The 72,089-nt window shown below is 43.2% G+C and overlaps 1 protein-coding gene across 1 annotated transcript; it reads left to right on the top strand.

The window, feature by feature from the left end:
• Positions 1–24,228: 24,228 nt before the first annotated feature.
• On the top strand, positions 24,229–53,427 carry LOC144374663 (obscurin-like). Its single transcript, XM_078037412.1, has 8 exons — positions 24,229–24,238; positions 24,334–24,379; positions 24,746–24,823; positions 26,504–26,884; positions 28,039–28,210; positions 29,663–29,721; positions 51,066–52,304; positions 52,558–53,427. The coding sequence occupies exons 4-7, from the start codon at positions 26,578–26,580 to the stop codon at positions 51,494–51,496; spliced, it is 969 nt and encodes a 322-aa protein (XP_077893538.1). The 5' UTR covers positions 24,229–24,238; positions 24,334–24,379; positions 24,746–24,823; positions 26,504–26,577; the 3' UTR covers positions 51,497–52,304; positions 52,558–53,427.
• The last annotated feature ends 18,662 nt before the right edge of the window (positions 53,428–72,089 follow it).

Here is a 72,089-nt window from a genome sequence, read left to right on the forward strand (position 1 = left end):
CAGTCATGCCAAGGGCGCTGGTGACAAGTGAAATTGCTGTGCGCCTCATTTAGCTGTTTATTGCACCTGAGTATGTGTTGCAGCTGTCATCACATGATGGGATGATAGTGCTCCTTAATAGACAAGACAGGCAAATAATGATGGAGGCCACAGCAAGAGATGCTCATCTGCCAATGGGCTCTGAGCAATATCACAAACATCCACAAAGTTTTCCATCAAAAGAAGCCCTGTAAGAAAATAGAGAGGGCAGGGCTGTTCTTCATGGGACTAACAATGGAAATTAAACTTTTGAAAAATGTGTAGCCCAGTAGATAATGTAACTTAAAGCTCACATTGGGGCTTCCACACTGTGCTTCCCTTTTAAAAGAATCACCAACAGTCAGGTTTGCTTCCCATGCCCACACTGACTGTATTCCTGCCACACACCACAGAATTAACCTTAACCCAGCTGAACAGTAGGCCTTGTCCTGCTGTCTGCCACAATGCCATGAATTTGCCAATGTTATTTTTCAACTGTTTAAAGACTTGTTTAATATGTTCAGGATTTTGGATTGCTATCTTTCAATTTTTTTCAGCAATTCAGTGCAAAGTTACTTGAAATAGAAATATTCTATCTTTACATTTGAATGAAATTTTCTTTGTATAAAATTGAATTTTACTGAAGCATTCATATCTTGGCACATAGCAAAGAACCTCTTAATGAAATCTCTTGCATATGAAAGTCTGTTAAACAACTGATTTTCATTTCCTTCTTTCCCTGAATGTGTGGTTCTTAATCTTATGGGTATTTTACAGTTGGGGACTAGCAAGTGCCTAAGGTATAAGCTTAAGTGTGAATATGATATTACCAAAAGGTGATTCACATTGTATATAAAGTTAATTAATTAATTTCTGATAATCTTTTTACAGAATTTTATAAACAAAAATAATGTCTAAGAGAACTTTGATGTTTGCTAACTAGATATTATTTTAAGTCCAAAATATAGAAACAAATATCAAATTCCAAAAAGGGAGCTCAGGAGGAAAGCAATTATAAATGTTTTATAATTTAAAAGATGAGCTTGGAATGAAAAATCCTAAATCAAATGTAAGAATAAGCCATTGGATATATACATACTAAAAGACTTTCTTATATATAATAGTATGTAGCCCTGGTCTTTTTCATGATGTCTGTCTTATCATGAGGAAGGGCTACCAAAATTTTAATATGATTGTTAATAAGTACACCAAGAACAATATAAAACAACATCTGCTTAGAAAGAATGACCTTAATGGGATCATAAGGGATCACAAGGAAAGAAACCTCAAAATTCTCATAGTGTAGGTTCTTCATTTTTAGAATAAGAAAGTTTCGAAAAGAGGTCAAGTGACCCAGTCAGTTCTGCAATGAAGTCACCTGCAGCATTTGCACTGAAACCAGGCCTCTTGGGCCCTAATGTCCTCCAGAGTGGCCTTGCCTATGATGTTTCTCACATCCTTGCTACATTAACCTTTGTTTTTTGTTTTGTTTTGTTTTTTTACTATTTATTAGCAATTGTTGTATTTTTATTTATATATTGCTTCTTTAAATTATTTTGATTTGTTTAGCACATATGCATATCTATATAGCTTATTTAATTTTAAATAAAGGAAGGGAAGGGAATACCAGGCATCTAACAATGCCTTGGGTGAAATATCAAGGGTTATGTAATGAAGAGAGAAGAGAGAATTATAAGTGGAAAAAATCCTCAGGATAATTGCTAGATTTGAATATAAAATTTACCACTGATTTAAAAGGGTTGATTCTTAAATGTGATTATTGTCTTTGGGCCAAAAATTACTTCAGTGTGAATAGATCTTCAGTTTTATGATGGGAATAAAGGAGAAAATACGTTAACTTGCAAAAATAATTTTATGATACATATTTCAAATATATACATTTTCTATAAAGTGAGGCACATCTGTATTAATTATTTAAAGGTCCCTTTCTTCTTTAAAACATTCACATCTGTGAATCTTCTGTTACTCAATGTGTATAACAAAAATCATTAAAAATAACTTTCCACTGGGTATCTTGATCCAGAAATATCTATTTGCCATGGAAGTCTGATAAACAATGTTTGGGGCAATGTGTATTCTATAACAATTAATTTGAATGCATAGTAGACATCATTATACAGAGGTACTGAATCGCATTTGGATTATACATTACAGTAGTGATTTAGCTCACAGTCTTAATGTAAAATCCCAAGAACTTACATGTAATAACTTTATGTACTTTATTTCTGTTCCCTGTTTTGTGCTTACTATGGAATAATACTGTGGGAGCTATGTTATTCTATCCCTTTACTTTTTTTCAAAAATAATAACAAAAAAATTTTTGGCATTTACAGAACTAATGGTCAGCATATTTGAATATGTTGACTCTTATTTCTTAATAAAATGTAAAAGAGATGTGTGTTACACACACTCACAAAGTTTTATTAATGTTTCATAAAATGGTTGCTACAATCAAAGGAACTGCTCTGAAAATTAAATTATTGGCTGACTCTGAAAATCAGCATAATATGCTCTGTTTAATTCAGTCATGTTAAGATGTTATATTCTCGTTCATTCTCTCAGCTTTCTCTCTCCTTCACCTGGGGGGCATCATCTGCTGATGAGTTTCTTCTAGAGGTTGTTTAATGACTATTTTACAGGAACTGTCAGCTTTCTAAAGCCCAGTGGCATTGGGCGTCACTGTATTACCAGCCTTTTTACACAATTTGCCTGACTGTAAATCAGAGGCTTAAAAGTACAAGAAATCTCCTATTTGATTTAATGACTGGCTGATGGGGGTCGATTAATATTTCTATGCCCAGATGCTTTACTCATAAAGGTCATCTATTGTTTGTTTATTCTCACTTTCCTGATTTTAGAAACACAAGAAATAAGAAGACCATTTTGAGAAGAGCAGAGAGTAGCCTTAAGAAAATCCCTGTCATATACACTCTGGGATTTGGACTCAAATCCTAATTATACAGTAAGTGAAATAAATGCAGCCTTTATATTAACCTAATGTAAGGCCACAAACCATGATACCTGCTCAATTGGTTAGAGAAATTGAAAGTAATTTTCCTCCTTCTTTCTTTTCTTCCTTCCTTCCTTCTTTCCTTCCTACATTCTTTCCTTCCTGAGCTTTATTTATTTACATTTGAAAGAAAGAGGGCTATTGGTTAAATAAAGGAAAGCATTTTTTTCTTTTTTAAAAAAGAAAAAACAAACTGGAGCTGAGTGTGGTAGTACATGCCTGTAATCCCAGCAAAGTGGGAGGCTGAAGCTGGGGGGTTGTGACAGGAGGATTACAAGTTCTTGGCCAATCTCAGCAATTTGGTGAGACTCTGTCTCAAAATGAAAAGTAAAAAAGATAGAAATGCATCTCAGTGATAAAGTGTTTCTTAGTTCAATCCCCAGTATCTAACAAACAAATAAAATATAGGATCTTTTTAGCATTGTCTTCTTATTTTACTTTGGACATTGGCTTTATTCAATGTTAAAGGACTCTATTTTTTAAAAAAAACAACATATGTATTTTTTTCAAAATATTACATTAGTTCACTGTAATCTCAATATAAATTTTTGCTTTTTGAATTTTAACATGAGTATTAATGACACCCATCAAATTATTTAGGTCAGTTTTCATTTTTTTTGTAGTGATTAATAAATAAGAGATATCTTTTGATGAGTCAGTATACCAATCAATCAAAACTAGTCAACAAAGAGAATGACCTAAGATCACAAGAAAGCAGTACACAGATGACAATGAGGAAATATTTAACAAATTTGTAATTCTATCCTTTCAAAAAATTAAAACAGCAGGGTAAGAGTAATTCTTTCATCAATCAAAGCATTATCTAACCATGGGTTCCTCCCAGCAAATGGGGAAGGAATAATCATTTAGGCTTTTTTTAACCCCTGAATGAAGTTTTGTTTTGTTTTCTTTTCTTTTTTCTTATTACAAATGACAATAAGACCCAAGAGAAAGTGGGGCACACACAATGAGCAAAGAAGGTTGTAAATTCCCCCTCTCCTATCAAGAATGAGAATAATATGAACAGTGAAGAAAAATAGGATCCATAGCTCGGCACTGAACAATCTATTCAGATTTTCACTGGATGACCTATCCAGAGCAGAGGCATCTGGACATTGACCTTGCAAAATCCCTAGAGTAGGAATATCTGTTTTTACCTGGACATTGACCTTGCAAAATCCCTAGAGTAGGAATATCTGTTATTACCAATTTAAGATGTCAAAAAGCCACTTAAGTAAACTTAAAACCATTTGCTTACTGTTTGATTCTCAAGTCCATATTCTATTAACAAATAGCCAACAAGCAACCATACAGATAAATAAAGCACTGAATAAAATCATTGTAAATTTTTCATAAAATATTCTTTGGAAGGCATTTCTTAGGGCAGATATAGGAGGAGAAACAGGCAGCCTTTGGTAGCACTAGATAGCATAATAAAGTTTCTCCTAAGATATAGCTCAAACATTAGCTTCTGTGTGAAAATGCCAGGACTTCTTTTGCTGTATTGTCCTTTCCTTGGGCTTTTACTTCATTGGCATTGGACAGAATTGCATTAATTTTTGTTACATGGTGACCTTTCTCTGGAGATTGATCCTCACAGGGGCAGGAAATATTTTATATTTCCCAAATATCCCACTAGCTTGGATATTGTTGAACATGTATATGGTAAGTATTCCATAAGTGAGTTTGAATTAAGTAACCAAATTGTAATGCTTTCCAAGTTTGGCAGAGGCCTCACTAAGGAATTTTAAATAGAACATTCCTCCTTAGAATTCAGACTGCTGCCTATTCCTAAGCTTGAAGGAGCACTGAGTTTGGACATGGAGATGGAGACTTTCGTCTCAGCTCTGAGTCATTCTATGACTGCTAAAGAATGCACTTAAACTTGAGCAGTTCCAGTTTCCTATCACTAGAATCCTGAGATTCTTTACAGCCAATAGTCTCTGATTATTAGATCTTTGTTACTCAGGTTTGTGGTTGGCTATTTTCTGTCAATGTACTTGCAACTCTAAATAATTCCTGATATTAACATTTGTGAAGCATTTCTCGAGACATTATTATTTTTTTCTCTAATTCTCATACAAATGTGACAAGTTAAATTTTTACAAAGAACTAAATTAGAACCTGGAATGATTAAATAGTCTTCCAAGGAATCACATTACCCATAAGTTGCATAAATAAAATTCAAGCCCAGGTCTCCCAATGCTGATTTCCCTGCTCTTCTCATTGTGCTGCTCCATTTTATCTGTGGCTCATTCTTTTCTGGACTTCCAATAGGATGATATTTTAATGTTAAAAATAGAGATCCTGAAGGAAACAACAGGATCTTGTGAGGAAAGACCAACTGATTGAAATTCAAACACTTCAAGTTTTCTTTTTTGTTTGTTTTTTGTATCAGAGATGATGAGGTTCCTCTAATTCCTCATATCTTTTCTCATCATCTGGTGACCAATGTCATGCTTTTTTTTTGAGACAGCTGGCCAATGGACTCTTTGGCCATAAAATGCAGCTCAGCAAGCTGTTCACACAAGGACTGAACTTGTGACCTCAACATCATTTTCACCACACCCCAAGCAATTGAATTAAATAGCCAAAGACAAGTCTGACAAGCACCACAGGAAATGAAACACAGCCTAGAGATGTGTAAATATTTACCATGTAGTTCATTTATATTTCAATTAATTTCAATTGTTTATTTTGGACTTGCATTTGTAAAACAATGCACCAGAAACTGCAGAATGAACACATATTAATCTGGACCTCTAAAGTTTAAACTGTAAAGGGACAGGGGAAGCAACATGTGGATTACCAAAAGTCATGAGAGGTACCAGACCAAGGTCCATAAAGTTCAATGCCTGAAGAACTCCCATCCAGAAGAGAGATCTCAGAATAGCTTTATCTGTTGGCCCTGATAATCCCTCATGCATACCCAGTGCCTCTCCAAATATACAGAGTCATTTTAGGATCAGAAATAACCCTCTTCAATAGGACATTTTAGCAGCCCACTGGTTCTTATAGCTCTTCAGCTCTCCAATCTTTGCAATGACCCTGTTTAGTTCTTGCTCTTCTCTGTATTGTGATCTTGTTTCTATCTAATCCCAACAGTTACCAATATGTATGGACATCATCCAATCAGTTGAAGGTCTGAAGAAAACAAAAGGAAGAAGGATGAATGCACTTACTCTATTTAAATTATTTCATATCCATCTTCCTCTATCCTTGAGGTCTGCCCTTGACTTTCCTTGTTCTGAGGCCTTCACACTTGGATCAGTACTTACACCATCTGTTCCCCAGTTCTGAGACCTGTGGATTCATACTGAATTACACCACTGGCTTTTCTGGTTTTCCTACTTACAGACAGCAGTTCATAAGACAACTTGGCTTCCATAATTAAGTGAGATAATTTGTAAAGTAAACCAATCAATCTATCTGTCTTTCTATCATATTTCTGTCTCCTACTGGTCTGTTTATCTGGAGAATCCTAATACACCAAGTTGTTTCTCTCTTATAAGTTTCCATTTGCCCATTCATTAGTCCTCTGAGTTCTGCCTGGGAATTGCCTTTTTTAATTTTGCATTTACCCCTCAGCTCTGTTAGTTATACTTTCCCTGCATGTATCGGTGGCCTGGGTGCAGTTATTATTTGGGTTTCCTATACCCTACACACTGTTCTCCCCAGCTTTGGGAGGACCCCAAATATTTCAATAGTAATATTTTAGAATACTTTAGCAATATCTGTTTGGAACAAGGGTTCCAATAATTAGAGCATTTTGAAGCATTTTATTTTCAGTGGAGTAAGCCCAATTAAGAACTCAACCCAAGGTCAGTTAACTGGTAAATAGAGACCTAGAAAAGGACTTTGACTTTCATGTAATAGGCAATGAACCAACAGTGAATTGAGGGTCAAAAAATGTCTTCCTCTTCCTCCAGAATCCTCAACCTGTCCTTCTCTGGTGACTTTTTTCTCAAGATTGTTTCCAACCCTGAAGTTGGAATCAGTGTCAGCCAGGCTGAGTGTGTGAAAGAATGTGTTGCTTTGTTTTACTGCTTTTGTTGTCTGTAAGTCCAGTTGTTTTTTTTGAAGGATTCATTTTTAAAAATGAATTCTTTTTTAAGCCATTGAAAGAAATATGTGTAAGCGTATAGAGATTGAGAAAAAACAGATTGTCCTTTAATATTTTTCAGTAAATAGCAATTAATTCAATGTCCTCTCAGTCAATGTCACCTTTTAAATATGTATCCCCCACAAATTACAAGTAATATTTAAAATTAACTTCAATTTTTATTGCCAAATGTCTCCAAATTATTAAACTAAAGAGTAATCTTGATCTCTTATTATAGGCCAACTTCGATATTCTATCTTAATGTATATTATAGTTAAGATTCAATTTAGGCAGGTCACAACCCTGCATATGCTCAAATGTTTCTTTTCTAAGATTTTTATGAAATAAAGCTGACTAAAAAAATCTATAATGGTTAAAAAAGAATGAAATTCCTACAGTAATTGTATATCAAATAAAACATAATTGAGCCCCAATTTAATAGAAGGTTTGTTCCTATTGCTTTGACAATGAAACTTAGGTATCTACTGAAGTTCCACTTCACCATTTCCCCCATAAAGTTTCAATGAGTTTAACAGATTGTCTCTTTAGATCCATAATGATGATGGGAATAGGAAATTCGGACAACAAAAGAGGTCGTTTCTTAGGCTTACTGCCAGATTTTGAAAACTACTCTAATAAGTCGTTCCTGCCAAGTAAGTGAAATCTGAATGCTGGCTAAAACATCTGAAAAAAAAAAAACAAAAACCCATGCTGACTAATAGGCGCTAATGTGCGAATAATAATTAGTGCAATTAAGTGACTGGCACTGTGCGGGTGAAACTTTCAGAATACAAAACATTAATATAGGGGTTTACATACACATAAACAAAGCTTTAAAATGGGATAATATGACCTGTGATATATGCGACTGTTTAAGGGTCAGTACATCAAATATGGAATTGTCATTTCAGGCATCTTAGTCTTAAGCATAGAAATTCTGACTGTAAATCATTATTACATTCATGTGTTGTTTTATATATCCCTGTATAAATAGAACAAGTTCTGAAATCTGATGTATATGAAGTTAGAAAAACTAAACACTTCGTAGCCATCTATTCAGCTATTTATTCTATCTTTGCCTACCCTCACATACATTCTTCTCTAAATTTGTCTATGAATCTGTTCTCCCTCTTTTCTCCCTTCCCGCCTGATATCCCAGTCTTTCTCCTCTCTCTAATATCCCCTCTCTCATCCACCATTATTTATCTACATAGAAATAGTTTTCTTGGAAAATAATACAGAATGATAGCTAAGAAACACCATGAGCATAATTCATTTAACATGGAGAATGAATTATTTCTCTCTCTTAGAAATATTGCTGTGTCAAGGTCAGGGAGTGGTAGAAATCTTTCCACCAGAAATCTATACTCATTTAGCTTTCATAAACAAATGCTTGTAAAAGTATATTAAAAAATAGTGTGTTGTGAGCTTAATTAAGAAGCATCAAATTACTATTTCTTTTGTTCACCTTTGGAAAATATATTTAGTAGCTGATGATTAGTGACCTGTGTGTTTATTCAACAGGAATAAGGAACTCTAAATCAACATGTTCTTAAGTGCTGTTCCTTGCAAATGAAGATACACTATTGATTCACAATCAGCAGCCAGGCATTTACTTCTTTCTTTCGGGGCTTGGGAGGTGGGAGGGTTGAAGTATTGATGACAAGTGAACTATCATCCCCAGTTTCTTACCTAATTTGTGACTAACAACCAGCTTTAATCTAATAAATAGCTGCCTAGAACAACAAGTAGCTCTCAATTTTGAAGCGGAGCAGAGAATAATTTTCTTTTTGTTCCCTTTACAAAGTATCCTAGATAGTTTTAAAATAGTTTGAACACTTAAAGAGTTCAGTGCTTCAGAACATTCTTAGGTGATAATCCCATCCACTATGGCCACTTTCTGTGTACTCTCCCTGTGTGCACTGTACAGCTAGAAATATGCCTCTGAAATTAAGGGATTGAAAAATAAATAAAGGGAAAAGAAAACAGAAAAAGCGGCCATCAGAAAACAATATAGAAAATATTAAAACCAAACACATTATAGATGGAATAGACCTGGGTCTTAAGTTTATTAAGTAAAATACTTGTCTGAACTCTATGAAATCTCAATTTATGTTTTTAAAAATTTTTTAGCTATAGATGGACACAATATCTTTATTTTATTTATTTATTTTTATTTGGTGCTAAGAATCAAAGCCAGTGCCTCACATGGGCAATGCAAGCGCTCTGCCACTGAGCCACAACCTCAGCTCTGAAATCTCAATTTAATATTTAAACCTAACCTCATCATTTCATTCTAATTTCAAAACATCCCGAAAAGTCATCTTCTCCAGTTTGATCGCCCTTCCCTCTGTGGTGTACCCCATCTTTTCACCTCTTCCTTTTCGTAGACCTTCTTTCAACAAACATTGCTCTCTGCAAAATGTTTTTTTTTTTTTTTTAACATTGCTCTCTGCCAAAGGTTTTCTGATTTTTTTTTTGGTTTTCTTTTTTAACTTTTAGTTGTATAGTTAGTGCTCTACCACTAAGACACAACCCCAGCCTCTGCAAAAGGGTTTTAAAGACAAATTAAATGAGATCCCAAATACAAATAAATAGAAATTATCTATTACATATATTCAAATGCTTCTGAAAAGAGCTACAAGTACATACTGAAAAATTTCAATGCTCCCTTCTCTTTTGACATTTCCACCTATCTTTTGTAAACATGCTTAGTTTTTCCAAGATTGAAAGAAGGAAAAGTTTCTCACTAACAAATGCACTACAACCTTCTAGTCACTCAGTCAGCAAACTTTCTTCCCTGCCTTGCTAAAATCCATTGCTGCATGGCTTTCAACTTCACCACATTGTGGAAAGTTTTCTCACCCCTCTTTTCTAATCTATCCACTCCCAGGAATTACATGGCATACTTCATACTTCAATCTAGATTCACATATTTATTGTATTTCCAAATCTTTTTCTTTGCTCTCATTATTATTTTTTGAGAGAGAGAGAGAGAGAGAGAGAGAGAGAGAGAGAGAGAGAGAGAGAGAGAGAGAGAGAGAGATTTAATATTTATTGTTTAGTTTTTGGTGGATACAACATCTTTATTTGTATGTGGTGCTGAGGATCGAACCCAGCACCACACACATGCCAGGCAAGCATGCTACCGCTTGAGCTACATCTCCAGCTCTCATTTTTAAAACTGGCATTTTGATTTTCCCATGTGGTCTATTGCTTTGCTTCCTCTATATGCTGTGGAACGTATGGGTCTAACTGCCAACTATTTGCATAGATCTTTTAAATACAAATTTCTAGTTTCTTGATTCTCCTCTGAGTTTCATAATTGAATATATAAATATGAAACTGTCTATTGGCTGTTCTAGTGGCACTTCCACATTTCCAATATGGTTCAAAACTTCTCTCTTAAAACCCCATTCTCAGCCTACCCTATCCATGTCAAAATGTACTGTTCCTCATATTGCTTCCAACTCAGAGCCTAGGGGTTATTCCAAAGTCCCCTGCCTTCCTCCCTTCCCCTGTGGACCATCAGCAAGTCCTTCTAAGTGTACCCACTAATCAATTTCCAATTCCATTTGTCCTTGGACTAATTAGTATCATTTTACTTCCTGAGATTTCTCCTGTCTCACAACAGGTAATGTTCAAAGACAAAGTTAATATAAACCTAAAAAGATTAAATTTCCAGCTTCCTACTTGTGTAGCTCTCTTCGTCTAAGGCCTTGGAATGGGTCTGACAAGGTGCTTGAACAATCATGTGTGTTTGCAAATTTTCTGCATTAGATATTTTAAGAACAATCAGTCAAATTTTCTGTCTCTTTCCACTAACTTCCTCTCCATCACACTTGTCTTAAGATAGGATGGTATTTGGAAAACTGTAAGCATTTTTAGCTTTGGCTAAGAGGAGACTGAATTGAGAATACATCAGTTTGGGTTCTTATGATATATTTATATGGTTAGCAATTACTCATGTGAGAAGCTGAATTATTGTTCACTATCTACAACGAAGAATGACTTCCAGGAGTATTCTTCAGCCACACTGTTAGCTCATCCAGAATGGCAAAACATAGTTACTGTTGCAGGGTTCAGACCATGGGAAGTCCTTATCTCCAATTTCAGAAGCAGAAGTGAATGAAAAACAGAGGACAAACTAGATTGAAAATGTGTGGGCACAGTATCCAGACTGTAGAAAAATTATTTCCCTTACCAAACATGTAAACAGAAGGCTCATCTCTCACTGATTTCTAGTCAAAATGAAAGTTGCTTCATGCCAAGAATCTTGACAATACAGCAAATATAATTATAAATCTACCATGTATATTTTCCCTTGTTTTTGATTTGTTTTGTTTTGTTTTAGTGAAGGAATGAGATGAAATGGAATTTTTCAAGGGATTAAGTGTTTGTTTTGTTTTTAGGGCAAAATCTTGTAATAGTTCCATATGTGTGTGTGTGTGTGTGTGTGTGTGTATACTGGATCACACTTCTTAGTCAATCTGACCCACCTTCTCATTTCCAATGGAAATGGCATGCAAAATTTTCACCAGTGAAGAAATAGCCTGAGGAAATAGTGTTCTAGTCATAAGAGTCTACACATGTAAATTGATGTCAGCATATGTAGTATAAAAGTGGTTTGACTATACATTTAACTTACACAATGCAGTTGAGTTGCTCCTTCCCATACTTTTAAGTGGATATTCCTTTCCCTAAAACCCCTCAAACTTGTTAGAGTTAATTATTTATATTTTTCAGATATTTAAACTGAGGAACATTCAAAGGCACATAGATGATATTGATAACTGTCAGAAAATCAAATCCAACTGTTTTAACTCAAAATTATTAATTGTTTACTCTGCCATAATAAATTAAAATATAAATGTTTCTCTATCTCAAAACAAAGTTCAATATCATTTCATGACCAAATGATGCTATTGTTAATTTTTTAAAAAAATCACTTTAACTTAAAATGCTTTATGCAAAATGAAATTAGTCATACATATTATTAGTACATACCAATGTACTGATGCATACCATATGTTTTCTTAATATGTTGCTAATGCAAATTTCATGGATTATACTACTTAAGTCTTCACAGATTTTATTAAACATATTAATAGGAATCATATTTTTAAATTTGTTTGTAAATCTTCAAAATTATCAGTGTGTGAAGGCAATCTGTTCCTCCCACTTTACCCTTAAAAGTTGACATTAGCTTTTCTGAAATCAGCTAAAAGAACTGAAGTAATAATAAATGAGGAAACACATCTCTGGAATAATAATTAAAATGGCACTCAAGTGAAAGATCATGACAAAACATGGCATGACAGGTAGTGGAAATTAAAAACTAAGAGTAATCTAAATATGAAATAAGAACCAATAATTACAGCCCCTTGCAAAAATTGAAGGTAGTGACTCCTTTAATCATGAAAGAAGCCTCCAAGGAGAAATATGGTACATTATAATACAGCTTGCTACTTGGCAGCAGCCAATTCACATATATTCACAAAGAAGGTACACAAAGTTTTTCCTTACATCTTGAAAGCTAAATATTAATTAAATAATAATAAAAGAAAACTAACAAGTATATTTGATATCATTTTTTCTCTTCGGGTTTATGTGAATTAATTTTTTTTGTTGTTGTTTACTGGGTATTGAACTTAGGGGCACTTGACCACTGAGCCACATCCCCAGCCCTGTTTTGAGACAGGGTCTCACTGAGTTGCTTAGTCCTTCGCTTTTGCTGAGGCTGGCTTTGAACTCACAAATCTCCTGTCTCAGCCTCCTGAGCCACTGAATTATAGGCCTGTACCACAGCACTGGGCTTGAATTAAAATTATAAAATTTATTTATTGTAGAGACTAGCCAAAAGTATTTTAGGGGAAAATTAAAGAGATGATTTTACCTTAGCATTGAGTAGAAAATCCTCTGAATTGAGTAGTGTCTAAAGGTGGCAAATGGTTCAGTAGTTGGACTTTTATTGTGTGTATATATATAAACACACACACATACATGCATATACTTAGGAATATTTTACTTACATTTTAAACAAAAGTGGAATTTGAAAACATGAAATTTGTAATTTTGCCTTATGTAAAATGAATAACAACTGTGTATGGAACAGAAATGAGTATCTTTTGAATTGGAGGGAGATAATGATGAAAATATCTAATAGCTACAAGTACAGACAATAAGAAAATTTGAAATAAAACTGAATAAAGGATAGAAATAGGATCAAAAGATACATGGCTTTTTAAAATAAACAAAAATTCATCCTAAACATTTGTTTGATTCCAATATTAACTTTATTGGTAAGACAAGAAAATAAGTAGAAGAAAATATTTAATATTTTCCACTAAACTTTAGTAAGTACCTTATTAAATCTTCAGGTAATTCTAAAGACTACAATGAATCCATGGCCAGTAAAATATATGACATTGTACAGGAAGAACTTATTCAAAAAATGGAGAATATTCACCAGAGGAAAATAAAGCTGAAATAAAAGGCTTAAATATTTTCAACAGAATCACATTTTGTTGAGAGGGGAAAAAATTTACTGACAAAATTAGCAATAGCTGACATTATGGTAATTGTTAATAAGCATTTTTCATCAATTCCAATCTTAAGTATAAAAATTTCTACGTTGTATGATAAAGATTAAGATTCTCTGTCTTAAACAACCTACTCTCAACATATTCAGCATCTCTGTCATGTGACTGCTGGCTCAGTTACTTTTATAAATGAAGGCCAAAATGCAAAGTGTGAATGTTACAGGAAAAACAAAACATTATTTTAGGCAGAAGTTGAGTTTTCCAGGGTCTATGAGTAATAGCATCAAAAAGAAACCTGTAGGAAGAGGTTAAATAGTAAGAAATGAACAAGTGACATAATGTAGGAAGAAGTTATCTTTCTTTACTTAGAAATTATTTTAGAAAAGAAAAAAAATAAAAAGGAAGAAAATATTGTTCTTTACAGTATAATACACATCATTACTATTGGATTACTAATGACTATTCCAAAGCTGGAAACGGCACAAAAAAATCAAATGATGTATTCATTGAATAGAATGGAAATCGAAAATAGAAAATTATAGGAGGCAAAAAAACCAGGAAGGTAATTACATTGGAACTGAAAGAACTGTTGCCCACATCTACTCTCATAGCATTATATCATTTCTTTTTAGTTATTAAGGATACACGGGTCTACGGATCTCAAAAAGCTGAATTGGATTGAGAAAAATTATATTTTAGCTACAATTGTCACAAAGATAAAAGGTCTAGAAATGATTTAAAGTTCATAAAATTTCCCATTTCTTCTAAGAACCTCATCTACCCATCTTAAGTGAAGAACTTTACATACATTGTCTAAATTATGTGGTTTCTCCTGTTCTTCTTAACTTGCTTAATGGTCCCAGGATAATTTTTTTTTAATCAGGAAGTTTTCCTAAAAAGAAAAAAAATATTATTGATTATCTCAAAGCCAATACAATACATTCTAGATTTGATACTGATGACAGTCACTTCTCTATTCTCATGCATGCAGTATCACTACATGTAGTTAAAATTATCCTTGCCTTAGAAGAAAATAACTCCAGTCTTTTTGCTTTGCCTTTTACCATCCATTTTCTATCACTTCCTTTATTTTCCTTATGCTCTGTGCCCTTGTCAATTTATTAAAATATAGATTTTGAAAGTAGGAAAACAATGTTGGATATATTTTCAAGACCAATAATTATCTATACCCATTGTTGACTCATGGTTAGTTCTCACATCTTTTAATGCCATGTGTTCCTGTCAATCATATACAAATTTATATTTGTGAAGTCATCGTGAGATTTCTTTTATTTGGTAATTTTATCATCTTCTACTTACCATCATATTCAATTATAATTTTGTTCTCCATCTATGTTCACTGTGATGTTAATAAAAGATCTATGTTCTAAGTTATGATAGAACCAAATGAATTCAAGTCTTTGGAAGTCTCCTTTAGGGTTTTCTAATTTAGCAATGTATCATTGGCCACTATTTAATCTCTAGAAACTTATGGCATGTTTTACATATTTAGAAGTAATATGAGCCAACAAATACATTCTAATATGTAGAAGTTTCTATCTTGGTGCATAAATATTAAATATAGAAGTTTAACATTTATCATTTAATATCTACTATTGATTGTTTAATATTCTTCTAAAAAATATTTATTTTCTAGTTGTAGTTGGACACAATATCTTTATTTTATTTTATTTTATTTTATTTTTATATGGTGCTAAGGATCGAACCCAGGACCTCACATGTGCTAGGTGAGTGCTCTACCACTGAGCCACAATCCCACCCCCATATTGTTTTATGGTTTTTTTTTTTAAAGAGAGAGAGAGAGAGAGAGAGAGAGAGAGAGAGAGAGAGAAAATTTTTTAATATTTCTTTTTTAGTTTTCGGTGGACACAACATCTTTATTTTTTTTTAATTTTTATGTGGTGCTGAGGATCAAACCTAGCGCACCATGCATGCCAAGCGAGTGCGCTACCATTTGAGCCACATCCCCAGCCCCCCCCATATTGTTTAATATTCTTATTGTGATAATATGTTTTACCAAAAACATTATGAAATAATTCAAAACAATTCCTCAGTGCATGGTTTCCATATTACAAAATATTTGCAAACTCATTTGACTGAGCTTTAAGTTAATTTTATAGTAATATATTATTTAGAAATTTATGAAAATTGTAGTTTAATTTGAGCAATTCAAAAAGATTGATTCATGGCTACATTTATAAACACCTGAGTCCCCATAATACTCTGAGAAAAGTAGAACAAGACTCATTTTAGAAACTTAAAGATATAAAAAGAATCTTTAGGCTCTTTGGGGTTGGGAGCTGGGAAGTGGTTAATGGGAACAGAATAGCTGATGATTCACTGGTGCAATGAAGTGCCTTAAAAAGCAACACAAAATTACATATAGCTGTCTGATGCTGACATCCTACCACACACGCTCTTGAGTTTTCACAGTTTTTCTCATGAATTGTGACAAGATGACAACAAAACTACTGCCTTAATTACACGAAGATTGGAAGGTGTGTAACAGCCCCTCAAGATGACTGAAAAAATTCCACATGCAACACAAACCCCAGACTAGCATTTAAATATATCTAGATAACATTTTTAAAGCTACATGGAGATTGCAATATTGCTGTTCTCTGTTCTTTGATACATGCTACTGTTTGTGTTTTGCACCAGGAGCCTATTATCTTCTTTTCTGACAAAATATAGATGTATTTTCTAAAAGGCAGTTACAACCCATGTTGGAAACCTTTGTTTCCCCAAAAAATGATTTAACACAATTATCACAGATGATATAAGTGATGCCATTTTAATAATGCATTTTTTTCATCTAGTGGCATTATTTGATTACTTGTGAGGCCAGACCTCACACAAGAGTAAAGTTACTTCAAAGTCAATTCCCAGAACCCCACTTCCCTCTGTATTTCAAGATGCTATTTTTGATTACAATTGTTCTCCAAATGAGACAATGGGGAAAGAAACCAGTGTATATCATTCTCCACATGTAAACATGGCTCTTTGATTTCCATGATCTTTTGGACTTGACCACTGCCTCGATGTTTATAAAGACCAAGACAATTCTGACTGCTGTATGCTGAACTGCCTGCCTCAACTGCCTTGCTGTTCCCACTCTGTGACAGGTGGTTGGAAGTTGAGTAGCTGAGAAACCTTAGAGTATTTCTATTTTCTGTTTTGTTTGCCTGCCTTTGCTTCTCTTCAGTTCACTGTGCAACAGCAGCTTTGGAATCTGCCTGCTCATTCTTTTTTGGAATCTGTCACTCATTCTCCACAGAACCAGTCTAGGAAGGTTGTGCTGAGAGGAGCAGCAGCACTTCTGTGCTGGGAGACTGGCTGAGCTCCAGCTTTCCTTTTAAATAATCCTGTCTTTCTGGTTGGTGGAAAGTGTTGCTCTCCTTGTCTGGGTCAGTGAATTGAGGAGACCAGTTCTAATGAAGACTCAGATTGTAATGCTAGGCAAGGTTTAAAGAAGGTGGGGAAAACTGCATAGGGACTATGCCTCTCCTCTGACCACCACACTATCCATTGTTACTGAGGATTCAACTGCATGCCCCAGAGATCTGGGTAGACATCAACATTAGTGAAACAGAAGTGAAATTACAAACACATATCCCAGGATCATGAATGTGTTCTGTGTATTCAAAAGGCATAGATGGCAACTCTAACATTTTATCATGTTAAAACTAAACTGAGGCACAAGAAAATGTTAAGGAGTTTATTTCAGCAAACAGTCATACATGAATTGGACAACATCAAACCAAATACGGGTTTGGGTTCTGCTGAGGAAACACAATGTGGGGTGAATATAAGGTAAATATGGAAGTAAAGAAAATATTTGATTAGTTTCACTTATATATTTTATGTATTTGTTCTATCTTGCTCAAAGATCCACATTATCTAAGTTATTTGAGCTTAAATTTCATGTTTTTAAAAAAAATATTTATTTTTTAGTTGTAGTTGGATACAATACCTTTATTTTATTTATTTTTATGTGGTGCTGAGGATCTATCCCAGGGCCTCGCATGTGCTAGGCGAGTGCTCCACCACTGAGCCACAACCCATGCATTTATAAGACATAGACCACGTTAAGTTTCACTTACGCTTGCATAGTTCAAAGTGACTTCCACTTCCACAGCTGCACTGGTTTTGTCTGCCCAGAGGATTCTCAAGATTGGTTCCCATTTTATTTCATTTGAATAATTCCCCTATTTTGGTCACCCTCTAATTTGAACTGACACCACTTATTTTGTATTACTCTCAGACACACATGTTTTTCTTTCCTTGGTCATCTGAGGATGGCAAAGCAGGATTTTAGTAGGTTTTTCTAATGATTTCAGCTAATGTAGGTTTTGTAGATCATTCCTCATGGAGATCATCTGATGAGTCAGTGGCTACGAACAAGCATTTAAAACTCTTTCAAGAATATAACACACAAGGGACATTATCAAAATGACTAACAGCTGGATAATACCAAGAGTTTGAAAAATATTCCAAAGCAGAGATTCCCCTGGAGCTATTATTCAACCAATTAAATAAATACTTGAAAGAAATATTGGTTATCTGATGAATTACTTACATCTGCTCCTTAAAATATTTTACATTGGAGGTAACAATTCCTTACTTCTGTGGTCTGCTATTTTCTCTTGGGCCCTATATCTCTGACAAACTGGAATCTTCAATGTGGCTAGGCTTTCCCATTTTCCATTCAGATATGAGGAGAATGGTATCTAAAATCTAAAAATATGAAATTAAATAAAAATATTATAATTTACTGAGTTGCTGCTATAGAAAAGATACTAGGTTGACTGCTAATTTGCATAAGCCACCTCTAATTCTCACGTTATGTCCATTTTGCACATGAAGTTAAATGGCTAGTTAGAAGTCATACTACCAATAATTAGCTAAGGTGATAATTCAAACCCAAGTCTCTCAGTTTTCAATGTGTATATTCTTTTAGACACTCCCAACAACCCCACAGTAGCATTGCCTGCAGTTACAGAGAACATCATAGAGGGTTGGTGGTTTCAAAGTGTATCCTCTCTTTCTTAGCTCAGCAAGATTCTGTGAGTGCTTCTCCTGGAGACTTGCTTACATTTGGTCACAAGGTCAAGTTTGTCTCTTTGAATTTCTTTAGTGATTCTCTCCCCAGACAGATCTTGTATTCTAGATTCTGAAAGCTTACTTCCCAACTGAGAGCTTGTTGAAGGCAGGGCCTGTCTCTTCATTCTCTCTCTTCCTAGTTGCTAGGATAGTATCTAGCATATTCTAGGTACTCATCAGGCACATTTTGAATTTACAAATGAATCGATTTGGATTGAGACACAAGTCCCAGACAAACAAGGCAACAAGATAAAATGATGCCAAGAATACTGGCTATGGTTTCATAGAGTCCTAAGATCAATGCTGGTTTACCCACTCACTTGAGCAGGTTACTTTACCTTCTGATTCTCTTTTATCAGATTTGTAACAAGAGACCCTCGTCATCTCATAATATTGTTGTGAAGATCAAACAAAAAATGAGGGAAAATTTTAACATAGAGCTTGAAATATTTATAGGTACTCAGTCATGGTTCCTCTCTCTGATAAAATTTGTGCTACATGGATCACACTACTAACATTTTAGTGCTTTTTGGAGACTATGTAAACCCTAAAGTATAAAAAAGATTAGAGTTATGTAAATCAAAAATGGCTTGGACAAACTGATCCTGGGCAAGCTTATTTTCTTCTGCCAGTTGATTCATTTTTCTTCATCACTGATCTTGATCTATTCTCCATTCTCTATCATGCCTAAAGGGCAGCTTTTAAATTTTTCACCTCTTAAAATCCATCTTCAATTGATCTCTTGTTCTCTCTCCCCTTTGACCTGACTTTACTTCTAGGTTCCATTGCCTCTCTCTCCAGTTCAACTATATCAGCCTTTTGAATTTCCTACTTCTGACTGGGCTCATAAAACTGAACAAAACAAGCAAAGAAATACCCACCAAATGTCTCTCCTCAAAATGTTGAGTATATAGCACCTGAATCTCTTGGAATTTCTTGGGTAGTGCTTATTCCAAAAGTTAACCTCACTTATCAGTAGAATATTCTGGAAAGAATTATCTTTGTAATTTTCCAAGTTTATTTGTGTTATAGGAAAAAATTACTTTATTGGACCATGTGCCCCAATTTTTAACACAAAACATAGATTTACCATATATTTGAGCTGTCTCATGCCCAAGAAAAGGGAATGTCTCTTGCTCCTACTTCTTCCCATTTGAAAAGTGTTATTTCCATCCCAAAGCTCAGATTTCAGATGTTTCCATTGCAAGTCCCCAGTAGTTCACAGTCCTATAGCTGAGAACATTATTCTTTAAATAGGCTTACATGGACCAGCCTTAAAACCAAACAATGATTTATAACATTGATTCTCTGGGAAAGGGCAGGCTGGATCCCACATGACCATCTAACAAATGAATTTTTGTAACACAACCCATTTGTAGGTTGGAGGCTACTTTATTAGAAAGAAAATAGTAAATCAAAAATTTTTATCCCAAATGTTAACATTGCTGAAAAGAACAGAATTGTGTACTAATTGTTTAATTGATGGGCAGGAGAGGACTACTTTATTTAAAGCAGCACTTTCAAATCATTTCCTTGTACTGTTTCAGCCGTCTGTCTCATATGAAAATTCCAGAAATCATTTTTTCTACATTTGCTTTTCCTTTCCTTCACCAACACTCAGTAAGATTTCATTCTAGGCCTGAGAATATTATTTGCTTCTCAGTAGGCTCTGGTAGTAATAAAGCATTACTCATTTCTCTACTTTATTTCCTTGAGACTCAAAGCAAATATGCAGTAAGTGATAGCTTGTTCAAACGCTACTGTATAAAACAAAGTGAACAAGACTCTTGGCCAGTCTCATCATGAAAGAGTGTAATGACTGTGAGAGGAACATGAGACAATGAATTTAAGAAAATTTTCACTGTAATTCCTCCAAAATATTTTCAAGCACTGTATCCTGTTTTGTGGTGATGCCCTCAATTGAGGAGCTCTTTCTTGTTGCTTGTGATAAGAAACAGACATCTATCTATCTATCTATCTATCTATCTATCTATCTATCTATCTATCTATCTATTTATCTATCTATCTATCTATGATTCTACTATTAAAGTATATAATTCGTTTTTTGTTTGTTTCTCCTTTTTAAGATTAATTTAACAAGTCAGATTTTTGCTGAGAAATTATTTGCAATTTTCATCAAATGCTTCCCATGAGAAAGATGGTTATTTTCTTTACTACTGAAAATACCAAGAATGTTATGGTTTCTCTAGATGAGGAAAACCAGTGAATTATTTCTCTGAGAGCACAAAGCAAAATGATTGAGTAAAATAGGTGCTATAACCCTTTGGGAAAGCCACATTTTTACTTCTTAACTACTCGTTGCAAAAATTTAGATCTCATAGGGGATCTCACCATGATCCATCAGCATATCTTACTATTTAAACACTAGTCCTCTGATTACCATAACTTACGCTTCTAACCATGTAAACACACATGAGGCTTCTAGCCACCATGAATAGCCTAGAATCTTTGGGCTTTTTTTTAATAATAAAAATTGGGTTAATAAAATTGCATAGTTCTTTTTTTTAATGACAATAGGTTTGCATACATGTTGCTTTCAACCTGTTATAACAGCACCCTCAGACAGAATCCATTTTAAAGATTTGTGAGTTTAAAATCATTTAAATAATAAACAGCCTTCAATGAAATTATTGAAATGCATGAAACTTGCCACAAGTTTGAGACCCGGAAGACCCTCATCCTCATTTTGGAACTGTATCCTTTCTTCTCCTGGCGCCTTGGGGTTTGAGGAGGGGTGCAGTGGCCACCAGGCTGGGGATTGGAGGAGCATATGCTCCCTGGGCCTGGCAGGTTGTGACGGCCTCAGCCCACCTTCCTGTGGCCAATGCTGTGTGACAAGCAGCCCTGTTCCTGCTGCTTGTGATGGTGTTGGTCAGGGGGTTCTTTCTCTCTGAGGGTTGTCCATGGGGGTCACCAGCAGGGTCAGTGTCTGAGCTGCTCCTGAGGGTCCAGATGTCCTCGATGGAGATGGCCAGGGGTCTCCTCCTATGGGTGACCTCTCAGATGTCAGGAGAGGTGTGTCCTACACAGGTTACTCCAGGTCTTTGCCCACTGCCCATAGGTCCCTGACTGGGGTCTCAGTGTGGCCTTGTGGCTGGATCTGCTCCTGTGTTCTTGTCTCTCCCCTGAGGAGGGATTTGTGCAGACAGGCCAGGTGCCCCCACCCTACCACTGCCCTGTGTGGCCTCAGTCCCCAGGCAGCCCCCCTCATCTGGGCTGGATGCTGTCTGGGGTTCCAGGGGCCCATGGCACCTCCCCTCAACCTGAGCACCAGTACCTCACCCTTGAGACCGGAGGAACCTTGTCCTGGCCACCTCCTGGTGGGTTCCAGCCTCAGCTGCTTTCCTTGACCAGGCCCCAGGTGCTCATCAGAGGAGCTGCTGGATCGCCTCTTCAAGAAGAGAGTGGTGACAGAAGCCTAGGTGACCCTGCACCTGCCTGCCACTGGCCTGAGCTGCATGCGGGTCCCAGCCCCACCCAGACACAGCTGCCCCAAATGTGGCCCAGGCCCCGCTTCTCTGGATCCCAGGCCCCGTGGCTACCCGGGCTCTGTGCCCAGCTGCACTGCCTGGCTTCCTGCACACCTTGCTTGTTCCTGGGGATTTCTCTGGCTTTGGCACTTAGGGCTCAGGGTGCCACCTACACTTTGGGCTTGTCCCAGGTGCTAGACTGGGGCACTCAAGCAGGATGAGTCAAAGTGGAGGGCCGGGGCCCCTCCCTGAGCACAGCATTTGCCACAGGTCAAGGTCTACCTTCAGCAGCTGGTGGAGGGACTGCACTATCTGCACAGCCACGGAGTCCTCCACCTGGACATAAACGTACTGTCCTTCGGGCCCCTCCAGAACCTGGGTGGGAGAGGGGAGCCCTGGGCCTACAGGATAGGAAGGGACAGGCCTATCGTGTCCAGTTTCCTTGACAGGGCTTGCTGTCCTGCAGGGACTGGATGCACTGCTAATTGGCAGCTCATCCGTGGGCTCTGCTCTGACAGTCTGACTGGTGTTGCCCATGCCCCACGTTGGCCTCATGGACCCTGAATGACTCCCTGAGGCCTGGAAACTCCAGGTGGCCCAACCCCCCATAGACTCCTCAATACTTTCTGACAGCCCCCCAATATCCTGATGGTGCATCCAGCTAGCGAAGACATTAAAATCTGCGACTTTGGCTTTGCCCCAAAAAATCACCCCTTCAGAGCCACAGTACAGCAAGTACGGCTCTCCAGAGTTCGTGTCCCCCGAGATCATTGAGCAGACCTCCGTAAGCGAGGCTTCTGACATCTGGTGAGTGGTCAGGCTGAGTTAGGACTGTGACCCTCCTGGGACCATGCTGGGGAGTCATCTGGCAGCCCAGCAGCCAGCCAAAGGGTCCTCTCTGAACCTCTGCCTCCTTCTGCACCCCTGGGATCCCCCATGCCTCCTCCCACATACCCCTTGCCTGTGGCCAGGCCTGGGGTGACTCACAGTGGGTGGTTTTCTTTCTGCAGGGCCCTGGGGGTCATCTCTTACCTCAGGTGAGCACAGCCTGTTCTTCAAAGCCAACCCTTCTGCAGAATCCTGAGGGCCACGTGTGCTGCTGGCCACACCTCAGACCAGAGACCCAAGAGCCCAGGGGCAGCTATCTTGAAAACAGGCGGTCAGCCAACCCTGATAAGAGACTCCTGCCCACTGCTCCTCACAAACACCCTGTCATCACTAGGCAGAGCTGAGCTGACCCTGTAGGGTCTGTGGGATTTTTGTCCAGAGTCCACTCGTAGTGGTCACTGCTACCCTGAAGATGCTGGTGGTACAGACTGATCCTTGACCTCTGCAGGCTAAGACCTGTCCCCAACTCAGACATAGACTGGTGCCTATCTAGGCTCCCTGGACTCCTGTCCCAGCTGAGCCTGGATCCCTAGCTCAGGCTGAGGCCAAGTACCCACCCCAGGTTGAATCAGCACCCAGCCTTGGCATACATCCCTGCTTGAAGCTAGCCTGGGTCTCCTTTGTAAGTTCAGCCCTGTACCCACCTCTGGCCATGAGAGCCTCAGGTTAAAGCAGGGCCCCCATACAGGCTGACGTTTCCTTGATCCCTGTCCCAGCCTGAGTGGGGACCCCAACCCTGGTCTGAGCCCAGACACCCTCTTAGGCTTTGCCTGGATTGGTGTTCCAAGCTGAGGCAGTATCTGGGGAACCTCAGATACTGCTGGGTGGGAGTGGTGCCAGAGTTCATCCCCAGGGGCTTTGTTTGAGGGCAGGCTCTGCCTGTTTCCAGCCTGACCTGATCCTCCCCATTTGTGGGAGAGAGTGACCGTGCCACCCTGCTGAATGTGCTGGAGGGGCAGGTGTCCTGGAGCAGCCCCATGGCTGCCCACCTCAGTGAGGACGCCAAGGACTTTCTCAAGGCCACACTGCAGAGGGCCCCAGGGTGAGTGCATGCCTCTCTTGCCTGCCCAGGTTGCGGCCAGCCCTGCCCAGGGCCAGCTGACTGCCTGGCTGACCTGGGCTCTGCTCTCCCTCCAGGGCCCGGCCCAGTGCCTCCCAGTGCCTCACCCACCCCTGGTTCCTGGTGAGTAGGCCCAGCCTGGCTCAAACCCCAGGCCTGTAGGGAGGGACATCCAACCCAAGGGGGATGAGGGCCTGCCTGCATTAGCACATATGGTGGTGGCACCCAGGACCCTGTGCCCCAGTTCAGAGGACACTTGTCCCTTCAGACAGGCTTGGGATCCTGAGACCCTAACAGGGGTCAGGGCCTCCCCTACAACCTCTGGCCTTTACCTTGCCCTGTCTGGGCAAAGTAAAGGGATGAGCCCATGAGACCCCAGTGCTGAGGGCAAGTACACCTGCCCCTACCCAGCTGGGCCTCCATCCCAGGAGGGGCACCCATCAGAGCGCTGGGGTCTCTCCTCAATGTGGCTGCTCCCTCACACCCCAGAAATCCATGCCTGTGGAGGAGGCCCACTTCATAAACACCAAGCAGCTCAAGTTCCTCCTGGCCAGGAGCCGCTGGCAGGTGAGCTATCCCCTGAAAAGAGTGAGGGCAGGGTCAGAAACGCAAGCCCAAGCCCGCCTAGCACACTCCCAGGCCTGGCACCTCATCGGATCTCAGCCATGAGTGTGCCAGGCGCAGAGGGGTACCCAGTGGCCAGGCAGAAGCCAAGAGCCCTGGTGCACAGGTTCCCACTGCTCTGTGTCCCCACCGCTTTGGCCCACTGGGAACTTGGAGGGAGAAGGCCTGCACTGTGCTGGGGCCCCACCCAGCGACTGCTCTGTGCTGGGGGGGGGGCAGCGCTCCCTGATGAGCTACAAGTCCATCCTGGTGATGCGCTCCATCCCAGAGCTGCTGCGGGGCCCACCCGACACCCCCTGCCTGGGAGTGGCCCCCGCTCCTGCACTCAGAAGCCAGCTGCTCCTCCAGCTCCTCCTCCTCGGACAATTAGCTCGCCCCTTTTGCCAGGGCCAAGTCGCTGCCATCCTCGCAGGTGACCCATTCCCCGCTGCTGCACCCACGGGGCTTCCTGCGGCCCTCGGCCAGCCTGCCAAGGAGGCGGAGGCCCCACCAGCCTCACAGCAAGGCGCAGGGCCCCTGGCAGCCCCTGGCTGCGTCTCCTGGCACAGTGTCATCAGCAGCCAGTTCTTCCAGCAGGCAGGCGAGGGCCCTGGAGGCCGCCTACAGGCAGCCCAGAGGCGGCACCTGTTCAAGGGCGGGTACTTCGCCAGGGCCCTGCCTGGTCTGCATGAGCCGCTGTTGGAGCATCGCGTGCTGGAGGAGGAGGCCACCAGGGAAGAGCAGGCCGGCCTTATAACCAAGACACCCTCCTTTGAGATGGCCCTGCGCCTGCCCAGCGCCAGTGCCCCTTGAGTGAGGCCTGCAGTGAAGGACAGTGCCCTCCCACAGCCTCCAGAGGGGAGGCTGGTGGGAGAGACTAGAAGCCCCTGAAAGGACCCAGTCTGTCTCCATCACCTGCTAGAGACTCAGGGCCTGCTCAGCAAGCGGGGTCGTCCAGGCTGGGGCAGGAGGCTCCTTCTTGTCACCCTGAGCAGGGTTCTGCCCCCCAAAAGGGCTGTGGCCCACTGTCACCACAAACTCATGGCTGTTTGCCTGGAGGGTCTGTCAAGGAGATACTTCTGGAGCCCCCCTGCCCAGCCCAAAGAAGCCCCCTGCCAGGCTCTTAGAAGGAGCCTGGCAGCATCTCTCAACCTGGGAGGCCTTGGACCAGCTCTTCCAGCTCCCTGGAACCAACTTGCCCCACAGGCATGGAGTCCAGCCCTTCCCTGGACACTGGCAGCCTGTCTCAGGAGGCTGAGCATTCCCCTGATGCAACACCCCCCTTACCAAGGCCTCAGGAGCAGGCAACCACCCGGAAGTTCTCCCTGGGGTACCGTGGGGGCTATGCGGGGGTGGCGGGCTACGGTACCTTTGCCTTTGGTGGGGATGCAGGGGGCATGCTAGGACAGGGTCCCTTGTGGGCCAGGATGGCCTGGGCCGTATCCCAGTCCTCCGAGGAGCAGGACGAGGCTGCAGTGAGAAGCCCTCAACCTCAGGCCGACTTGAGGCCAGTGCCTGAGACCAGAGGGGCTACCCTGAGGGCTTCCCCAGAGCTGACCTCGTGGGAGCAAGATGGGCAGGTGTCCCTGGTGCAGATCCGGGACCTGTCAGGGGATACAGAGGCTGATGACACTGTGTCCTTAGACATTTCAGAGGTGGATCCCGCCTACCTCAACCTCTCTGACCTGTATGACATCAAGTATCTCCCATTCGAGTTCATGATCTTCAGGAGGGTCCCCAAGCCCTGGGAGCAGCCAGAGCTGCCCTCCCCTGAGGCTGCCTGGCCCTGGCCAGGGGAGCTGGGCCTTCGAGCTGGCCTGGATATCACAGAGGAGCCGGAGGACCTGGAGAAACTGCTGGGGGAGGCTGCAGCCAGCAGAAAGCGCAAGTGGTCCCCCTCCCGTGGCCTATTCCAGTTCCCTGGGAAGTGTTTGCCACTGGAGGAACCCCTGGAACTTGGGCTGCGCCAGAGGGTGAAGGCTTCCATGGCTCACATCTCCCGGATCCTGAAGGGCAGACCTGAAGGTAACCTCCTCGTCCTATCCCCTGGAACATCCCTGCCTCTTAGGATCACTCACCCTTTCGTCCTCAGGGTCCTGCTGGGCCCCTCCTATGGTGCTGTTGCCCCTACCTCCCAACTGCACCCACAGCTCTACCTGAGTCCTGGGGGCACCTCTGCTGACCTGAGCCTGCCTTACTGGGCATGTGAGGCCATCCTGGAGACAGCTGCAAGGAGGGCACCTGGGGAGACGGCAGCCAGGATCCCAGGCCTCCCCCACTGTAGACCCTCTGACCCAGGAGTCTTATGGCCCCACCCTCAGTGACCTCAGACCTTCTGAGCCCAGTCCTGTGGCCCCAGATCCTCCTGACTCCAGGTCTCTCCTGATCTCAGAGCAACTCGACCCTAGGCACAGCTGACCCCAGCTTCCCTGACCCCTGAGCTGCCTGGAAGTCCCAACTCCAGAGCAGCCTCTGTGACCCCCACCCTCCTGACCCCAGCCTGACCCCGGCCCCAAGCACCCCCCTCCTGCACTGTAGGCCTTAGAGCCCCAAAAGCCCACTGCTGAGGGAGGTGAAAAGCAGGTCCAGCTTGTCTTCACACCCCAGTTCCTGAGACCTGGGCCTGCCGGGAGGACAGGCAGTGTGAGGAAGCTGGTGCTGCCCGAGGACAGACTTCCCTACTGAGACCCTTACCCCTCCTCCAGCAGGCCTGGAGGAGCCCCCCAGGAAGAAGGCAGGCCTGGCTGTCAGGTCTGAAGGGCAGGGACCAAGGTGAGCAGGCCCCACTGTCTCAGGGTCCTTTCCCAACCGCCATGGTGCCTACACCAGAGGGGCAAGCCCCTACCCACCTATGGGGCTTAAGCCCAGAGGCAGGCTGGGCATGGGGGCTGAGCAATCTTGAAGGGCTTCCAGGAGGAGGCAGTGCTGCGTCCTGCCCACACTTTCTGGCCTGGACTTCCCTCTGAAGGCTCTTCCTGCCTCCTCCTCAGCACCAATCTTCCTGAGGGAGCTCTCAGATGAGACCCTGGTCCTGGGTCAGTCGGTGACTGGCTTGCCAGGTGTTAGCCCAGCCAGCTGCCCAGGCCACTTGGAGTAAATGTAAGGGGTTGGGATACAAGCAGGGCAGCAGGGGCCCTCATTGTCTAGGGGAAACTCAGACCGGCTCTGTGCTGTCACAGATGGGGCCCTCCTGGAGAGCAACGGCCACCTCCTCATCTCCTCGACCCTGAAGAACTTCCAGCTGCTGACCATCCTGGTGGTGACTGCTGAGGACCTGGGCATGTATACCTGCAGTGTGAGCAACCCTCTGGGCACAGCAACCACCACGGGCATACTCCAGAAGGCAAGTGGGTACGCTCTGCTAGAGGTCCCTGCCAGGCCAGAGAGGCTGGGCTGGGGGTGCTGAGCCTCGTTGCGTGAGCTAGACTGGGCCACTCCCTCAGCTGTGGGGCTGTGGAATTTGGGGTTCAGGAGGTTACCACAGGTGTGTCCGAGTTACCGAGCAGTCCAGTCCTGATGGGCCAGGCATTGAATGTGGTTGCTGTGGGTGCCTTCTGGACTGTCCAGGGTCTTCAGGGGTTGGCAGGAGGCAGGAGACTGACAGGAGACAGATGGAAGGCAGGGGTGGGGGAGTAGCATGCCCAAGAAGGAGGAGAGCGGTGTGGCAGTGTTCCAGCCTGCTGTGCACCCTGCTGCCAGGAGCTGGCCCGAGGCCTCTGCTGGCCAGGAGGCGGAGCTCCCTGTGGAGGGTGCCACCCTGCCCTCCAGTGGTGCAGGAGGGAGGAGCCCCATCCTGTTTGTGTCTTCATCAGAGTTGAGTCAGGAGCTGAGTATGCAGTGCCTGGGGTGTGTGGGCAGCTGAGATGGCTGCTGGCCCAGTCTGGAACTTGCAGACTGACCTCAGGCCCTGTACTGGGGTGTTCAGCCAAAGCTTAGAAACCAGAGCAAGGCCCCCCGACCAGAGCCTGGGCCACTCCACTGAGGCCTGAATATACCCTGGCGAAGGGCTGGCCAGGAGGGATCCTGGTGGGGAGGGTTGGGCAGACATCTGACTGCCCACTAGGGAAGGAGGCACGCCCCTCTTCCCATTGCTTTCTAGGACCTCACCCACTCCAAACAAATGGCACTTGGAGAGGGTGGGCTTAGGAGCCTAACGTTTGCCGAAAGTCAGGGAGGGTGAGGCAGGGCCAGCTAGAAATCAGCCCTGGGGATTAGATGCTGACCCAGACCATGGGTGGCCTCTTGCAGAGCGACCCTCGTCTTCCCCACACCTGAACATCGGGGAGGTTTACACAGACAGGGTACTGCTGGTCTGGAAGCCCATGGAGTCCTATGGTCCTGTGACATACATCCTACCATGCTGCCCTTTCAATCTCAATCTCTCTCTCTCTCTCTCTCTCTCTCTCTCTCTCTCTCTCTCTCTCTCTCTCTCTCTCTCTCTCTCTCTTCTCCTCTCCTCATAAGGTGGGCAGCTCAGGTCTGCCTTGCCCTCCCATCAAGCTGTTTTAACTCACCACAGGCCCAGAGGCCAAATAACTGTGGACTGAATCCTTAGAGACTGAGCCAGTTTAAGTCCTTCCCCCTTGATGTTGTTTTTATCAGGTTTTTTCTTTTAGCAAAAGACAACTAATTAGCACATCTATATATACTAAATAGATTTCTGTATAGTAAATCTAAATGATACCTTCACTTCTAGCCCAATCCATAGGGTTTTTACAGGTTCTGCCTTTGCTTATTTATGTATTTTTTTCAAAATGGAAGAAAACTAGCTCACCAATACTAATTTCTCCAATTCTCTTGTAGTCAATCTCCCTACCATGCAGATCACCACACTGGAGCCTTGAAACCATCACACATTCCAGGTACTTGATGGAAGCCATGCATTCTTTTCCATTGCCTTGAAAATACTTACATGTGAAATCAGATAGTATGTAACTTTTCACCTGCACTTTCTACTGAACATAATGCTGTTGAAATTCTTCCATATTATTGGGTGATCTGGTATTTTTCCCTTTATTACTCTGTGGTATTCCACTATCAATACTGTATCAATGCTCTGATATGGACTTTCCAGGGACTCTCTGGTGTATATTATAATTTCTCCCTATGTGGGTGGCTACTTAGAGGGATGCTGTGGTCATCTTGCCTTAGCCCCATTGTGGACATGTAGTTTTCTTCTACTTGGATGTTGAGAACTTCAGTTGCTTTATCCCTGAGGAATTTGCCGAATATGCATGTAAAATGGAAACTGATTATTCTTGTCAGCAGCTGTTAAAAAACTACTAGTGACAAATAAAGTAAAGAAAGAAAAAGAAAAATTAAAAAAAAAACAGAAATGTGTTATTTAGTAGAACACAACTGACAAAATTAAGTTGAAGTCTATACACAAGGCAGTTTTCTGCTTGGTATTCAATGAACCTTTAAATAAAGTAGAGAAGAAAAGCTAAACACTATCCCCAAAGCCTCTGAAAACTATAGCAGGATATTTAACATTCTTATTATGGTTCAGAGTTCATGGCTTCAACATAGAATGGACCCCAGTATAGACAACTATATCTCAGTGGAAAGACCTCAAGGACACACAAGTGCTTTGAGAGAGGACAGCTTCTTTGGTTGGTGGTCCACCTGTCCAATCAGCTTAGATCCTACATGCAGTATAATGCTCTGCAAAGGGAAATGAGAGCGTCATGAGTAGGGCAAGAGTCACAGACTAGAATAGTGGTCACACTAGCACCACATAAAATATACACAAACGAAAACTCCATGCATCGACTGACAGCCACAAATCTGCACTCTTAAAGGTTCTTCACTCTGGGGATAATTTCAGAGAGTAATGCTTCCATGAAAGACTTGACAGATGCTTTACCTCCCAGATGCATTATATCTTTGGACTGTACATAAGACAAGTGCATCTGTTGTATGTAATGGATGCTTATGAATCTTATCAGAAAACCATTTGAATTGCAGCTTACCTCAGAGTGATAGTTCTCTTACATCTTAAGGATTAAAGATCTATAATATGGGACAAGCCTGGTCACATGACTGAATCAGACCAGGGCCTCATGTTTTAGTGCTGTAAGATGGAACAAGACTGGTCTCATGACCTAAGCAAACCAGGGCCTTTTTTGCAGCAGTCCTCTCAGTAGTAATGCCTTTTACACTCCACATCACCCTGTTTGGCCCCAGAGGATGACTGGTTAGTCAATGACAGGTAAGATTCCTCAAGGGAGAAACAACCTAAGACAGGCACAGTTGCAGAGGGGCCATCAGGAGAAAGCTTGGGCACCAACAGAGGTGAGGCAAAGAACATCAACCCTCCCACCTGTGCAAAGGCCTAAATCTTCACCCCTTCTGAGAGAGGTCTCCTGTCCCCCATGTCTGCTTTGCTCCCCATGCCCAGCTAAGATTGGGACCCAAATGACAGACAGAGATCTAGTCAACAGTGGCTGTCTGCTCAGCACAGCAGGAAACAACTGCAGCTACAGGAAAGGGCCATGTCTGGATGTTTTCTCTTTTCTCTTTCTTGTTTCTCCCCTCTTTTTCTATTCTTTTCCCTTTTCCTTTCTTCTCTCATCATGGTTTTCCTTTGGCAACAAATTTAATAAAAAGAGAGGAAATGTTGGAATAAGTTTCAGTCTCAGCTAGCAGCTACTAGCAGCTTGGAAGTGCCTGAAATATCCACCTTCCTTCAGGCCTGACAGGAGCGCCTGCAGGATGGGGTGAAACCACATCCTCAGCACTTGTGGTTAGCATTGCCAAACTGCTCAGCCAAAAAACTGAGAGTCAGGGGCTTCAGAGTATAAAACCCCTGACTCAGTAAGGGCTAAAGACCCTTCCAGACTGCTTTCTGCTACGGCAGCAATATTTAGAGGTTCCTCACAATGTGGTAACATTAGGCAGAAGATGACTGGCTTATGGATATTGCCATGCTTATGTATGATTGACAGGCATGCCCCACTCAAACCCTATAACTGTTGTGTGCACTCCAAAAATAAACTGAGCTACTGGACGACGACCTGAGGCAGGTCTCCAGCCAGTTCTCTCACCCGGAGTCTGTGTTGATTCCATGTCTCTACTCCCAGCAACAAGGTAGCCTAGTGACCATGAATCAAGAAGGGACTAGGAACACATTCAAGATGGAATATGTCTGTTCCTATGACAAACAAGAGCAGGCGCATCTGTGCTACCTATTTTAGAGTGATAAGATGGGACAAGTTTGGTCCCATGATTGAACCAGACCAGGGCCTTCGGTGACACCTGTTTTATACCTTGAAGATAGGACAAGCTTGGTCTCATGTCAGAACAAGGTCAGGGCCTCTTGTGCCATCTTTTTTAGAGCTATCAGATGGGACAAAACTTGTCCCATGACAAAACCAGTTTAGGACCACCTATGCCATTTGTTTCAGAGCTGTAATATAGGACATGCCTGGTCCCATAACTGAACCAGGCGAGTGCCTCCTGTACCATTTTAGAGCTGTCATATAGAACAATCCTAATCCCATGATTGAACCAGGCCTGGACCTTTTGTGCCATCTGTTTTAGAGCTTCACGATTGAGAAAACCTGGTGTCATAACCAAACCAGACTAGGGTCTTCTGTGCCACCTGATTTAGAGCTGTAAGTTGTGACAACCCTGATTCCATGACTGAACAAGGCCAGGTCCTCCTGTGCCACCTGATTTAGAGCTGTAAGTTGTGACAACCCTGATTCCATGACTGAACAAGGCCAGGTTCTCCTGTGCAACCTGTTTAGAGCTGTAAGATGGAACAAGCCTGGTCAAATGTCAAAAAAAAAAAAAAAAAGCAGCGGCTTTTGGGCCACCTGTTTTAGAGCTGTAAATTTGGACAAGCCTGGTCCCATGAACAAACCAGGCCAGGGCCTGCTGTACCACCTGTTTTAGAGCTGCATGATGAGAAAACGCCTGGTCCCATCACAAAACCAGACTAGAACCTTCTTTACCAGCTGTTTTAGTGCTGTAAAATGAAACAAACATGGTCCCATGATCAAACCAGGCCAAGGTGTCCTGAAACACCATTTTAGAAGTGTAAACTGAGACTTCCCTGTTCCCATGACTGAACCAGACCAGGGCCTTCTGGGCCACCTATTTTAGAGCTATAAGAAGTGACAAGCCTCCTCCCATGACCACAACAGATGAAGGCTTCTTATATCACATTTTTTTAGAGCTGTAAGATAAAATAAAACTGGTTGCATGACCAAACCAGATCAGGGCCTTTTCATGCCACATGATTTAGAGCTGTAAGTTGTGACAAGTCTTGTACCAGGACCTCCTATATGACCTGTTTTAGAGATGTAGGATGAGACAAACCTGGTGCCATGACCAAACCAGAACAGGGGCTTCCTGATTTAGCACTGTGATATGCTAAAAGCCCGGTAACATGACCAAACCAGACCATGGTCTACTGTACCACCTGTTTTAGAGCTATACGAGGGGACAAGCGTGGTATCATCACTGAATCAGACCAGGGCCTCCTATATCACCTGTATTAGAGTTGTAAAATGGGACAAACCTAGTCCAAAGACCAAACCTGACCAGGTCCTCCTATACCACCTGTATTAAAGCTGTAAGATGGGACAACTCTGGACCAATGATGACTCCTGATGATGGCCTCCTATACCACCAGTTTTAGAGCTGTAAGATGGGACAAACATGGTCCCATGAGCAAACTAGACCAGGGAAAACTGTGCTACATGTATTAGAGCTGTAAGATGGGACAAGCCTGGTCTCATGACTGAACCAGACCAGAGCCTCCTAGAGCTGTAAAATGAGACAAACCTGGTTCCATGATCCAACAAGGTCAAGACATTCTTTGACACCAGTTTTAGAGATGTAGGATGGGACAAACCTGGTCTCATGAACAAACCAGACCAAGGCCTCCTGATCCACCTGTTGTAGAGCTGTAAGAGTGAAGAATTCTGGTCCCATGACCAAACTATACCAAGACCTACTGTGCCAACTGTTTTAGAGCTATAAGATAGGACAAGCCTGGACCCATAACTGAAATAGACTAGAGTCTTGTGTACCACCTGTATTAGAGCTGTTAGTTTTAGACACCTGGTCCCATAAATGAATCGGGCCAGGGCCTTCTGTGCCACCTGTTTTAGGGCTCTAACTGAAGACAAATCTAGTCACATAACCCATCTTGGCCAGGGCATCCTGTGCCAACTTTTTCAGAGCTATAAGTTGGGACAAAAATTGGTCCCATGACCAAATAAGGCTAGGGCCTCTTGTGCCACCTGTTTGAGAGCAGTAAGATGGCACAAGCCTGTTCCCATTACCAAAATAAAACAGAGCCTCTTGTACCAGCTGTAGTAGTGCTCTAAAATGGGAGGCATATGGTACCATGACTGAACAAGGCCAGGGCCTCCTGCCACCTGTTTTAGAGCTGTAAGATGGGACAAAACTAGTCCCATGACCAAACTAGGCCTGGACTTCCTCTGCCATCTGCTGTAGAGGTATAAGTTGGAAGAGCCTGATCCCATGATTGAAATGGGCTAGGGCCACTTGTGCCACATGATTTACAGCTGCAAGATGGGACAAGCCTGGTCTCATGACTGAATCAAGCTAGAACCTCCTGAATCACCTATTTTAGTGCTATAAGATATGTCAGACCTAACCCCATGACCAAAACAGACCAGGTCCTTCTGTGCCACCTGATATATAGCTGTAACATGGGACAAGCCTAGTCCTATGTCCAAACCAGGCCATGGCTTCCTGTGCTATCTTTTTAGAGCTGTAATATGGGACAAACCTGGTCCCATGACTGAACAAAACCAGGGCCTCTGGTGCCACCTGTTTTAGAGCTGCTAGATGAGACAATATTACTCCTATGACAGAACCATGCCATGCATTCTGTACCAGCTGTTTAAGAGCTGTCAGATGTGACAAGCCCGGTCTCATGACTGAACCATGTCATGACCTTTTGTGCCACCTGTTTTAGAGCTGTAAGATTGGAAAAAACTCATCCTATGACTGAACCAGGACAGGGCTCATAATTTGATGGAATTATTAGAAGTGTTAGAATCTATAGAATGTGAGTTCTAATTAGAGATATGTCTTGGAATACTATATCTGGTCCATGGCCTCTTTCCTTTCTCTCTCTCTTCTCTACCACCCCTCCCCCTCTCTTTCCTGGATGTTCATCTACCTGTTTCCTGGATGTCCAGTTGAGCAGCTTTTCTTTGCCGTACCATTCCAGCCTGATGTTCTGTTTGTATAAAGAGATCTTAAGTGGACTCCACTGCCAAATAGGAGTTTATGATCATTGTGTACAAATAAGTCAAATTTGCTTAATATTCTTGTTAATCACATTCAAATAATAATCCTTATTTATATGTACCGATATTCCACAATGAAACCCACTATGCTCAATAATTAAATTGTACAAATAAATATTTTAAAAAGAGTAAATAATAAGTTTGGGTTTAAAATAAAACAATCTAAATTCACATTATTGCATTCTGAAAGAAAAGCTGCCACACAAGCAGAAAATTGCCTACATTGCAAAATTACTCAGAGTAGGAGGCTAAAAAGTAGTCCTAGAAAGCAAAATATTTACTCAAAATATATTAAGCTAAGTCCTAGACTTTTAAGAATAAATGTAAGCAAACAATCCAACACATAGCTCTAACAGCCCAGAAATGGTCACCAGAACATATACAGTTTTATTTCTAAGTATTGTGCACTTTGGGTATAGTCAGATTTATGAACTGATCAAATTGTATACTGTAGTATAAAGTCCAAAACAGGTGTGCTATTTTGGAATGTTAAGACTAGAAATACTTTATGACTAGATATTGCAGTGTTGATCCTAAATTTCAACCTTCCTTGATTCTATGGCTTTAGGCTAGGAGCTGAGCTTCTTGCATTTTATTTTTACTATTCCTTAAATTGGTACAACATAACCCAATGTGACTCAGCCTCATTCTGCTGATATGCCTATATAATACCTAATTCTTAGGATTTCCATTGTTCTTCTTGGCTTTTCAAAGTCATCATCTAAGGCAAGATATTTCTACTTCCCCCTTTTTAAAGTTCACTTTTAATGAATATTCAGTTTATACCTTAATTTTGAGAGTGTTTACATATCATAATACTTATTAATTCAATAAAAAATAAATAACACAATATATTATGTATGCTAATTCCAGCTCTCTCTAGGCCTATCCTACATATCAGTCTGAATGTGGAGATACATATATGATAAAGAGAAAGAGGACTTCTAATTAGATGTGTACATTGGCAAATTGTAAGCTGATTTCCTTGTGAGCCAAGTTGAAATAAATCCCATATTCAACCTGGAAGTAATTACCTTGCACAATTGAACTGAGACGAATTGCTTTTTGCCTTCTTTATTCCTGAACAGTCAGTTATTAGTTGAAGTAATAAATATTGATATGGAGTATAATACTCAAAAAAGTTTATTAAAAACAATTTTGAAGTCCATAGAGTTTTGTTATCCTGGGTCATGCCATTCGCAGAAGTGTGATTAGTGCTTCTGTGGTTTTCTTAGATTTTGTTTTTGAGTTATTTATGGCTCTGATAATATTTTATACAAGCATTCATTAACAATTGAAAAATTCGTCTAGACACATGAACTGCATCACTAAAAAGAGAGGATGTGACTGATAGAATTCATATTCATTGGAAGCTGCTTTTGGGGGGCCACTCGGTCTCTGAGAGGTACTGCTGGAGAGGGCAGAACTGCTTCCTGGTATGTGATGTCATTCTGATTACTTTGTTAGAGCCCCAATTTTCAAGCTTCACTCTCTGATAACTGATGTCTTGAAAAGTATTTCCATCTCTTTACTGTTGTACAATTCAGAAAAGATATAAGGTCATCATTTAGAGAATGGTTTCAATATATAAAAGAGGGTAATTCTCACACAATAGGTGCATCATCTAAATGACCTTATACCTCAGACAAAAAAATATTTCTCTAATGGCATCTCCTTGGGTATGTTAATGATTCTGTCCAGATCTGTTCAACAGAGATTAGGGTACTGGTTGGGATAGACAATGGAAAACAGGCAAACAACTCCCCCAATCCTTTCAAAAACATTTAATCTTTACTCAACTGAAGAAAATGGAGCAACTCTCAGAACTCCTTATTAAGTACTGAGCTTTCTGCTGCTATGCAGTGATTTGGAAGGATTGAGACAGAAATTAGATATATTTCAGTATTGATTAGGGCTTTAAATAAATGTTTACATCCTTGAAATAACTTCTTGCTGATTGTTTATTCATTAATGTCTTTAAATATTAAGTGGGAAGTCCATTGGTCTCCTACAAGTTCTAGATGGGCTAATTAGTCATTTTGTAAATCTATATACTACAGTATTTCATTTAAATAAATTAATTTATAATCTTTCATTGACATGAAATTAAAATGTTAGTACAACTAGTTTTTAGTCCCTAATTAATCTATAATCATTGTTACTATATACATGAATTGAATAAAAAAATTCATTATCAATTTCCTTGGGCAAAAGATAGTGTGTAATAACTTTCTCTGATTGCCAGACCTGCAGAACAATACCCTGACTTCAGCTTTCTAAGCAAAATTGTCTACACACCATTTTTAAGGATATAGAGATGAACATGCTACTAGTTGTTTCGATGATGTTTTTCTGGTCCTTGATGTTGCCCTTATACTTGAAATTGATTTTCTCACAAATATGAAATTCAGTTGTTTTTACTGCAGGTTTAGGCAATATTCCCTTATTTTGTTCTTCCTAACTAAATACAATAAACAATGCATATCAATTTGTCTGCTAATGCTACTTAAAAGCAAATTTCAACATTGACGCTTATCCATTCAATTATTTATTCTGTCATACAACAAATAGTTATGTATGGATGTACTCTCTAATATTGGGCTAAACAGAGCCTAAGGTGTTATTTGAGGAACAACAAAACAAAGACAATATGAAATTAGTCCAATTAAAAAAATTTAAAGTTTATATCGGGGCTGGGGTTGTGGCTAATTGGTAAAGAACTCACCTAATACATGCTTGGTTCAATCCTGAACACCACATAAAATTAAAAAAATAAAGATACTGTGTCCAACTACACCTAAAAATATTTTAAAGATTTTAGTGTTAGAAAGAAGAAGTAGAATAAAGCTAAAGTGATGATGAAATATCAGTAATACGATGCATTTTCACAACTATAAGTGTAAATAATTGTGAAAACACAAACTTAAATTTCCTTAAATAGTGATATTATTAGAATTTTAAATTGCTTGACAAGTAAGAGGTTTTGTGCTGATGGAGTAAATAAATTTTTGTAGAGCTCTTGGAATAGTTCTTGGCATATAGTAACTGCTATATAAGTGTTTGTGAAATAAATGGATGTAATTAGGTATGCTACTGCAAAATATCATATGGAGAAAACCTCCTGACAATGGGACACATAGTAAAAACCTAACATTGCTGAAATTGCCACACTTGGATTATTTCTGTATTGGCCAGCTTTGCCAAGTGACAAACCACCTCACGACTCACTGGCTTACAGAAACCATAATTTCTTGTTCAGGTTTTATGTGGGCTACTGCTGCGGGTCTGCAGGTCCTTGTTCCCTGCATTTTATTACTCTGGGACCCCTGCTGAAGGAGTCACCTCAATGTGGGATATGCTCATGCTTTTGACATAGAGGAAGAGCAAGTGATCTGAGTAGAACCCTGAAACCCCCTTTCATATGACTATTTAGATGTAATGTGTCAACCCAGGGATGTCCCATGAATGCACATTTTCCTTTCTGGGAAGTGATAGCATATGCTCTTGAGTACTACAACTAGCTACTGCAAGAACCAAGATAGTAAGGAGATATGTACCGTTTTACTGTTAAGCAGTGAGGTTTGGGGTGCTGCTTATTATTGCAGCACAATCTAGTCTAGCATACATGGGTTTCTACCTCCCAGGGCCAGCCCTGTCCAGTAGAATGTGTGAGTCACATCCATAAGTAAAATGTTTCAGTAGTCATGTTAAAAAAGTTAGGTGAAATTAACTTTATCTGTTAATTTTAATACTCTGACCTTACATGCCCAACATAATGACCAATATAATTTCAATATGAAGTCCACATTAAAGATTACTAATGGCCTATTTTACACTCTTTTCCCCCCATCCAATATTGTTTTAGTTAGCTTTTGTTTCACAGTGATCAAAATACCTGACAAGGACAACTTACAGAAGAGAAAGTTTATTTTGGCTCAGTTTCAGCGATCCAGTCCATGGTGGGCTGACTCCATCGCTCTGGGTCCAAGATGAGGCAGAGCATCATGGCGGAAGGGTGGGTGGGGGGGGAAAGCCGCTTCCCTCATGGCAGCTGGAAATAGAAAAGGGAAGGGGTGCAGGGAAAATGCCCCCTTCCAGGGCAGCCCCCAGTGACCCACCTCGTCCAGCCATGCCTCCCCCAGCTGCCTCCAGTCACCACCCAGTCAGTCCCTTCTCACGAGGAGAGACTGAGGAGGCTGCAGCTCTCACAGTCCATAGTTTTACCTCAGAACATTCCTGCATCAACGCAGGGGCTTCTGGGGGACACCTCGTGTCCAGACCGCAGGAAATGTCTTTGGACTTTGATGTGTGCTTTATACGTACAGCACGTCTCCACTTGAACTAGCCATGTTTCAAGGGCTCAGCAGCCCATCCGACCCTCCTGTCTGGGGTCTTGGAGAGAAAGACTTGGCTTTCTACGGCATGGTTAAAGGGAGATAATGATCTGTTTGCTATGTTTTGTTTCATTGTGTGAAGGGGAATGATTAAGTATTTACAAGCAAAATAAAAGGTTTTTGATGTTAGTTTTCAGGCAAATTGAAGGATAATGGAACAGGATTTTACTTTTTATTTGAGTCTGAAAAAGACAGAAACTGACTGAGGTTTTTTTTATTTTTTATTTTTCTTGCACACAGGTTTTCCATAATTCTATTATGAAAAAATTAATAGTGTCTATCTCTATATTAAATAAAATTAGTACCCAAACTCATCAAGTGAGGGATAGTGTTTGTAGATGTTTTGTTTTCCTTTTGTAGATGAGTAACAGCGTTGCACTCATCTGCACACCTGTGTGGGTGTGTGGTCTACAGCAGAAGTCTCCCTTCCCTTCCTGTCCCCGTTGGCTCGCTTCCCATGCATCCTCAGGGCTGGGGACACAGCTCAGTGGTGGAGGCACAAGGCCCTGTGTTCCATTCCCAGCTCCAAAAAAAGTAAATAACCCACCTTCCTCTACCATGCATGATACCGCTGTTACTATGGTCTTGTGTCTGCTTTCAGAGGCTCTTCACTCTCACAAATGACAATTCTCCCCTTTCCTTTTAAAAATGTACTTTATTATTTTAGAGCAGTATTATGCTCACAGCAAAATGAAGAGGAAGGTAGCAAGATTTCCCTGAACTGCTGCCCGCATACATGCACGGACACTTCCATGATCAACAGCCCCCGGGCCAGGGGATGGGGGATGGGAGCGTTCCCGTCTCATTGCTCCCAGGGCTGTGGCTGAGCCTGGGTCCACACTAGGTGTGCACATCCCAGGGGTCGTACAAGTGTGTGATGATGTGTACCACTGTTTCCATGCTGGGTAAAGTAGTTTCAGTGTCCTTAAGACTGTCTGCTTCCCTGTTCCGTCCCTCCTTCCTGGCCTTCAGGGATCTTTCTATTGTCCCTCTGGTTTTGTCCTTTCCCAGTGTCACAGTTGGAACCCCACCCTGTGTAGCTCCTCTGGACTGGCTTCTTTCATTTAGAAACAGGCATTTCCTTTTCCTCCATGTCTTTTCATGGCAAATGCGAATTTCTATTCGTGTTTCTCTTTCCCCACAGAACAAGATGTGTCACACTGTTGAGGACCTTGATTCTCCCTGCTAAACTCAATACCTACCGGGGACCCTGCCACCGTGCAGGGCGGTCCTTTGCTGTGGTCTTTGGGTGGCGCAGCTCACTGGGTTCTCACCCACAGCTTGCTCCAGGAGCCTGCCTGGTTGGACGGAGAGCCCTCCCCTGCCTGCTGTGTGTCAGTGAGCCATGCTCGGGACCCTTTGCTGTCACCGGCCGGGAGCTTGTTTGTGTCCACCTCTGCCCAGCGGTGGCACTGCTGGGTGAAAAGGATTTTCCTTAGGTTCTGTCAGCTTGTTCTACCCTGGACTGAGACAATTGAATTAAAGGCTTTGCAGCTGGGAGATTTTTGTGTGTGTGTGTGTCTAGTTAATCTCTGCTTTAAGAATATTGCTGCTATGTAATCAGGTGTATAAATATTCATTACTGTTATATCTTAATTGTGAATTATCCCGTTAGCATGACAAAGTGCCCTTCTTGGTATCTCTTACTTGTTCTTTGGCCTCGGATCCACCTTGCCTCATATGAATATCATGAGCCTGCTTTCATTTTGTTCAGCCTTCCCTGGTACACCTGGGTCTAGTCTTCCATTTTTAAATGACTTTGTTTTGCACAATGAGTTTTGTATGCAGCAAAGCATTTTGGATTTTATTTGTGATACGATCTGATATTCTTTTACAGAGATCCATTTACATATGGAATATAGACTTGAGTTTCATTTTTCGTATTATTTTATATGTACTCTTTCTTGTAGTTGCTTCTTTTAAAGTGTGTCCCTCTGTGATCTCTGCTCCATGTACGTGTAGTTCTGATATCAAAGGGTTGGTATTTTTGTTCTCTTTGTTACCTTGATAAAATTAATTGTGGCTCCTATGATCCCTTCATCTCTAATTCTCTACACAGTGTCTAATGGTTTCCCAGTAAAGCAGTTATAAACTTAATGTGCTTCCTGTTCTTCCTTCCTTCCCTGCCCTTAGTTTTCCAAAAAAGTCAATACCATGATCTTTCTTGCAGTCTCTATTTGAATGGTTAATAGGCTTTATTACTTCTGGTGCACGTGGGTTTCTTGCTTTGTCAGCTCTAAGTGATGCCCTCTGACTCTTGTCCGTCACAGATGAGGCCAAAGGTGAAACCCCAATGCTGTGGCTTCCTCCCTGTCTTCTGTCTCTGTTTTGCTGTTGTTGGTTGTTAGCTGGATGTGAGGTGTCCCCCAAAAGTTAGTGCAGGAACATTCTGGGGTGAAATGATTAGACAGAGGAACTGTAACCTGATCAGTCTGTCCTCGTGGACTGAAGGGACCCATGGGTAGGCCGGTGGGGTGGGCTAGAGCAGGAGGGTCACTGGGCGCTGCCCTGGAGGGTGCATCCTCCCTCAGCCCCTTGCCCTCTGTCTGTTGGCTGCCATGATCTCTCAGTGTTCCTCCACGGGCCCCACACGAAACTGCCTCACTCTGAGCCAAGAGCAACAGAGTTGGCCATCCACGGACTGAGACTTCTGGAATCAGGAGCCTCAGACAATCTATTCCCTCTCTAAGTTGTTCTTGCTGGGTATTTTGTACAGTGATGCAAACACTGAGTGAAATGGCCTTACAAGAAGAAACAGGCCACAGTTTGGTCATACCCGCTGTTTTAGGGTTCCAGGGGGGCCTACCCCACAGATAAACGGGTACTGCCCTTGAAGGATAATTTAACTAGGCAGAAAATTCTTGGTTTCCACTTTGAATCCTTGGGGATTTGGAGGCATTTATTCAGGATCTTCGCGTGTTGAATGTTGCTGTGGAGAAAGCTGGGGCCCCTCCAATTTGCTTCTTACGTAGGAGAGTTCTCAAAGCTCAGATGAAAGTGCCTTTATCTAAATCCCAGCAAGTTTCCCAGGGCGTGTCTCAGTGCTGACCTCTCTGGACGGACTTCCCTGATGACAGTATTCCTTTTCAATGTCATGTCCTAGATTCCCTGGGACAGTGTTTTTCTTAGTATTCATGGTGCTCTGGATATCTACCAATTCTGAAAACCTTTTTCAGGGATCCAGAAAAGGTGCTTTTATGAAGCAGTCAGCAAATTTATATAACTTACACCTGCAGGTTCTTGAATAGGCAGGATTAACATGGTCATGATGGCCATATTACCAAGGTATTATGCAGATTCAGTGGCATTCTCACCAAAATACCAATGCCATTCTTCACAGAAATAGGAAAAAAACTATCCTACAATGAATTTGGAAGAATAAAAGACCCAGAACAGCCAAAGCCATACAGAGCAAGAAGAGCAATTCTGGAGGCATCACAATACCCGATCTCAAATTACACTGCAGAGCTACAGTAACAAAAGTAATATGGCATTGGCATCCACCAGGACATGAAAGCCAATGGAATAGAATAGAAGACACAGGGACAAAGCCACATAGATACAGTCCTCTGATGCTAGACAAAGGTGCCAAAAACATATTCGGAGAAAAGATAGCCTTTTAAACAAATGGTGCTGGGAAAACTGGATATCCATATGTAGAAGATGAAACTAAATCTCTATCTTTCACCCTGCACCGAAGTAAAATCAAAGTTATTCAAAGACTTAAGAATTAGAGCAGAAGCTTTGCAAGTGCTAGAAGGAAACAGAAGTACGACACTTAAACATACTGACCCAGGCGCCAGCTTCCTAACGGACCCCTTAAGTACAAGAAATAAAACTCAGAATAAATAAGTGGGGTGACATCAAATTTAAAAGCTTCTGCATAGCAGAGAAAACCGTGGAGGGCATGAAGAGAGAGCCTGTCTATGTATCTTCTTAGAGAAGATCTTAGCCAGCTACTCCTCGGACAAGAGATTAATATCCAGAATATATAAAGATTTCAAAAAACTCCAAAAAACCCCCTCCCAATAACCAAATCAATAAATGGGCAAAAGAACTAAACATTAAATTTCTCAAAACAAGAAATACAAATGGTCAAATTATTATGAAAAAAAAAATGTTCCATGTCCCTAGCAATCAGGGATTCTCCTGTCTCGGCCTCCTGAGTCGCTGGGATTACAGTTGGGATTACATAGCACACCCAGATTCACCTATTTCTTTTCCCTGGAAGCAATCAACAGTACTGGCTTCATGGATATACTTCTGGAAATAATCTATGCATAGTCAAACAGAAATCCCCACACATATATCTTTCTCTTATTTTCTTAGGCACACAGTAGTCTGACTATATGCACATCATTTTGCTCCTTTTTTTTCTTAACAATATATTTCAGTAATGATGTCATGTCAGAACATCAAAAGCTTCCTAGAGTTTAGGAATTGTTCCATTCTTTGGAAGTATTTCAATTTCCTTAAATTAACACATAAGCTGTCTTCAATCATTTTTTTTTTGGTAAACAGTGTTGTGATGAATAATCCTGAATATGTGTCATTTCAAACATGGATGGCTGTTTTAATCAGTGACAGCCGATTACGACTGTCAACAGGGCCTTAAGAGGTGGTTTCCCAATGAGGCAAGTTCTTGGCGTTGATGTTCAGCTTGACAGATACATTGTCAGCTTTAACAAGGCTGGGATGGGCAGGAGTCAGGAAGGAAGGAGGCTCCGTTAGGGCTGAGGCGGGCGAGAGTCTCCTAGGAGCAGCATCAGTTAGTTAGGCTTCTGCCTTAAGTAGCAGTTAACCCATTTCAGGGACCCTTGTCTATCTAACTTAAATCCACGACGCAGCTCATTTAAAACCCCTTGCTCATGGTCCATTGCTGTTATTTCCCACTACATGGGACCTAATGTATCTAAGACATTTCTGGAAAGTTGACCTCATTTGCCTCTTGTGGTTACCCTATGCAATAAGGGAGGGCATTTTGCAGCCCGTTTCCTGGGTGATGGCCATTAGCAGGTGCTCAGTTCCCCATGTGGACGACCATTCCCGTGTGGGCTGGAGCTGGCTCTCTTGACTTCTAGCCTCTGGCCCTTTTCGTCTCTCTTCCCAACCAGGATGCGCATTACAACTTTAGCCTTCCCAACTTCTTTCTTCTGACAACCATTTATAGCAAGACAACTCATTTACTTACTAGGGGCAATAGTTTACCACCAACTTCTCTTGGAGATTTTACCAGGATGTCACATTGCTTAAAACTAGACCTTCCATGTTTGATTTCTTCATTGGGATTTCATGGCTCTGGTGGGCTATTTCCAAATAAAAATATTGCAGCTATTCTCGTTGGCATTGAACTTTATGGCCTCTGTCTCCAATTTATCTCAGTGTTGGAGCAGAACCAGAGCTGTTTTCCGAGGAGAATCTTGGCCCTGCGTGAGGCTACTCACTCAGTTCACCTCAAGCTTCTATCCTGGCTGGACTCCTTAATTTATAGATGAGGATGTCAAACATGCTGTGTGCTCTGCTGGCTGTTAAAGCATAAATATCAGCCCTTAATCAGCAGTATGGTGTCGGAGACCAGCTCCAACAGGGGGTCTCAGGAGACGAACGGATGGTGAGGAGTCGGCGAAAGAGGGGGTGGAGAAACAACACAGACACCAGAGTGAAGGTGTTGATCCCAATCTTTACTTGTGAAGTTGATCATATATACTTTTCATTTTGGCAGGCTTACAGTACTTTGTGGTTACAAAACAGGAATCATTATTCAAACAAAACAAAATATTACGTAGCTACAATTAGAATAGAAGAATGTATCTTGGCTTATGCATAAACAAGCATTTGTACTTTCAGTTCGCATTTTGCTTTGAGCAGTTTCTGCTTAGTTAACTTTTAATAATAGTTACAAATGTCCCAAACTATTGGCCTATACCTTGACTATTCTTTCTTGACTTACTGACTGGAACCGGTGCCATGGTTACGGCAAGTAGTTGACCAGAACGCTACTGGAGGCAATGATGCTTTGGCTTCACGTACAGTGTTAGCATGGCACCTCTGGGACCGCGCGGGGCTTTGTCCATAAATTTGTGGAGGCACCTCTCAGTCTGACTGCAGGGGTTTACTTACTGTGACTTGCAGTGATGGATCTTTTATCAAATTTTATAATAACAGCCACTTAGTAAAAGATGGCTATTATCTGTGGAGCTCTATTCTGCGTCAGGGACTGAGCTAAGTGTTTTATGTATAGTATTTCATTTGATCCTCCCATCAACCCTATGAATGTATTATTAACCCCATTTTCTATAGGGTGCTCAACAATTTGAAAATGCAGATTTTTTTATAGACAGAAGATGTCCATATATATTGGATTATATGTTGTATATGGTCCTTGGTTTCTAGACTTATGGACCTTGTGGATGAGATTCAGACACAAGGGTCTCACCCAGTGACTGCCTAGCACTGTTTCGTACCTGGCAGGCATTGAGTGAGCAGTACTCAGTATACCGAGTACTGAATACTGCCTGGCATGTGGGGACCAGGAGACAGCACTGAGAAGGTACAGCTGCTTCCCTCGTGACTCCTGTGTTCCAATGGAATGGCATTTTGGGAAGAGTGAGTAACCCACTTTGGCTTGAGCTGACCAGTAGACAGGAGCCTTGGAGTAGTGAGTGGGGACGGGATAGCTGAGACTCTCAGTGCCCAGGAATGGAGCTTTCTTTGGATCAGAGCCCAGGCCTCTAGCCAGGTGAAGGCCCCGAGACGTCTGGGAGGTGGACCATCCCAGGGCAGTGCCTCCCGGCTCCTCCAGGGCCCCTTCCTTCTCATTCCCCCATGGGGCAAGGTACAGTTACAGAAGAGCGCAGGCCAGCAATCCTGCTCCTTCTACCTGATGCTTGGCCGACAGGACACCTCCTCCGCGGGACACCAAAGCACAGGTGTCTTGCCCCAGACCACCCGCCATTTCCATGGCAGCGTGCTCCACAGACTGAGCCGTGACCACCTACCTCTCCGGTGAAGAAGGGACCGGAAGCAGGCATCATTGTCTGGTATAACCTCACCTGTTGGTACAGTGGCCCAGTAAGATCACGGAGCTCCCAGCATGTCAGATTCCCTTGGAACTTGGTAGTGGCTTCATAATAAAGGCGTCAGATGAAAATAACCTTTATGTAACACATTTAATTAAGCCAGGTGCAGTCAGGTGATGGTTTGGAGGAAGATTCAGGGTATGGGTTGCAGAAGATACCAGGATCATAAAGACCTGAGTTCTAGCCCTGGTTCTGGATGATGTTGGCTGAGCCACTCAGCTGACAGAGCTGCCGTTTCTCATTGGTCCCATGAAGGCATCAGAGCAGATGGTAGCTGCACCACCACCACCCTGCGCTGTGCCATGCTTTCTCTGCCAGGTTCTGCCAGGCTCTCTGTGCCAGGCATGTCTCATGAAACAGACACAGGAGTATCTACAGTCTCTGTTCAGCTGACTCCCGTGCTCACCCCCCTTTTAGAAGAATCCTTTTTCTCTCATAGAGTCTTCCATGGAACCCCGATTTTAAACATTTGCTTTGTTTGAAGCAGAAACAGGCACAAGGCCTCCTCCCGTCCCACCCGTCATCCCCCTCCCTCCCTAAGTGTCTCTACCCTGGAACACAGCAGGAAGACCACTGGCAGGGGCTGGATTCATATTCTACTGCTGCTGTGGGAAACCACGACAAACTTGAAGGCTGAAAACAAATGTATCCTCCTGGAATCCAGAGTCTCACAGGACTAAGGCCAAGGGCTGGCAGGGCTGTTTCCTTCTGGAAGCTCCAGGGAGAATTCCTTTTCTGATTTTTTTCAACATCTGGAGCCTGCTTACACTGCCTGGCTCATGACTCCCTCTTTGTATCATCCCAGCCTCTTCCATCATCACATCTGCAGTGACATCTGCCGTTAGGGACATTGTGTGCAATGACCCTGGCCTGCCCAGAGAGGCCAATGTAGGTCTCCTCTCTCAGGACACAATCGCATCTTCAAAGCCTCTTTGGCCACCTAAAGTCATATCCACAAGTTCCAGGGGTTAGCATGGGGAGATCTTGGGGCTCACTCTCTACCTGCCACGGGGGAGTTTGTAGAGTCCCTAGGCTCTTCAAGTTCTCAGCGTGGGCACATGGGGTACCCCAGCGTGTATTCTCAGCCATCAGATGATTCTTTCCCGTCTTGTTTTCCTAGCCCATCCTCTGTTTCCATCACCTCCGCTCGGGGAGGCCTGAACCTGCTCCACAGTTGGGGACCGCGGGCTCCTCTGTCAGCCCAGGCTCAGGGTGTCTCTGTTCATTGTGGCCATGTCAATAACAATTATTTCCCTCTTCATGATTAGCTCCACTCAAGCTGGGTCTAAATGATATCAAAACAGACAGTCAATTTCATCAATTTACTCAGTCTTTCAATTTAGTAGAAAATAAAAAATCAATTAAGTTCATGGGTTGGGTGAACAGACAGGTTGTCTTGTTGACATGATTGAGTAGGGAAATACGGTGGAGAGGCTGTAGTGGTGAGAGTCCCACCAACTGACGGTGGTGGTCTCCTAAAGAATCACCCTCTACTCACGGTGAGGAAAACAAAGCCCTGTCTCTCAATTTTCAGTGGTTATAGCGAGTTCCAGCAGTTTCACATGGATGACTTAGTGTTGCATTGCCAAAGTGCTGAGGAGTTAGGACAGTTGAGGCAGCTGAGGCAGGAAAGCCCAGTAGGAAATCTGAAGGCATGCTCACAGCAGCATGTACTCCTAAAATTCTTGGACCTGACATCAGCACTCGCTTCTATTATCTCATTTAATTCTCCCAATAAATCTAGGAGGTAGAAATCCAGATTTTAGGAGGAGTAAGTGAGGGCAGAGCTGGGAATCAAAGTTAGGTCTCTCAACCACCAGCTTTTTCTCTAGATTAGAGGTTCTCCATATTGATTATGGATCAGGTTCACTAAAAACCCTGAAAACATGAAGAGTCATTAGCAGCCGGTCATTTGTGAAGCATGCTCTGGCCCATCTCCAAGACCCTGGGTGCCCAGCTGTGGGAGGAGTGAGGACCACCCTGGCATGGCACCCGAGAAGTCTCCAGGAAGAAAGCAGTGTGTGCCTTGCCACTTTGTTTAAGAAAGGAGGAGATGGTGTGTCTATGTTGCATGTACATGTATCATAAACACATACGTGGCCAAGAGACGTGAACACATGTGTTCATGAACCTATGTGACCGGCCCTCCTCACCCAGAGGCTCAGTCTGCAGGTCCAACCAGCCACGGGTTGAAAATATTCAAAAAATTGCGACTGAATGGAATATGTGCAGACTGTTGTTCTTGTCCTTATTTTTTCATCAATACATTATAATAACTATTTACATATGATTTACATCATATTTGAAGCATGCAAGAGGATTTGAAGCATGCAAGAGGATGTGCATAGGTGCTGTGGGGACATAGGGACTTGAGTGTGTGTGGGTGTGGTGTTCCTGAGGAGTCCTAGAACCAGTCCCCTAATGTTAGTGAGGGGTGACTGCACACACACACACACACACACACACACACATTTATTTCCTTATATTAAAATATATAAACAGCCAGGTTATGCAATCAACCTAGGTGTCCCCTGATGGATGTGTGGATGAAGGAAACGTATACACAATTGCATAGTCAACCATGAAATAAAGTCTGCCATTCGCAGAAATATGGATGAGTCCTGAGAACATTATGCTAAGGGAAACCAGGCAAGTGCGCACCAACAAAAATACTGCATGTTCTCCTTTATATGTGGAAGCTAAAGCTAAATTCAAAGAAGGGGAGAGTAGAGTAGCGGCCATCAGAACCTGGGAAGTGAGGGGAAGAGGTAGAGAGGGATGGCTGATGGCTACAGGGGTGCAGTTTCATAGGAGGAATAACTTCTCCCATTCCACAGCACAGGGACACAGGTATGGTTGACAGCAGTGAATTGTATATTTTAAAATAGTGAATAGGATTTTGAATGTTCTCAGCACAAAAAAACAGAAATCTGTCTGAGATGATAAATAAGCCAATTGCTCCGGTCTGGTCACCTTGTTTCCTATGTGCTGAGATGTCACACTGCACCCTACAAACGTCTCTAAGTACTGTGGTCCAACTTTAAAAATTAATAAAAATACATTTAAAGACAAACTATAACATGAAGAAAAGGTTCCAGTAGGAAGAGAGGGAATAGAATGGGGTTGGGGATAAAGACAGAAGCAAACCTTCTTGGACCCTACCATTTTTTAGATTTGACTTTTGAACTTTTGAACCATATGAATATTTTGTAGAGCTATGAAATCAAATTAAATAAAAAGCAGCTCCAAAATATTAAAGTGAAGTGAAGTAAAGGAACTCAAACATCAAAACATGTGTCTAGTTGGCAAAACGATGCTAAGTAACTATCCCGAATAATGTGGAAACAGTCATTTTAATGCGCAGCCTTGGTGGCCTCCCAAGGACAAAACACTAGGAAAATTCAAGCTGTAGTTTCTATAATGCTGTTACTGGTAATAGTAGCTGTTGTCATTGGGAGATTGCTGTGTAGTACGGGGTAAAAAAGGAGTCATTATGAACAAGAGGGTCAGGGGTTAGATGCCACTTGTATGTGAGGAGCCCCAGGACTGGAAAAAAAATTTTAAAAGACCTGGGAGGGAGAGGTTACCAATGAAGTAATTGAAACAATCTCTAGCATAGAATTTGAACTGGTAGTATGATACAAACTTGTATTTTTCTTCTTAAAAAGTAAAACACCCTCTATACTTCTCAAAAGAAGAAACACAAGTGGCCAACAAATACATGGAAAATAGTTCAACATCATTAGCAATTAGGGAAATGCAAATCAAACTACAGTGAGATTTCATCTCACAACCGTCAGAACAGCAGTCACCAAGAATACAAATAATCATAAATGCTGGAGCCTGTGTGGAGAGAAAGGAACGCTTACTGTTGGTGGGAATGTAAATTGGTACAACCACTGTAATGGTTAACTTGAATTGTCAACTTGATTGGAATGAGAGATGCCCAAGATTCAGAGGCTTCTGGGTGTGCTGGTGAGGGTGTGTCCAGGAATGATTGGCATGTGGGATAGGGAATTGAACTGGAGACCCTCCCTAAGTGTTGGCAGCACCATCCAACAGGCAGGAGTGTTGGATGGAATAAAAGTCAGAAGAGCAAGACCCGCAGCAGCAGATGCAAGCTTGAGTCTTCTTGAACGGGTTCTTGATGCCTGCTGGGATCATCTGAGGACATCAGACTCTTGCTGCTTCACTCTTCCAAAGTGGACTCTGCCAGGGATTCTCCAGGGAGTTTCCAGAAGCCTTCAGTCTGAACTAGGGTAGCATCATTGATCCCCCTTGTTCTGAGGCATCAGTGTCTTGGACTGCGCAGCTACTGGTTCCTCCAGCTCTCCAGCCTGCAGAGAGCCACTGTGGGCTGTCCAGCTTCTGGTTATGTCAGCCAATGTAATAAATCGCCCTTTTATAATCATAGCTCCTCTTGATTCTGTTTCTCTAGAGAATCCTGACATACAACCACTATGGAAATCAGTATGGAGGCTTCTCAAAAGACTGGGAATGGGACCACCATATGACACAGCTATGCCACTTCTTGACATTTATCTTGAAGAATTAAAATACTCTTACTACAGTGATACATGCACACCCATGTTTATAGCAGCAACATTCACAAGAGCCAAATTATGGACCCGGCCTAGGTGTCCATCAACGGATGGATGGATAAAGAAAATGTGGTATATACCCACAACAGAGTTTTATTCAGCCATACATAAAAAAGAAATTATGGCATTTGCAGGAAAATGGATAGAACTAGAGACCATATTGTTAAAGGAAATAAGTCAAACTCAGAAGGTCAAGGGTAGTGTGTTTTCTCTCATATGCGGTAGCTACAGAGGAAAAAGAAAAACAAAGTTGGGTGGGATCTCCTAAAAAATCAAAGGGAGGTCATTAGAGAAAAGGAACCAAGAAGTGGGAGGAGGGGAGGGAGGGGGAGGTGCTGGGAGTGATATGGGCCACACTATTGTGATAGTGTGTGCATGTATAAATATGTCCAACAAATCCCTTCAGTATGTACAACTATTAGGCACCCATCAAATGTGTGGGGAAAAAAAGTAAACACTTTCTAAGTCTGTCTACCAAAAAGGCCCAGAAAGAGTCACCAACTCAGGTGCAGTGAGCCCTTAGATCCTGGAGTGTTTTCCGTAAGAGCAGTACAAGGCCTCGGGGGGAAATGAATGATCCTAGGTTTGGGGCAGGAGTACACATGTGGGGCCTGGATCATCTTGTAACACCCAGAGGAAGGGAGCTGTTAACGGTGACAAGAGAAGGACTGTCTCAGAGGGACTCGGGAGCCCAAATGAACAGGCTCCCACTGCCAGACGTGGGATGATTGGGCCAGAACGAGAGTGATCATGGGGCAGCTTTGAAGCCCATCAGATGAGTTTCTATCACTACTCTCAAACAGCTACGAAACTCTGCAGGGTGCTGGGGAGCCTGCTCCCTAGTTTTAAACCTGGTAAGAAAAGGGAAGATGTTGAGCACCTGCTCTTCCTGTTTGAACCATACCTCTGGAAGTCTCAGAGTTGATAAAAGGAGGCTTCTTTCTAAGAAGCATCCTGACTAACAAAATAAGTAATCGTGGAGTTGGAATATTATTGCTTCCGAAGCCTAATGGACCAGTGAATCTAGGCAATGATCATGGATGACCGCCCATGTCATAGACAGAGGCAACTGAACAGTAAGTACCTTCAATGTGAGTGCACACCAGCGCCTTTGAAGCAGTCTTTTTTAAACTTTGCATAACATTTTATTTTTACACAATATTAAAACCATGTTATAAATGGCAGAAATTCTAATTAAATTCCTAAGTTTTTGAGAATTTTTAAAGCACAAAATGCAATTATGAGAGCAAATATATATATATATGTGTGTGTGTGTGTGTGTGTGTGTGTGTATACTATCTTACTTATATCTTTGTTTAATTATTCTAGAGAAAGCAAATGCAGCTTAAGATACAGAAACAAAACAGCATAAATTAGAAGGCAAAATGGAACCAAAAGTGGGGCCTGAAAATATGTACATCAGAGTTCTATGGAGTTGCTCCTGACAAGGCCAACATGAAATAATCTCCTCAAATAATTCAGATATGAAGTTCATTGGGCCTCCAGATCTAGGACCAATTTACAGAGAATACAGGGAAAGATGAACATGTCCAACTATACCATGGGGAGTCCATCAGCAGAATCTAGATGGTGAGAAACTCTACAGGAATTTGTCCTCATTTTCTCTTTAAAAATACAAGCACACACACACACACACATACACCAAGACAGAAAGCAGAAACCTATAGATTAAAAATTGTAACATGCAAACCTTATCTGAATTCCAACTGAAACAAATGATTAAAAACATCAAATATCAGGGGAAATAAGATTTTGATTGATTATTCAATTAAACGAGGGATTATTATCAATTTTTTTTTAGATGGGGCTCTGCTAACTGCTGGTCTCAACTGATCCTTCTGCCTTGGCCTCCTCAGTTGCTGGGACTGACTATGAATTTGTACCTGGGCACCCAGAATTTACTAATTTTTTTTGTATGATGATGGTAATGTGGCTATTGTTAAGAAATAGTTTTTATTTTTTAGAGATACATTCTGAATGAAGCAAATCATATCTGGGATTTGTTTCAAAATAATCATTCTTTTTGGGTGGGTAGGGAGGAGGTTAAACCAGATTGGCCTTGAATTGTTAATTATGGACACTGGATGGGAACAAGGGGTGTTCAAGGTGCTGTTCAAGGTTGTACATTTCTAAAATCTTTATATATATAAAAAATTAAAAAATTATGGAGCAACGATCCTTACTGAGTGGACTGTGACTCAGTTTTGTTTTCGTTTCCATTTTAGAGCTCCCTAGGTGGTTTTAATGTGCAACCCAAATTCCAGATCCTTCTTTAATTTTCCTTAACAGCCTTTCCCCAGGGGGGCTGGGAATTCCAAGCTGCTGGAGAGACACTGTCCTGGGAACAGCCCTTTCCCTTGCGACTGATCTCATCTTGAAACTCTTTCGGGTACTTCAGAGTTGCCAGATCTCTTTTTCTGTTACTTCTGATTTCCCCAGCTGGTGTGAGACTTCAGGAAGTGACTAGCCATTTGGGATTTGACTTCTTGTGCCCTGGAGGCCTGGGAGACTGCCTGCCAATAATGAGCTGACCCACTTTTGGAAACAGGGTGTGGTTCTGAAGACTCCTGTCTCACTGCGGGCATCTGGCTGGGTGGAAGTTGGTCCAAGTCCATCTGGGTGCTGGGTGCTCTGTGGGTGGCTGTGCACCAGGGGAACCGGGGAGTGAGCGGTCAGTGTGAGGAAGGAGGTGCTGTGGGCAGTTTCCTGAGGGTCCCTGCTGCCCACCTGTTTTGAGTTTTCCACCAGATCAGTGAGGACCGAGAAGAGACTTTGGGTAGTGCAAGGCGAGAGTCACCTGCAATGAAGTGATGAACTCCCAGGGGGATGTGGACCCCAGAACCCTCCTTAACCCCATTGACAAAATGACAGACCAAGACAGAGCTTCCTCAAGGCTGGGCCCATCAGCGCCAATTGGCAGCACTGGTTGGGATGTTGCACTGGACCAATTGATTCTTAGCTCTTGGTTTTGAAATTCTTAATGATGTTTGGACAAGAGGCCCCACATATTTTATTTTGCACTGGATCCTGCAAGTTCTGTCCCATCTGAGAGGAATGATTTTGAAGAGGACATTGTATGTGTGAGGGAGTCAAACCATCTCTTGACGGAGGCTTGAAGGATCTGGACAGAGCAAGGAAAACCAGAAATATAGGCAGGGATTTGTCAGCGGAAGAGCAACGTGAGGGTTTCCAATATCAGGAAAGGACTCCTCTGCTCTACCTGGTTTCTTCCTAGTGCACGTCGGAAAGGTGGATGGGGCAGGGGCGTTAGGTGGCTTAGTTTGAGGTATGCTCAGATGGGTGTGTGAACCACCCAGGGCTCTGCTAGGGAAGGGCGTGTGATGGGGGAGGAGGAGTGGCATTTCAGGGATGCCCTGCTCAGGGCTTCCCTGCTCAGGGCTAGAGCCCAGAGAAACACAGCTGGTCTTCCAGGGTGGCTGCTTCACACCCAGCAGCTGGGCCTCAGTCTATCCTGGTCACTACGGTGAATATCATCGACTAGGAAACCAACAAGCAGCCCACTCTGTTCTCATAGTTCTGGAAGCTGGGAGTCCAGGGTCAAGGTGGCAGCAGGTCCAGAATGCCATAGGACCACTTCCTGGCTCACAGACAGCTGGCTTTCCCTGTGTGCTCTCCTGGTGGGAGAGGCGGAGGAGCTAGGGTTACTTTTACAAGGGTCTCATTCATGGTAGCTCTGCCCTCCTGACTAATCACCTCCCAAATACCTGCATACTGGGAATTGGGTTTCAACGTGTGGATTTTGGAAGGGCACAATCATTCCATCTATCTGAGCTCTGAGCCTGTTCTCCTCCTCATTTTATGAGATTCCAGCTTTATAAGGTAACCTATCCACTTACTGAATCGTTTAGCAGACACAGCAGACATGCTATTTTTACATTCGTCCCTGCACACACATGCACGCTCGGAATTCCAGATGCAGATTGAATGGCGGGGTGTTTGTTCTCATGGTGCAGGACTAGCCAGCCATGGGGGGGGGGCGATGGTGACAGGTGGAAATGAGAGCTCCCAGCTCAGAGAGCATGGCGTCGGTGTTACGGGGTCACGTAGAGTCCAGTCATCCTCTGAAACATCGACCCACCCTTGGAGACAAGTGCTTTTGTTTCATTCCTGTTCAGATCTTCTAGATACTATGATTTCATGAAAAGAGATATAATCGAACATCATCCTAATAGCCAGAAATTACCTTTGAAAAGTACTTTACAACAGTGGTTCCCCAGGTGAGGGTCCTGGACCAGCAGCTTCAACAGCTTCAGGCCCTGCCCAGCCCCATGGAATCAGAGGCTCCTGGATAGAGTTTAACACGGTTTGAAGAAGCCCTCCGGGTGACTGAAATCAGTGGTACCTCCTCTGTCCTCTTGAGCCCTCATGACTCGTGGGTGATCCTGGAACCTTTGTCTGAGAACCCTCCTGTGTATGAGGAAGGCACCTTCTCGCCCACGGCCTCATGGACGCTTGGGCTTTGAGTGTTGCTTTTAGCCTGTGAAATCTCTCTGCATCCCGGAGGAGGGAGGGGTGAAGGGTGAAGTCAGAGTGCCACAGAGGGAGGGTGTCAAGGAGAGGCACGCAGGGCAGAGGGAGGTAAGGGTCGCTGTTTGCTAACTTACTGCCGTCCGCTTGGATCTATCTGTTCATCTGCCTATCATCCATCCATCTGTCCATCCATCCATCCATCCATCCATCCATCCATCCATCCATCCATCTGCCCGTCTGTTACCTGAGTCTCTGTCTGTCTGTCCACCTGTCTTTCTACTATCTGTCCTCTTCTGCCCTTCTGTCACCAGTTTGTCTCTGTCCATCTCTGCACTGTCACTCTGTCTACATGTCCCTGTGTGTATCTATCTGATCTTTGTCAATATTTTTAACTGAAATGAAGGACAAAGAGGAGTTGGAAGGGAGGGGAAAAGAGGACTCAGGTAAACCTTCTTAACACCCGAGGGACTCCGATTCTCCAGATGTCAAAGACATGTGGGTGGAGGTGGGTGTGGGTGAGAGTAGATGGGTGTGTTCATGAGTGTGTAAATCATTATTTCTCAAAATTATTCTGAAGCCCGAGGTGAGTGCACTTGAAACTCAGCTTCCGACCACAGGGGAGGGGGCATGTTCACGGCGATGGGAACTGTATCTGAGGGAGGTATGGGAGACAGGGAGGGCGGGCGAGGAAGAGAAGGCAACAGAGCAGAGACTGCAGGAGGGAGGCCAGGAGGCCCATGGGTGGGGCCGCTGAGGTGCAGGGACCAAGTGAAGTGAGATGACCAAGGGACCCTGATGGTGGAAAGCGAGTGGCTTTATAATGAGATGTCTCAGAAATAAGGAGGGAAAGCACATTTTATAGCAGCAATTAAAGAATCTAAATGAACGCGTCTTTCAATGAATTGCATGTTTATGTTTTGGGAACGGAGATGAGCCAAGACAGCCCGGGGTGCTTCGACTACGACTTTCCCACTCACTCCCGACCGAGCTGTGAAATATGTACCTGCCTCCTGCTCCAAGTCCTTCTTCCAGCTAATTATCTGTAAAGATTCAAATCATGAACTGCAACTCCAAGGCTTTCTATGGGCACCAGGGGAGTATTAAATGGGGAGATTGGAAGCAAAATTTTAGTTCTCCCAATAGATTTTGGGGGGGATTGATAAAAATCTGCTTTTAATTAAAAATATAAAGCAATAAGGCCCTGTATGCATAAACAGGAGTGTCTGCGGGGCCTGGTCCCCTGTGGAAATGCCTACAGATGCCCACTGGGACCCTTTGCTGCCTGGCCTGTGGGCCTCCAGGAGGGGTGATTGATGGGTGGGTAGGATTTTCGGCTGAAAGGCCTTGCAAAAAGAACAGGAATCCAGAGGCTGTAAGGCGGCTCATGCGATGAAGTAATGCGCTTGCTTCTGTCTAGGTAGGGAACTCAGCCAAGCCCTGTGTTTTAAATAAAATGAGGCTTTTGTGGTTCTGGGCATGAGCCCGCCAGCACAGGCTGACCTTGGCATCTGTCGGCTGAGCTTTCCTGTGTGTGTGGCCGCCGGCTGGATGGGGGCTCAGAGGCTACCCAAGGGCAAGTGTGCTGGGCTCCGGGACCCTCCATCCCACAGCCAGTTCCTGTTTTAGGAAAGGCATCCACTGGCTACTCCAGCTCAAGACCTAGGCTCGGTCTCGATTCCTCCCAAGTCTCAAATCTATCTCCAGCCCATTTATCTTTTCTTGCTTTCACTGTTGCCCCTCCCACTGTCCCATGCCTGCCACCGACTTCCCTTAGCTGGACTCTGCATGACTCTCTTAGTCCACCTCTCAGTTCCCTTGCTTACTGCTCTGTGGCCCAGCCTCCAGGCAGAGTCCAAAGGAGGTTTTTCCTGGTGTCCTCCAGTGAAGAGTGCAGCTAGGGCTTTGCACAGGAGCTGGAAACCACACAGCTGGGTTTGAATTCTGGCGCCACCATGGGCTTCAGGCCCTGGCCCGCCCTCCTCCTCCCTCCCCTGTAAGACAGAATTGTAAACACGGGGCCCATATTATACCCTGGCACTCCATTGGCGCTCAGCCTCTGACTTCTTTTTTTTTTTTTTTTGTATTGGGGATTGAACTCAGGGACACTTGACCGCCCAGCCACATTCCCAACCCCATATTTTTTTGTATTTTACTTAAAGACAGTGTCTCACTGAGTTGCTTAGCACCTCGCTGTTGCTGAGGCTGGCTTTGTACTAGCAATCCTCCTATCTCAGCCTCCCCAGCCACTGGGATTATAGGCATGTGCCACCTCACCTGGCCTTCAGCCTCTGACTTCTGTCCAGAGCTCCTGAGGAACATCTGACTAGGCCCCACCTGTGCCTGCATCCCTCACCTCCCTCCAGCTTCCCAGGACCCTGGTCCATGAGGCAGTGGAATGCTGTTCATTGAAAAACAGTAGAAGAACCAGGAGAATTGGCATAGAGTCCCACTGACGGGATCTGAGATCTACCTGGCAGGCTAGGTCCGGAGTTCTAGATGCAGAAGCATGCAGAGAGGCAAATCCTGAGAAAGGTGAGCCTGGAAAGCAGACCCAGGATTGATCACTTGTAACTGGAGGAAAGAAGGCCAGACCTGGACACTCTGCTAAGCTGTGCTCCTGGCTTTGACATGATCTGGGGGTAGAGCAGGCAGCTGTGGAGTCCCCTGTTCCCAAAGCTTGCCTAGGGAGCCTCCTGCCAAATCACCGTGCTTCTTCCTTGGAGCCGGGGGACCAGTGGTCTTGATGGGTGAGCGCCTGTCACCAGGCAAACAGAGGCAGTGGAGAGAAGGGCAGGATCTAGCCCTGGAGCACTGGGATGAGGCCCGGCAGGAAGCGGCTGCTGAGGATTGGAGGGAGGAGCAGGGGACACCTCCGAGAGACTGGGCATGGGAATCAAGCCACCACGAGGTATGGTCACTAAGTCAGGGCAACACAAGGGGCAAGGCTCACCTGAAGGTTGAAAGCTGGAGTCTTTGTCTGCAGGGAGGGCTGTCCGGGTCAGGGCAGGGAGAGAGGGAAGAGGCCCACCTGCTGGCTTGGAGGGGCGTGAGGACAAGGAACACGCCATCATCCTGATTTCACCTCAGAGGGTTGGTTCTAGAAATGGAACCAGGAAGGATGAGGTCCCACCTAACACTGGTTTGTCCAGGGCAGGCAGGTGTCACCTAGAAAGCAGCAATAATTCAACACCTACTGTGGGCAAAGCATTATGCTACAGCGGAGGACTTACGATTCATTCATTCACTCATTTATTTATTAATTCAGCAAGACATTATTGAGCATCTTCTGTGTTAAGGTGTCAATTTCGCCTGAGATCTGACAAGGAGGTGGTATGCCTCAACTGGGGGAAACCAAAGGCCACGAGGGGGAGGTGAAGTGGACCAAGCCACATGGGGCCTTGTGGGTTGTCCTGAGGACTTTGCCCATTCCTCTCACTGTGGGGAGGAGCCATCCAGGGCTCTGAGCAGGAGAGTGACACAGTGCAATTTATGATTTTGAAATATTGCTTTAGCTGCTGTGTCTAGAACACGCTGGTCCACTGACTTAGAGGTAGCACCTGTCTTTAGAATGTTCACGGCCCAGCAGTGGAGATGAGGCTGGTGCATCCTTGGTAACAGTGTGAGACAGAAGGTAACCATACCTTCCATCAGCCATAAGAAGGGAGGGTACAATCAGTAGCATCTCATGGAGACATGGCTGTGGGCTAGTGCTGCAGGTGCAAGTATGTGGAGCAGAGCTGAGGCTTGGCAGGAAAAGCCAGGCTGTGGGAATGTTGACTAGGTCAGTGGTCAGCACCCAGGTCAGTGGGCATCAGATTGTGGTGTGCACAGGGATCACCATGGAACTGTTTCTGGGCATATTCTTGGGCCCTGCTTTACAGATTCTGAGTTGGGAGGTAGGGTGGGGTCAGGTGCACTCTAATGAAAACGTGAGGATTTTGACACGTCTGGGTCAAATCTCACAGTCATCTGTCCTCCTCTGAACAAGCAGGACCAGCAAGTCCAGGGAACCCAGAGCACCAGACCAAACATCCAGCATGCTCTTTCGCAGGGAGTTGCCAGGTCTGAACTCTTGTATCCCTTTGAAATGTGGAAGTCCTCACCCCCAAGATGATGTCATCATAAGGTGGTTAGATCACCAGGGCAGAGCCTCAGGATTGGGATCAGTGCCCTTAGAAAAGGGCCCCAGAGCCTCCCTGGCCCTTCCAGTGAGATGCAGTGAGAAGGCACCTTGTACAGAACAGGAAGGGTCCACCCAGACCCCGAATCTCTTGGCACATGGACCTTAGACTTCCTGGCCTCCAGAACCCTGTGAATGACCTTCTGTCTTTTACAAGCCGCCCAGACTGTGGTATGTTATTATAGCCGAGTGACAGGGCCACTACAGGAGGGCTGGGCTCCTTGAGGCCGGAGAAAGGTGGCTCTGAGCTGAGGCAAGACACACAGTGGGGCTGCGTGGCCACTGCACAGGGAATGTGAGCATAGAAGTTGGGCCTGGCAGGGGCATGGGAGGGAAAGGCAATGGGTGACATAAGTGTCACATGCACAGGGACTCCATCTGACTTGTTCACCTACTGTGTGCTTGTCACACAGTGGACACTCACTGAATACATGTGAAACAAACGAAGCCACAGGACCTGGCTGCTGATGGAATGGGTGGGGGTAAGGGAGAAAGGAAAGTAAGGAGAAGGCCACTGATTCCAGTAAAGGACCTGGTCACTCATGGTGATGCAGCAAACAGGAAAGAGGCAAATGCCGCAGCAAGCAAACCAATTAAACCCGAAAGCAAAGAACAGATCAACCAGAGGACAGAACCAAGGAAAGCAGAAACAACCACGTGCTCACACCAAGACATGGGCTCCCACCCGAGGCTTCCGCACCAGCGGGGTGGGGACTGCCTGCTTCCAAGACAAGGTTTTGTGGGCATTCCAGAGTCCCAGTCCTGGAGCTGGAGTCTTCTAGGGTTGGAGAACCAGTCCTACCTCCTGCTAGCTGCACAATCTCGGGCATATTGCTCTCTGTGCCTTGGTTTCCTGTTGTTTTTTTTTTTTTTAATATCTTTATTTTATTTGTTTATTTTTAGGTGGTGCTGAGGATCAGACCCAGGGCCTCACATGCGCTAGGCAGGTGCTCTATCACTGAGCCCCACTCCTGCCTGCCTGGGGTCCCGTTGAAGGTGAAACCAATACTTGCACAAGGCTTAGGTGGTACCTAGCACTTCACGAGTGGCCTGTGCATTTAGCTGCGACTGTAAACTGAGATAATGAGGGAAGGGAGCCTGGTCCCAGGGGCAGAAGTACTGCAGCCAGCGTAAGAACAGGGCTGGGTGGGGCACGTGGACACCGGGCCGCAGCCACAGGTTGCACTCAGTGGCTGACCGTCTTCAGACCTGAGCTTCCAGAACAGAACCATGGAGCCAGGCAGTCTGGGGGCAGGAAGCAGCCTGGGGTGACAGGGGAGAGAAAAAGCAAGAGGGAAAGTGGTTGTTAATGAGGAGAAAATGGCTAGAGCCCCAAGGACACCAGGAAAGTGAACAGAGGGCTCTGCCGTGAGGGTCCTTTTAAAGGAACAGAACAAATGCGCCCAGGCCAGGCGGCGGCTGGACTTCCCGAACGCCTCAGGGGTGCGTGGTGGAAAGCCCTCCAGAGCTGTGACTTCCACCCCAGCCCGAGCAGATGGGTTCAATAGAGACAAGGGTTATTTACATCAATGCCAAGACTGCGGGTGTTTATTTCTGGCTCCTGGGGTCTGGAAAGGAAGAAGAATGATTGAAACGAAGAACGTGCTGAAAGGAAAAAATGGCCCCGCTTAGCACCAACCTTTCATCCCAGCCCTCCGAGGGCTCAGCCTGGGTCTCTCAAGCCCTCAGAAACCCTCAGAGTCGTAATACCTGCCAGGATCCGAGGCTGGACCTGGAGTTGCTCTCCTGTGGTCAAGGGGTCGGGGACCAGGGAAGCCTTGGAGGGCCGTCTGCTCAAACATGTGCTGGGATTTGAGTCCTGCCCTACCCTAGGCTGGCTATGTGACATCAGGCAAGACCAGAACTGATCTGTGCTTCCGTTCAGTTCCTACCTCTATAAGGGGAACAAAGTAATCAACCATCCCTTGCCGGATGTAATAAGTCAAGGAGGTCCCATTTGGTTCTTGGATGGAGAGGCTCCCTCTGGTCTCTGAGGTTGTGCCACAGTTGGGTGTCTTCAAAGGAGATAGGACTTATAGCCAACATGGCACCTGATTTTGTCAGGCTGTTCCTGGGCACTGGTGGGAAATAGGCAAACATGACCCATGATTGCTCCTGGTTGGTACATCAAGCAGAGAAGTCAGAGTTTTGAGAAACTGCAGAGCCAGCTGCACCCCAGTGGCATGCACTGGAACATAATGGTTTCCACCTCATAGTGGTGGAGCACCGCGGGAGCGCTCATCAGTGTCCAGTGGGTGTTACGGTTATTGCCTGTGGCTGTGGGGACGGGTATGATTTCTGGCCAGTGTCTGCCTGTGGGTTCATGGGAAATGCCCTCTTTCCACGCAGGGATCCTGGCAGTGGGCTTCCTTCTCCATCTCGAGCCTCGTACTTTGGCTGCTCAGCTGTGAATGAGGATGAGGGCGGCCTCAGAGCCTGGGAGGGTGACCATCGGGAGGAGGGTGGATTCCCCTATTAATCTTTTAACTCCTGCTTTTCTCAGGGGAGAAGAAAATGTGGGGTCTTAGAAGAGCATGTGGGGTCTTCTAAGTCTGTAAAGGCCTTGTCCATGACTCTCAGGGGCTCCTGAGGGGTAAAGGCCCCCACCCCGTGCCAAGCACTCTGTTCTTTCGGAAGACCTGGCAGCTCTTCTGAGGAGCATTTGAAGCCCTCTCAGTTGCTGCGAAGGTGTCACTGGAGCCTCACCATGGAGGAGCTACTTGTGCACCGTGCCCAGCTCCTGGGTGTGGGAGCTGGGACGGCTGTTAACTTCCTCCTGTCACCCTGGAGCCACTAATGAGCTGAGAACCTTCATTAAGTCAAGGCTGCTCTCTTTCCCCAATTTGCCTCATACAATCCTGGGCTGTAAAAAGCTTTTGCTTTGTATTTTGTTTTATTTTCCTCTGTGAGGATACTGACCTACTTGCCCAGTTCCACCTGCCAAGTCTGTGACCCCAGACCCCACGTGTCCTCCCGTTGATAAAGCACGGCTATGCACACTCTTTGCTCTTCCTAACAACTGGGGTTTTGCACTGGGTGGCACCTGTAGGCACGGTCCCTCCCTCTCTTCTGAGCAGGGCCTGGCACTGCTCAGAACTAATGAACCTATAAGGGCTGATGGGGATGGGACAGCCCAAGGCACTAAGGTGGACTGGCTCCACCCAGGCTGCCCCTAATTTCCAAAGAAACTAAGGGCCATTATTGGTTTGCACAAGGCATCTCTGGAGAGTGACAGGTGTTAAAGCTGGGGAGGTGGCAAGGCTTTGGTTATAAATATCTTATACCATCTGGGCAGTAGTCTAGGTAGTAGCCGAGACTTTCCAGGCAGGGCCCTGACCTCGTTAGGCCAGGTGGGCAGGACCCAGCCAAGCTGGTTCTAGAAGTCTTGCTATGGACTGAATGCCATGTCCACCCTTCCTCCACACCCACAGTGGAATTGTGTCTTCAGGTTTAAATGAGGTCATGGTGGGGGGCCTTCATGATGGGAGAGAAGGAGACCCGAGACCCATCTTCCTCTGGTGGGATGGGAAGACAGCAGTCTGCAAACCAGGAAGAGAGGCCTCCCGGGAACCAGACGGGCTGGTGCCTCCATCTGAGACTTCTTGGCCTTTAGAATAGCGAGAAACAAATGTGTGTATTTTTTAACATCTTGTATTTAATTTTTTAAAAATTGTAATTATTTACTCATATTATTAAGTATCAGAATTAGTGGGTTTTTACCACACCATTGACTCTCTTTTTTTTGAGAGAGAGTGAGAGAGAATTTTTTTTTAATATTTTTTTTTTTTAGTTTTTTGGCAGACACAACATCTTTGTTTGTATATGGTGCTGAGGATTGAACCTGGGCCGCACGCAGCATGCTAGGCGAGCGTGCTACCGCTTGAGCCACATCCCCAGCCCCCGCGATTGACTCTCACGCACATATCATCCCTTTCTCACGTCCACCTTTCTTTCTTTCCCTTCTCCCTTCCATTCCTTTCTTCTTCCTGAAAATTCTTCTTCTACTTCCAGTCTATCATCATTATTTAGTGTCCACATACAAGAGAAAACTTGTGACAATGTGACACTCGTCTTTATGTGTCTGGTTATTGCACTTAACATCATATCCTCCACTTTCTTGCACATGATATGATTTCAATCTTCTTTATGGATCAGTAAAATGCCACGTGTAAATACATCATACTTTCTTTATCGATTTACCCGTTGACGGGCACTAGGCTGATTCCATGTCTTAGTGATTGTGACTAGTGCTTCAGTAAAGATGGGTATGCAAGTGTCTCTTTGGTATGCTGAGTTCATTCCCTTTGGATATATACACACCCAGGTGTGGGATGGCTAGATTATATGGCCATCCTATTTTTAGTTTCTTGAGGAAATTCCATACTGTTTTTCATAGTGGTTGCACTAATTTACATCCCCACAAGCAGTGGTAACTCTTCACCTCCTTCACATTCTTGCCAGCATTTGCTTATTTTTATTTTTGATAATTGCCACTCTGATTGGGGAAAGATATATACTCAATATAGTTTTTATTTGCATTTTCCTGACAGCTAAAGCTGTAGAGAATTTTTTTTCCTATTTTTATGGATCATTTGTACTTGTTCTTTTGAGAAGTGTCTGTCCAGATCATTTGCCAATTTTTTATTGGATTATTTATCCTTTTGTGGTAGACTTTTTGAGTTCTTTATATATTCTGGATCTGAATCCTCTGTTCAGATGAGAAGCTAGAGAAGACTTTCCCCCATTCTGCAGCTGTCTCTCTGCTCTCTTGACTGTCCCCTTTGCTCCCCAGGAGGCTTTTCATCTTCTGTGGTCCTGTTTGTCAGTTCTTGCTTCTGTTTCCTGAGCTACTGAAGTCCTATTTGGGAAATCAATGCCCGTGCCAACATCTTGGAGTGTTGCCCCTCTGTCTTCTTCTAGGAGTTTCAACATTTCAAACCTTACATTAAGGTCTTTAACTGATTTGGAGTTGGTGAGAGATAGGGTTCTTGTTTCAGTCTTCTACGTGCAGATATCCACTTTGCCCAGTGCCATCTGTTAAGAGACTCACTGTTATCCAGTGTATGTTTTGGGCACCTTTGTTGAGAATCTGTGGTCTATAGATGAGCAGGCTTATTGCTGAGTCTTCATTGGTCTGTGTGTCTGCTTTTATGCCAGTTCCTTGTGGGTTTTGTTACCATGGCTCTGTACTATATTTTGAAATCAGGTATTGGGATGCCTCTAGCATTGCTCTTTTTATTCAAGATTGTTTTGGCTCTTCAGGGTCTTTTTTTGCTTCCTTATGCATTTTAGAATTGTTTTTTTTAGTTTTTTTTTTGAAGAATGTTGTTGGTGTTTTGATGGGGACTTCATTGACGCTGTAAATCACTTTTTGGTAATATTACAATTTTAGCCATATTAATTCTGCCTGTACGTGCATGTGGGGGCCTTTCCATCTTCTGATGTCTTATTCTATGGCTCTCTTCAGTGTTTAGTAATTTCATTTTAGAGGTATTTTGCCTCCTTAGTTAGGTATATTTCTAGATGCTTCATATTTTTTGAGGTTATTGTGAGTGGGATTGCTCTAGTGGTTTCTTTCTCTGTGAATTCACTGTTGGTGCCTAGAAGAGTTACTGATTTTTATATTTTGACTTTGAATCCTGCTGCTTTGCCAAATTTGTTTATCAGTTCTAAGAGTCTTGTGGTGGAGTCTTTAGGGTTTTCTAAGTATAGAATTGTATTATCAGCAAATGGGGATAATTTGACTTCCTCCTTTCCTATTTGAAACTCTTTTATTTTTTCCTCTAGCCTAATTGCTTTGACTAAAATGTCTAGTAGTGCATTGTCTGTGATTGGTGAGACTATATACATTTGTTTTGTTCCTGATCTTAGAAGAAATTCATTCAGGTTTTTCGAATTTAGTGTGGTGTTGCATATGAGTTTGTGATATGTTGCCTTTATTGAGATATGATCCTTGTATATCTATTTTATTTAGGAATTTTATCATGAAAGAATGTTGAATTTTATCAATTTTTTTCTGTAACTATTGAGATGAACATGTGATTTTTTATCTTTAATTCTATTCATACACTGTTTGATTTGCATATTAGAAACTTCCTTGCATCTCTGGAATGAAAACAACTTGATTGTGGTGATCTTTTTAACGTGTTGTTTTATTTGATTTGCGAGCATTTTTTGATGACTTTGCATGTATGTTCATTAGTGATATGGGCATATGTTTTATTTCTTTTTAGTTTTTGTTGCATCATTATCAAGTTCTGGAAAGAGGATGATCCTGGTTTCCTAGAATAGGTTTGGAAGGGTTTTTTTTTTTCCTTATTTTATGGAACAGTTTGAGGAGCACTGGTTTTCTTTAACATCTGGGAACATTCACCAGTGAGTCCTACAGATCTTGGGTTTTCTTTGTCAGGGGACCTTTTTTATTATTACCATTACTGCTTCAATCTCATTGCACGTCATTGGGTTATTGGTTTTCTCTATTTTTCTAATGTAGGCACTCATTGTTATCAACTTCCCTCATGATGTCTTTGATGTATCCCATAGGTTCTGGTGTACGTTGTGTTTCCATTTTAATTTGATTCTACAAATTTTTAAATTTCCTAATTTCTTCAATTACCCACTGTTTGTTCAACAATTCATTGTTCATTCTCCGTGTGTTTGGATAATTTATTATTTCTCTTGATGTTGATTTCTGCCTTCATCCCTTTGTGTCTGATAAGATGAACAAATCATTTTAACTTGAATTTGTTCAGACTTGCTTTATGACATATCTATTGGTGAATGGGTATTGAAGTCATTGTTATTGTCTTAAGGTCTATCTCTCCCTTTATGTCTATAAATCAGTGTTTGATTTATAACTTTGGGTACTCTGATGTTAAGTGCACATATATTTATGACATTGTATTTCCTTGGTGAATTGCTTCCTTGGTAAATATGTGGCGAACTTTTTTGTCTCTTTTAATTGACTTTGGCATAAAGTCTATTTTTGTCAGATAGCCATCCTACTGGCCTTCAGAGTCCATTTGTTTGGAATATCATTTCCCATTCTTTCACTTTCAGTTTGTCTTTGCAGATGGAGTACGTTTTTTGCAGACAGCATATTGTTGGGTCATATTTTGTAATTAAGCAGCCAATCTGAGTCTTTTCATTAGGGGATTAAGATAGTTTACATTCCTGTCCATTTTGTTGATTTTCTTTGGGTTGTTTTGAATAGTACTTGTTCATTTCTTCCTATTTTATTCAAACTGGATGTTTGATGGTTTACTATATTGATTACTAGTTCTCATTTGTGTGTTTATTCTTCTAGTGAGAGTCATTCTTTCCTGCCTCTAGTGATTGTGTTAATGTTTTTCCATCTTCTGTACAGAATTACTTTAAGTATCTTCTGATTTTGGCCTCATGGTCATGAATTCCTTTAATTTATGCTTATTTCGGAAGGTCTTTACTTCTTATTCAATTACAGAGGATAATCTGTATAGTGATCTTTGTAGTCATTTTCTTTCAGGATATCATTCCATACCTTCTTGGCCTTTGGAATTTCTGCTAAGAAATCTGTTATTCTTTTGATGGGTTTGCCTCTAAATATAACTTGGCATTTCTCTCTTACAGTTTATAATATTTTTTTCTTTGTTCTGAACTTCTGGTAATTATTTTATGCAGAGACTTTTTTTCTAGTTCTATCTATTTCAGATTCCAAGTGTCTCCTGTACCTAGATGTTCATGTTTCCAAAAATGTGTGACATTTTCTGTTATTATTTCACTTAATAGGTTTTTTAAGCCCTCAGCATATAGCTCTCCCTGTGACATGCTGATTATCTAGATGTCTGATTTTTTTTTAACCTTTGTTTTATTTTTATGAGATGCTGAGGATCGAACCCAAGGCCTCGCACATGCTAGGCGAGTGCTCTACCACTGAGCCGCAACCCCAGCCCGGGAAGTATGATTCTTTTTAATGGTGTCTCAGAAATTTCTCTTCATTCATTCTTATATTTTTCTTTGTTGCTGTCTGAAAATACTATTGACAGAGTTGTCTTAAACCTCTGAAATTCTCTCTTCTGCTTGATGTAGTCTATTGTTGAGGCTTTCAACCTTGTTCCCTTTTTTAAAATGTCCATGGGCCTTTATTTCATTCATTTATTGATATGTGGTGCCGAGAATCCAACACCATGCCCCACACATGCTAGGCAAGGGCCTTACCACGGAGCCCCAGCCCCAGCCCTCAACTTTGTTTTTATCTGACTTATTGAGCTTTTCATTTTCAAGATTTCTACTTGGTTGTTTTTCAAAATCTCTATTTCTTTATTGAAGTGCTCATTCATATCCTGTATCGTTTTCATTAACTCATTTAACAATTGATTTGTGTTCACTTCAATTTCATGAGTTTTCAAAAATTATCTGTTTGCATTCTTTGTCCAGCGTCTCATCCATTTTGATATCTTTAGCATCTGTTATTAGGACATTAAAAACTTTAGGAGGTATCGTGTTGCCTTGTTTTTTTTTTGTCCTTGTGTTTCTATGTTCTCCAGGACTCTGGGCATCCTCCACTAAGCACAGGGTAGACACAATGGTGTGGGTACTGAAGAGCTGGAACGTTGTGGAGCTCTCCGAGGATTCTCTCTGGAGGAGAGCTGCACAGGACAGGGAAACACCTGCTCTACGGGGTGCCCCTGTATCCCCCTGAAGGCAAGAGAGTTTGTGAAATCTCAGAGATCTGTGTTGGGGGCTGGTGGCAGCTCTGTGTGATCTGTTACCCATGATGCTGGTGTTCCCAAACCTGGCTCCCATCTGCCATCACAAGTGACTGTCTATTTCCCTGGACTCTGACAGCCGCTTGGTCAAACCACCCGTTCTAACAGGAAGTGCCTTCTGTTCCCCATGCTTTGTGGCCTGGGCCTCCCACTTCATAGAGGCCTCAGGGTTTGGGTCAGAATCTCTCCCCAGGCAGCACTGATTCTCATGGATTGCTGCCTACAGAGCCGGAGCAGTGATATTGCTGTGGGGTTCCAGAGATAGGAAAATGCAGGGACCTCTGACTCCAAGGGCAGTAAAGGCAGACAGCAGGGCCCTTCTCAAGATGGTTCCCAGGGACTGCCTGGTGAGCAAAGCTGGGAAGTGCAGAGAACTCTCCAGAGCTGCTTCACCACACAGGTCTTAGGACGGCTGTCTGTTTAGCCTGGACTTCTGAAAGGTGCTAAATCCTGTGCCAGTGGTTTTCAGTGGGACTCTCCCTCTGTCACCTCCGCCCCTGCCAAGGGTCCACTCCTCCCCTGTTGTGCTCCCACATGGTCCGGGCTGGGCTGCTGCTTCACCCTCAGTCCCACTCTTCAGAGTCTCTGCATTTTCCCAAGACACTGTCCACTATTGATCTCCAGTGTTCTCCCATGGCCACCTCAATAAGCAGCTACCTTCCAGTTACTTAAATTCTATCCAGTGGAGACTCAGGGGAGTGCTAGTGCCTCAAGTCTACCATCTTGAGAGAAAAGTCTTCCGTTAGGTCACCCAGTGGAGGGGTAGCAGCCCACCTGACTAAGAGGTCTGGTCCTGATGGAAGAGGCCTGTTGCTGATGAGAACCTCTCGTGCCAATGGGTAAGAACACTGGGGATTAGTGGGACTGCAGGTGACAGGCACATGGTAAGCATGTGCATACTGGATTTGGGACACCAAGACCAGCCACAGACATCACCTCTGATTTGGTGTGTGTCTGTGCTGTGTGCCTAACTGTGACTGCCAGTGCTCTGGTTCCTATGCTCATGTCTGATCCCTGAATGGATCTGGGGGCTCACCATGTTCGGACTTGGGACAGCATAACCGTGTCTTCTAGTGACTCCTCCCTCCTCCCCCTCCCTCTACTGCCCTGCCCAAACCCCAGGCTTGTCTGGTGTGAGAGACACGATGTACCCCACAAGCATCCACCAGATCTACTTGTTCTGCACGTTTTCTGGGCACTTTGGCCCACTGCGAGCACCTGCTGTTGGTTGTCCGGGTTGTTCCGTGTGGAAGCAGCCCAGGCAGCATCCCTTGTGTCAGCCTGCTCTGCCACTTGCTTCCTGCCATGATGTTCTGCCCCCCACCCCCCGGAAGCCCACAGCAACTATGGACTGAAATCTCCAAAACTATGAGCCAAAAGAATTTTTTTCTCTTCTAGGTTGATTTCCTTAAGTATTTTGTCACAGCAACAGAAAGCTGAGAAACACCTGGCCTAATCACCTCTTAAAGGCTCTGCCTTTAATACTGTCATAATGGGGATTAGAAGGGGACATTCAAGCCATAGCATATCTCTTGAACCATGCACCTATTTCTGTTTCTCATTAACCCTTATTTCTTGCTTAAACATATGCAGCAGTTTCTGTGTCTCCCGTCTTTCCCTTGCCTCCTAAGTCTCCTTCCCCTGTGTTTCTGGAAAGACTTTTCTAAAGCCCATCTGACCCCATCACTCTTCTGCTGGAAACACTTGATGTTGTTTGAGAAAAACACAAATGTCTAAGTCCCAGCACCATTCCTAGCATTTTCCCACCCACAGATTCTAGAAATACTGGGCCTTCCTCTGTCTTTAGAATGTTCTTACCACTTCTCTTTTGGTAGAAAACTTTCTTGCACTTTATTGATAGTGGCATCCCAAGAATCCTCCAGAGTGGAACTGAAATATCTTCTCCTCGCGTCTCATTCTCTAATCACTCTCATCTCTGGACCTGTCTGGCACTTTGTCACTGAACAAGCGCTCCTCCAATTGGCTTTGTGTGTGCTGGGTGCCAGGTCATAAAAGATGTGTATGATTTGTGTGGTTTATTTGTTCATTTAAATACTTGTTTGCTTGTTTTCATTTAGCACAACATTTTGAGCTCCTTGAGTAAATGGAATGCCTCTTTTAGGGTGCAGTATAGCTCAGGAAGAGCAGTAGGTGTTTAATGAACTTTTGTCATTCAAATTGAACTAAAATGAATTAGGTCCTGGACAACAAGAGAGTCACCTTGTGCCTCGTGTAAATGATCCAATTCCGTGGATGTGAAGTGTGTTACAAAATGCACTCAACACTAATGCGCTACTGAACATAATTTAATCTTTCTTGGATGATTCAGAAGCTCTCCAGGATCTTGCAGCGCTGCAGGGTCATCAAAACGAGCAGCGGTTCTCATTGTGTGGAGCCGCCAGTTAGGGGTTCAGGTTGATTGAGTTCCGGAGAAGGCAGAGTTCTTCTCTTTTTCTTTTTTTAAGCCAACAATTTGCTTAAGTGTCTTTAAAGTGCATATTATAATCAAATCCTTGATTTAAAATTTTTTTGGACAAAGCAGGTTAATTCTGGTGAGCTGTTAGGTGGATAAGAGCATAATTAATAGTGGATATCTGGAGTTGAGCTCCTGCTATTGGATCCTTGCATATGAGCAGTTGAGTTTTCTGCAATGAAAAGTGGAAGAGGGGTTCTGGAAGAGACCCCAGATGCACTGAGCTTGCAAGAGCACAGGTCAGGGACCTACCTGTTCTTGTTTGTGCAGGAAACACTATGCAGAAGGGGCTGCTCAGATCAGTCTGGAGCCGGCAGGATTGCTTCCATGTGAGCTGGGACACGTGCGCTCTCTCTTTGGTTCTAGAGTGACCAGCTGGATAGAGTAGGATGGAGCTCAGGTCTAGATGCTTTTGAAAATCAGCAAACACAACTGTAATCCACATGATGTAAAATTATCTGCTGACTTGTGATTTCAGCTTCCATATAAGAGCTCAAAAGTCGTCACCCCCAGAAAAAAGCTGAAAATTGATGAATTTTCTTTAACCCCCTCCTCAGAGAACTGAGATTACAGGGCAAGTCATCTGTTGAAGTCCAGTGAGACAAAATAAGTGTAACAAGGTAACAGTCATTAACACAGTGGATATTGATCCAATTAAATCAGTGATCACTTCAAATGTGAATGATCTAAGTGCACAAATTTAAAAGACAATTTGTTAGAGTAGATCGTGGGAAAAAAAGACCCAATTCTAGGTTTTCTAAAGGAATTCTGTTTTAAATGTCAAGACTTAGATAAAAGTAGAGACATGGAGGGGCTGGGGCTGTAACTCAGTGGTAGAGCGCCTGCCTCGCACGCATGAGGCCCTGGGTTCAATCCTCAGCACCACATAAAAATAAATAAATAAAGATATTGTGTCCATCTACAACTGAAAAACAAACAAAAAAATTTA

The sequence above is a fragment of the Ictidomys tridecemlineatus genome, unplaced genomic scaffold (genome assembly GCF_052094955.1).
Source record: "Ictidomys tridecemlineatus isolate mIctTri1 unplaced genomic scaffold, mIctTri1.hap1 Scaffold_81, whole genome shotgun sequence".
NCBI lineage: Eukaryota > Metazoa > Chordata > Mammalia > Rodentia > Sciuridae > Ictidomys > Ictidomys tridecemlineatus.

Excerpts from the sequence above, each read along its gene's own strand:
- LOC144374663 (XM_078037412.1), top strand. The coding sequence starts at position 26,578 with ATGATCTTCAGGAGGGTCCCCAAGCCCTGGGAGCAGCCAGAGCTGCCC. Across the intron at positions 28,211-29,662 it reads ATACTCCAGAAGGCAAGTGG|TCAATCTCCCTACCATGCAG; the intron begins GTACGCTCTGCT and ends ATTCTCTTGTAG. Across the intron at positions 29,722-51,065 it reads GAAACCATCACACATTCCAG|AGAATCCTGACATACAACCA; the intron begins GTACTTGATGGA and ends CTGTTTCTCTAG.